The sequence below is a fragment of the Mytilus californianus genome, unplaced genomic scaffold (genome assembly GCF_021869535.1).
Source record: "Mytilus californianus isolate M0D057914Y unplaced genomic scaffold, xbMytCali1.0.p SCAF_11, whole genome shotgun sequence".
In the NCBI taxonomy this organism is placed as follows: domain Eukaryota; kingdom Metazoa; phylum Mollusca; class Bivalvia; order Mytilida; family Mytilidae; genus Mytilus; species Mytilus californianus.
This window is the reverse complement of record NW_026262593.1, coordinates 49,908,143-49,980,231: the sequence shown is the minus strand read 5'-3', so window position 1 is coordinate 49,980,231 and position 72,089 is coordinate 49,908,143. Positions and strand designations below refer to the sequence as shown.

The 72,089-nt window shown below is 32.4% G+C and overlaps 2 protein-coding genes across 2 annotated transcripts; one reads left to right on the top strand and one right to left on the bottom strand.

Moving 5' to 3' along the window:
* Positions 1–34,413: 34,413 nt before the first annotated feature.
* LOC127720256 (toll-like receptor 4) lies at positions 34,414–39,184 on the top strand. The gene is made up of 2 exons (XM_052226748.1): positions 34,414–34,457; positions 35,237–39,184. Exon 2 carries the CDS (start codon positions 35,250–35,252, stop codon positions 37,371–37,373), a length of 2,124 nt encoding a protein of 707 aa, XP_052082708.1. The 5' UTR covers positions 34,414–34,457; positions 35,237–35,249; the 3' UTR covers positions 37,374–39,184.
* A 2,021-nt stretch (positions 39,185–41,205) lies between these two features.
* On the bottom strand, positions 41,206–44,401 carry LOC127720257 (toll-like receptor 4). Its single transcript, XM_052226749.1, has one exon. It carries the CDS (start codon positions 44,379–44,381, stop codon positions 42,279–42,281), a length of 2,103 nt encoding a protein of 700 aa, XP_052082709.1. The 5' UTR covers positions 44,382–44,401; the 3' UTR covers positions 41,206–42,278.
* Between the last annotated feature and the right edge of the window lie 27,688 nt (positions 44,402–72,089).

Here is a 72,089-nt window from a genome sequence, read left to right as displayed (position 1 = left end):
TGATACTTTTGTTTCAGCTTTAATTATCAAACACCCTTGCGTTGTTCCATGTACGACTAATTTGATTTAAACAACAAAAAAATACAGATAAAAAAACTTTTAGAAATTTAGATATTGCTTCCAGCTTTGCAATTCTATGCACAATGAATTACTTCGATATCCCGTTCCATGATAAGCCATAAAATGTAGATAGACAATGGACATAACTTAATAAGGTTTATACTATATATACATTTTGTCTTAAGTATTGATCGTGTATTTTTTCAATTATTTCAATCTCTCTCTCTCTCTCTCTCTCTTTAAATGAGAACATTTTTCCATGCTCATTTAGAAAGTCAGTTTTAGATATGCTTAAATACTTTTTGTATGTACAGAAATATTTCTCAACGCCCTGGAAACGACATAGGTTTAAAGGTATTAAATGTATCTTCGTCCGAAATAAAAATTAAGTTTTTTCAGTTGCATTTAAGTTGTAAGCTCCATGAACATTAATAGTAGTTTTAAGATAAGGATGGGCAATATTTTTGGAAACATTTGTTTGGACTTTCCTTTTACCTAGGTATTTATTTATCAGATTGTATTGACTTCCCCATTTTTGAAACAACCTTGGAGTTCGGTATTTTGATATCATCATTAATAATCTTATATTTTTATTAGAAGTATATTCGTGGACTCCGTGGCTAAAGCTAAACCACGAATTTAAATGTAAAATGAAGTATCAATTTTCTATCGGCTTTTGTGCACATATTGTTAAATTCACGATAGGTATTTTTCCATCAGTATTTTTTGAAACTCAGAAACTACAGACGAACTCAAGGCAAATGACTCTCAAAAAGCGTTCGATGAAGGTACATTGTACAAGTATTTCAACGAAATGTTAAGGACACATTGATACGATCTTAATGACAGTTTCAAACAGTTGTTAGAATTATTTCAAACTGTAGCTACCTAGGATACAGAAATTGGTTCCAACTTATCTGTATGAGGAGTACGTCTTCCTCGTAAATGGTATCATTTTGCCTGTACAGGAAGCATAAATACACACCAACTGCCAGCCAGAATGTTCACATGATATACATTGCCTCGTGTTAGGAGTGTGTCACGCTCTCGCATATTAAAAAGCCATTGGATAAACTTTTTGTAGGGCTCTATGCGTCAAGTTATAAAAACGTAAATTCTCCCAATATTCATCCGTCCCTCATTTTGGTTTGCAGTCTAATATTCTCAATCTTCATCACGGTCAACCAACTTTGCAGACCCTACTCATTATATAAGCGAAATAATACATATAATACAGTATATGTATTGTGATAATACCGTATATGTATTGTGATAATACCGTATATGTATTGTGATGATACCGTATATGTATTGTGATGATACCGTATATGTATTGTGATAATACCGTATATGTATTGTGATAATACCGTATATGTATTGTGATAATACCGTATATGTATTGTGATAATACCGTATATGTATTGTGATAATACCGTATATGTATTGTGATAATACCGTATATGTATTGTGATAATACAGTATATGTATTGTGATAATACCGTATATGTATTGTGATAATACCGTATATGTATTGTGATAATACCGTATATGTATTGTGATAATACAGTATATGTATTGTGATAATACCGTATATGTATTGTGATAATACAGTATATGTATTGTGATAATACCGTATATGTATTGTGATAATACCGTATATGTATTGTGATAATACCGTATATGTATTGTCATAATACAGTATATGTATTGTGCTCAACCTGAATATGTATGACATACTTGCAACTGGACATAAAGCAAACCAAAAAACGCATATAAATATCATCGCATTAAGTGCATTTACGATTTCCAATTTTTCATTTTGTTGATTTTTCTGACTATTCGAGGTCAGGGCAAAAGTACTACGCATTATTTTATAACCCTTGGTCTCTGTTCTAAATCATGAATCCTATACTTGATAGTCTTAATTGCTTAATTATCTTTTGTCTGTTCAACATATGCATTGGGTGAGTAAGTTCAAGACTAGTCTAGAGACGGTGCAAGTAAACAGATGTTGCCAGCGAAACGGATGACATATATTTGGATGCTGTAAAGTAACTTTGAGATGTTCATTTTTTCTTAATGAATTATTAATATCGGCTCTTTGTCTTTTTTATTCATATTGAAATATGCATTATCATAAACTAGTCGCTACATAAAGAATCGAGAAATTATATTCAAATATATAATATTTGTACATGCTAGTAAAAGAAAGGATTTCGCTTATTCCCTTCCATTGTGTTAATATTGATTGTAACTCTATTTTTTTCTGAGATGGCTGGTGTTGAAGGTTCATGTGGTTTGTTTTCCTGTCAACATGTTTTTTGTTACACCTCCTGTCAACATGTTTTTTGTTACACCTATTATCATTTCAATATACTACTCCACAGCTTTACCCGACAGTCAGAACCCTCAACAACCAAATGGTCCTTAGTTATTGAATATAACAAGTTAACGTTCCCTCTGTTGAATGTTTCAAATTGTATATATTTACAATAGGGTTTTTTTTACATCTAAACCTTTTTTTCGATGAATGTAGTCGTAGCATTATTATCATCTGTCCACTATTCTATGCCCTTTGATTTTGCCTATAAATGTCCATTATTTTTAAAGAGCCCTCTAAATATAAATGTATGCTCCATAAAAAATGTATTCCTTTTATTTATGGAGTGTCGACTGTTTTCTATCGGACAATTTCGACTACGGAACTAGGTGTCATATTCAATGAGATAGAACCGAAATGATTGGTACGTAATCAGTCTTCAATTACAATGTATTTTTGAAAAGAAAAAAAAAGAACGTTGTTCGGAGATAAAACTCCCTTGCTTGCTCAACCAATCAAACAACATATTTTCATATAGATGGGAATACAGCTGACAATTATGTAAATTTGTTTGTGTGTAACGCTATTTAGATCATGGTAGTTTTCATCAATCTTAATTGTGAATGTTTTTTTTTTAATAAAAATGCAAACAAAACGCAAAGGTTTTGAAGGTAAATATTTTACTGTATTTCATGATAGGTATAATGACGAGTCAAAGGTAAACGATACTACTCCAAACGAACTGAAGTATTCCACCGGAAACAAAGCTGAGAAAATTGAAATACACTAGAACCTTCATTGTGACAAATCAAGACACTCGAATTTGACCTCGTTTCATGGTTGATGTCAAGCTGTCGTTCGGCAAACGTTTCTTGTCAGAAGGACAGACGCTAAAAAACAATAAGAGCATAAAAATGGAAACACAATATTATCCAACGCAAATATGTTTTTGTTTTTATAATTTCCCTTTATTTTCTCATGTCAATTCACCCAATTTCTCTGAGTTTTTTTCAATTTATTTTATCAGAAGTGTTAACAATCTGATTCCCGTATATTTTCATGACTAACATTGTTAACAAACGAGCTGGAATTTAACAAGGGGCCATTTAAAACTTGACTACAAAATGGCAGACACCAATGACGATGAAAAGACAAACAAGCTAACAAAACATTACATGTAAGTAGACAGATACAAACTGAGCAGCACGAATCCCAATATATCAAATGAAGAGGAATTAGTTAGCAGATGAAAAACAGACATTAACGAGGTCAAACGATCAATGATGAAACAGAAAAGAGTCAACGAAACGAAAAACAAAATCATGAGAACCACGAGGCCTACCGAAAACCGCAAAAGAATCCGGTCGCTGTATCATCCCCGTGAACACTGGCATTATCAGATTTAACTTAGAACTGAAATAGATACATTGGCTTACAAAAATACGTATCAATTGTAGACATTTGTCATAATAAGTTATTATCTAACATTTATTAATGGGTCTTGCTGTATGCACTGTGCCTTTCCACACGTCTTGATTGAATTTGTCCTTGTCATATCTTAAACAGGTGACATAATTACAGACATCAGATATTTTCCCGTTGTTATTGGGATACGATTCCGGAATGGCTGTCTTTATGGCACATTTTTTGGTATTAGTGTATTGTTTATATAGTATAATTAACTGTTTAAACGTGATGAAGTTGAATCTATTGCTGACGTGAAGAAGGAGCTAGGTAATTTGTTTTTAATTTTTGAAATATTTGAATAAAGAACGATGATGATGCGAGCACGATGAACATGTACCAATTAGAATCCTCGAAATTAGATGTGTGTACATGATTCCTTGCTTCAAAACGGACGCAAGGAAACAGCAATTCTGTTTCCAAAAGACTTTCACTTTTATTGCTTGTCCCTGTTGTCCTTAGCTTGAAAGTCACTTTGGAACAGATATAAATTATAACCCACCTTTCGTAATTTCTCAGTTGTGGAATGGAAAATATTAAGAACCAAAGGTTTCAACTTTCTCATGGAAAGTTACCCTTAGATGGATTTTAATATAATGTGTATGTTCATTGGCTTCCAACATGTTTGGGTTCAAACGTTCCTGAAAAGGATTAATCAAGAAAAGCTCTTTGAACGCACAAGTTTGATTAGTATTATTTTCATTTTCCATAACTAGGTCGATTCTGCCAGTATTGGACATCTAGTACTCGAGGGTATCTTCAGCTCAATGGTAAATGTCTCGGAACTGATATGATTGAAAACATCACATTACAAAATTTTCCATTGACTGGTTTTAAAATTATTCAGAAATTATGTTCGAAAATCATCTATGAAGTTTTCCATTAGCGGACTTTTTCTATTCGTTTAAGGTATCTCTTGACCATAGTACGTAGCTAATGAAGCATTAAAATATTGACACATCCTCGGCTATGAACATTTTGCATCAGAGCGTTCCTGGTGAAGGTAAATCCTGAAAATTGCATACGACGCACACAATTCATATTTTTTTTCATTTACTGAATTCTCGTCAGTAATAATATTCGAAGGAACATTTTTGATCGAGTAACCGAAGATAGCGAGTTATGCTGGTGGTGTTGTTTTTCAACAAGCGAGAAAACTAGCGGCCTAATTTATATAATACAATTAACGAACAAACGATATGACAGACATGAACCAACGGCAACCACTAAATTACTGGCTCCTGACTTGGGACAACTTCTCTCATGTTCAGACGGATGGCGTTTTCAAAGGGATGTCATATCTGTATTTTATCTTCATGATCGTTGACACAACGTTTTTTATTTGAACAAATTAACCATTTTCAATTACTATTAAAGGAACGATTATATTAATTGTAAACAAATCGTGCACGAATAATAAAAAAGGTCACAGAACCATGAAGAATTTGTATACATAATTGTTATAAGCTTTTGACATGATTTTCCAACGTTTTTTAAGAGTTTAGTTTTTTTTTGTGGCTAGTTATCTTACTGCACGTTGGAACAATTTAAATTGTAATAGATTTACTAATTATCTTTTTCGTAACCGGTAGAAACTGTCGAAAGGGCGACAAATCTCGTCATTTTCTAGTATATACAATTGTCTTATAAAAAAGGTGATATTTCCGACATTGACTATATATATTGTTGGTATATATATATATATTCAAATTTTTATGATAGAATTAATTTGGCTCAATGTTTGTTTAAAAGACAGGGTATCGGATGAAGTTGCACACCTAAGACTTGAAAACAAAAACATGAGGAGTAACAACAACTATCTACAAATACAACTGAAGAAACTGGACACTTCACAGACAGAGCTATTACAAAGATTACTCAATATCGAAAAGAACAATAACAAACTGCACGAAGAGGTGAGAAGATTGTCCATACAAAATAAAATCTTGAACAGCCTTGTACGACGACAGTGCAGTGAGAAGAATTATAAAAATGAAGATCGTTACACTTTGCAAGCAAACCTAGATAAATATCATACTAATATACTACCAGACATCGTTCCGGCCAACAAAGATATTGAAAATAAACATGCATCATTGGGAAACAAATCGGCGATAGGTGAAGTTTCTAAGAGGCTGCTATTAAACGGTGAGTATTTTATGTCGTATTAAAAGACACCTTGGCGATACTCTTTAGGATATTAAATTCTAAACTTGTAGCAATTCATATAAATATAATATATCTTAATCTTTTTCTTGTGGTTTAATTAAAACAATATATCATGTTCAATGTTCATGTTTTTTAAATCATCTATAAAAGGGTGAAAACATATGGAGAAAATGATTAAATATTAAATACACAACGAACCTATTTACAAAAGTTAAACTATTTATGACACTTGTGTTCCATTTCCTACTCTTCCTGAAACAACATTATTTTGTTGTTATTATCAATTTACATTTTATTAATGATGATTTGAAAATATACGCATGCTTGCTTGTATAATGAATTCCATAACGTATTTGGCATAAATTAAACCATAATGTAATAAAAAATTAGCAGTATTCTGGGATATGTAAATTCAAAATATAAACAATGGTCATCAGTGTCTACTATACAATCACACCTTTGCATATATCAAAATAATATGCGATATTATTTATTGTTGCAGTTCCGACAACTCATATAGTTGCATTTTTCTGTTGCCTTGGATCACGAAGAGACTGTGGGTCCACTCCAAGTAGTCAAATACAACAAGATACTTACTAACGTTGGCAACATGTATGATCAACGACACGGTCACGCTAATATTCCTATAAAAGGAATCTACTTGCTCGCTGTTACGTGTATGAATCATGCTGATGAACAAATGCACATAGAACTGGTACGAAACGACGATCTTCAAGGAAGTGTGTTCTTGCCACCTGGTCAGTCATATGATTCAATGAGTCAAACATTAGTTCTGTCCCTTGAAAAAAATGATCTTGTTTGGGTTCGTGTTTACAACAATAATTTCTATGTTGGACATCATCTTTATGGAACTTCTAAAGAATTCTACAATACATTTTCAGCAATTCTTTTATTTCCTCTTTGAGATAGATGTTTTGGTCACTATTAAAATAAATCACGTATGTAGCTTATTTGTGTCGGTTGGTTTCTGGTTCATTGAAGTATGCGCGCATCTCTTTCTAGTCATAATGTTATCAGTAGTGGTTTTTTAATTATTTTGATAATTTACCATTTCACCTTATCGTACGTGACTAATAGGTATACATAAAATAGGAAGGTAGATTTTCCAAGATCATGAATTTGATCTTTATTACACTTTCTCCTAATTTTCTTTGCAAGGTATACACATTTACTTAGATGTTTCATGTTATTCCACTGTTTATACATATTGATAGTTTAATCAATATTTGATTGGTTGAGACTATCCCACGTGTCATTGAACAAATCTTCATATTCCCCTCTGAAATGTCGGTACTACATCGTGCGATGTTACGCGCGGTTAATGTACATAACGTTTTGAACTTCTTTTTTTTTAAATAGCGATAGCAAAAATTTATTTCAGACGTTAAAACAAAAAGACTAATAAATAACTTTTGATTCGTACTGTTTATCAATGTGTATGTTTAGTTATTAAACCAGCGGATACGAAACAAAATGTATGCAAGCTAATATTTTATGTTCAGGTAGTAAACAAAGCCTAGGCAGTGGAATAAAAAATTCATTTCCCTTGGCTTCGGGAGATATGAAGATTTGCTCACCCTCATAAAATCCATTTCGATCAAACCGAAAATTATAGTCATGTTATCTTGAAGAACAGGTTGTCAAATGACTTTGTAGGATTTCAGAAAAAAGTTAGCGTTTGACAGTTAAAACAGAACAACACAAATGTTAACTTGGATACAGCATGGTTAAAACGGTTCATTTCTACCACATTGCAAGAGATAGGACAAGTAGGTAAGAATCCGATCGACAAAAGGTGAATTCAGGTATGATCAAGCAGATAAATCTTAAGTAAATCATTTTTATATTATCAGATCAGATCAGGTCATGTCGTGTAGTTAAATGATGTGGCAGTTTAAAATCTCTGATTTAAATCCGGGATCCGATTGGTATAGCTAAAATGCAGGACCGCTAGAATGTTTAATCAACTAAGAGAGAAGTGATCACTCTTAGTTAAATGACCATAATATATATGACCGGAACATTAATCGTCTCGCAAAAAATGTTAGTCAGTTATCTCGACATACATTCTCATTTGGTATGAGGCTATTTCTATACCTTCGTATTACGTTAGGTCATGAATAGTAAAAACAAAATCGTACAAAACATGCAGTACATCGTTAGTCTAGACATTCATTGACAAGTTCAATAGTGTTATTGAGACATCCTGAACTCTGACGAGCAACAAACCCATTCCTTTTATTTAAATAACTAATTAAATACTGAAAGACGCATCCGATCAACTAAGGGTATGATGGGGTTCAGAGATAAATCCAGCAGACATAGAATATATGGTTCGTTAAACGTCTCTATAAACGAAATCAACGTCGTTACATGGGGAATGTGTAATTGACCAACTGTAAAAATTGCGAACAATATACATTTGTTGTAGTTCTCACTGTCTGCAATGTGAAAAATTGTGCATTTTTTTTTATCATTGATTGAGAATTAATTTCTTAATCTGGTTAGTAATTCAAATAAAGCAAGGTCTGTTCTGAATCTTCAATATAAATTCTAAGATGGGCATGTGTGGCTTTGCACCGGCATGTATGTAGACATAGTTTTGATTGCTGGATCCAAATTATTGCCTCACTAACCGATTATGTCTGCGTAGAAACTTTGAACAACTGTCATACAAAGGGAAGGTTTAGCTAACTATCAAACCAGGTTTAGCCTACCATTTTCAAAATCTTTTAATTTTGTCAGTTTTTATTTGAAAGGGTCTATATGTTTTCAATACAACTTTCATCTGATCTTTGTCAATACAACGCATCCGAACTGTGTCGTATTATCAATACATAAATAATAAATATCGATATGCAGAATGCTTAATCCACTGGGCTATTATATTCATGAATAAATGAATGAATAAGACGTTTATTAGAGTGCAACAATACTAAATACAATATAATGTACATTGGGTATAAGCATGATGATTCAGCCAGTAGATTATTGTATGATGCATTATCATGTTTTAACTTTATAGTTTATAGATACTGTGGATTCATTTATTTTCGTGGGTATCAATTTTCGTGGATTGAGGAAAATTTGTATTTTCGTGTATACTTGATTTCGTGGTTTTGTCAAGTCTGCATAAAAGCCAATAACAAATTTGTACTTCGTTGAACATTGAAATTCGTGTTTCCCATTTACCCACGAAATCCAGGAAAATTGGTATCCAACGAAAAATAATGAATCCACAGTAGCTGAAATAGGATAATGAGTTCAAACTATAGATTACCTGTTAAAATTATGATAAAAGGTGTCCATTTTATTTCCTACTTTTCATTACGGCTATCCAATCATAAAAGTGAGTATCAGCTATTTAAGCCATTTAAGCAAATTTAATATTTGATTATGCCATGACAACAGTTGTACCAGCTACAACACCACGGGCTGTAACGTCATATCGAGGAGCTTTTAAACAGTGGTTATATCAGTGGTTTTGTTCAGTGTCTGAATGGCAAACAATGACAAATTGTAAAAGTTGGACTTATCGCTAAAACAAGTTTTGGAGGTATCTTTCAACTTGCTTGTAAGTAGTTTTTATTTAATAGCTGTCATAATCGTAAATAATTTTTCCATTATATAGGTAATACTATGAAACATATAACGCTTGAATACGACAATCTTAAAGTGATTTTCCCCCATATAGAACAGATGGGTTTTTTCTGCGTGTAACAATACAAATAATAGATATTTTTTAAAACTGCTTTTACATAATTATTCTGATAAAAAATCGCCCCAGTTGTAAATGATTTAAAATAAATGAAAATTCAGAGTCATGGTTTGAATACGTAATGTTATGGTTTGGTCTAAGTTCGCCATAGTTCAAGTCTTTGGCTTTTATTACTTTTTTTTTCGAGTGTCATTGATGAGTCTTTTGAACGCGCGTCAGGCGTACAAAATTTAAATCAGGTATCTATGATAAGTTTCATTTTTATCAATTTTAAAGTTAAGGGATAAAACATTGCAAACATTAAATGAACATTGAATGAACATTGAATATTGAGAAAGTGAGATTTTAGTGTTCAATATTTTATTCCTGAAAGGTAGTGTGGGATGTTCCTTGTATAAATTTATGGTATACTTTCATGTTAGGTCCCTTCAATATTGCCCAAGAAAATTAAGGAATTTGTAAAAAAGTTAGTCTGATTTATAATGAAGGAAAGCATGTCGTCAATTTTAATTGAAGAAAGCATGCACCTTCAAATGCGACAAGAATTACAGATGATACACATCCACTAAACAATCAAAGCTGGATTTTTCATAATATAAACTATTTACTCATTTTCAGTCGTCATTGATATAGGTTGCTGTCCATAACATGAATGATTTCAACTTTCCTATTGTGAACTGTCCATTTTTAGCAATATTATAGCAGTGCATTATTACGGAGAAAATATCTCGAAGTTACTACAATATGTTATGACTATCGTATCCATGATTTCCTCGAAAGAGCGTTACTGCTGACAAAAATATGGAATAAAGGGTTTCAAGGTTTGTTTGTCTGTTGGTCTTTTTCTTTTTTAGCCATGGCGTTGTCAGTTTATTTTCGACTTATGAGTTTGAAGGTCCATTTGGTATCTTTCGTTTCTCTTTTTTTAAAAAAGTCATCATTTCGAAAGGGACGCCATCATGTTTTGGTTGATAGTGTCTGTGGAACACATGACTGCGAATATGTTCAGATTGTCGTTACCACAATTCAGTCTTTTTTGTTCTATTGTAATATTTTTAAAGTGATTTATTGCTGGATTCTTACTTGCTTTAGTAACACGACTGAAACTGCTCAAATGTCCAGAGCATCTGCGTTCAACCTTATTGTTCGGTTGGGTTCGAGTTATTTTGTCTTTAGTTGCAATTGTAATGTTTTGTTATCATTTTTTTATGAAATTCCAATGGTCCTCTTGTTATCTTTGCTCTTTTTTCCTCTCCACTAGTTTGCTTGATGTGTTTGATGTTTTCGGAAGTTGTGTTTTGCCTGAAGTTGCATGTTTTACTGTTTGGTTTTTACTTTTTTAATCGGGGCGACAGCTCAATCACAGAGCATTGTTCTTAGATACAGTGTTCGTCCTTGCATTATTCAAGGAAATTGCTCCTTAACATTGATAAATTTTCTTGAACAATCTATCATAGTAATGAAATTTCAGACCTTTTTTTCCCCATCTTGATGATTACCCATTTTGATTTCGGAAAAATGACCGAGCACGAGGGAACTTGGTTCGAAATAGTTAATTCATGATTAAATTATACTTGTATATGTAAGATAACTCTTGCTAGTAGTTAAAAATTGGTTTACATGTGTTTTGAGCAACATATTGTTTACTGTTTTACCAATGAAGGTTTACCAATTAATTATCATTTATCTTTTGACGGAGATGCACCATATCATGTTAAACTGAAATGACGTTTGTGCCACCAATTCCTGATTTTTAAATAAACATTCTTCGAGCATGTCACAAAAAAACTACTAAGAAACAGTTTCTAGATAGACCAGTATGATTTTTTTTAAATGTCCCGACAATATCATCTTATATATCAGTTTGCGCGTTTCGGATAATTGCACGCGAAGAAAATAATAAGATTCAGAGTGACTTCTTTGTTGTGGATGAGGACAATTATGTATAATATTTCCCGTATCAAAATGTTTCAAGTTTATCATATATGCAATCATCATAAAGATGCAAAATATTACATGTAAGTATTTGAATTTAATTGAGCATTGATTGGATATAATATATATTATTATAGTCAGACTGAAATATTGTGCACAATGATAGATAGTCGAGCTTTCTCAATGACGTTGCTTTCAGCTACTTCCCACACCAGATAATGGGAATAAATAAAAGAAGTTGAATATACATTTTAAAGTTATACACAAAATGTGAATGAACATCAGTGAAAAAGAGACACGTAAATTTAAAAAGAAATAGACTGGTGTATGTGTAATAATGTGAATGAGGCAGGCTCTAAAACACACCTAGTCGAATTGTATTATGAATAAATAAAAATATTAACGCGTTCAAATAAGTGAAATAGGAGTTTGTATAAGCATGATCTGAAATTTAATTCGAATAAAATGATACTTTTTTCAAACAAAGTCTTAGCAGAAAACGAGTTGGCAAAATTACAATACTACGAAAATGCAAAGAAAAAGCGAAAGATTGCATCACGGAATTACTTGTGTTCAATAATTCTGATTCTGAATTAACATGTTAAAAGCACAAAATATTAAACTGAAAAAGTAGAAATTGAAAATATATAACATAATCAGCATTCGACTGAGTTCAGGAAAAATAAAAAGTTTGGTTTATAAAAATTACGAAAGGTTTAGCATGTCTGTCAACATGTTGGTCAGTTCAGCAATGCGTTTTTATAGAACATTATACACAAGTTTAAGCAATGTCGAATTTTTTTAAATGAATGGACCATGTGCATTCTGTCCTGTAAATGTAGAAAAGAGTTACAATTTAATCTTAACCATTTTTTTTGCAGTAATCGGGTGCAGGGTTTCGAAAAGATACTGAACAAAACAAATATGCAGTTTCAAACTGCGTTAATACCTTTGAGCCCCCTCCCCCCACAGCAATTAACACTCGCACATTTTAACACTTTTCTACAACCTATTGCGCCTTTACAAATATCCGTTTTCCAAAGGATCAATGATACAGGTAATTTAAGTAGATGTATGTATCCATGAAATGATACAGATTGAATAAACCACTATATTAAATGACAGTCGTCTTTTTATGTAATTCTGAGAAACAATGTATTTCAGTAACAGCCAGATACTGATTTAAACTAAACTGATTGTTGGGGAAATGAGATGTTCTTATCAGTTGAATAAGCAAACACGTTTTACACAATTTTGGATTTGTTCAATTTGCTACAATATTCAATGTTTATTGTGTGTAACAAGTATTCTGTATAAATAAGTAAGATAGGATATCAGATGATTGCAATTAAATTACAGTTAACGAAACTTTACGTACACATACATAAATTATGACTTATGTACACTGAAAAATTTCAGATTATCAACTCCCAACTGGATATGAATTGATCAGACTTCTTGGACAGGGAGGATTTGGCAAAGTATATTTAGCGAAGCAATTGATTTTTTCAAAATTTTTGTGCAGTGAAATGTGCAACGCAAACAAACTAGAACCAACAGTCACAAATGGTAGGCTCGTATAAATTGAGCACATCATGTCCTGTTTATTAATATCATGTCCGTTAGACGGTACATGTACAATTTCAATTTGAACTAAATGTAAAAAAATAGACCAAAAACATCTAAAAATAGTTACTATGTGATTGTGTGTGTTTTGATTAAACAATAAAAAAAAAAACCAACTAATTTTAGGTCATGCAATGTGATGATGTAGGTTCTAAAGTGCCACGAATTTCGTAAAACTATATGATAGAGTACAGTTCTGATCAAGTATTTGAAAAAAAACTACATTATCACGCCTGGGTGTATTCATATATTTGCGTTGCTGAGATTTGTAGTACACACATACGCACACACACATATAAAAATATGTATATATGGATGGATCTGTCGTACAGTTGTCACTTGTTTAGACGTACTTATAAAAATTATTTATGTGACTGTATCTTACGATCCTTTACGATAGATATTTAGATAATCTGCATTAAATTCCATCTTCATGCCTAATATATCATGTACTGTGTTACAACTCTAGAATCGACTGACGAGGAAAGGTAACACTAGGCCAACAAAAGCTGAATAATTAGTTCAGTCTAGGTGGCCAAGTGGTCTATGGCGATAGACACAGTGCAGGCGGTGTTGCCACGATATCCCAATAGCATAAGTTCGATTTCCGTCGATATATCAATTTATCTCTCTCTCTCTCTCTCTCTCTCTCTCTCTCTCTCTCTCTCTATATATATATATAATATATATATATATACAACTCGTCTAAACATCAGCCCAACAATGTTAGATCTGTAAATTTGCTTTCGCTAATTATTTGTTCTTCCCTCGCCGGGATTTGAACTAATGCTACTGAGATATCGTGACACCAAATAGCCTGCACTGTATCCGACGCCCTAGACCACATAGGCTTCACTAAATAAAGCTTTTGGTGGCCGGGTGTTACCTTTCCTCGTCAGTTTTAATCCAGCGTCGTAATACAGTACATGATATATAAGGCACAAAGATGGAATTGTATATATATATATATATATATTAGTACGTCTAAACAAATGACAACTTTACGACAGGTCCATCCATTGGATCACCAGATAAGGTGATACATGGCTGAAAACACATTTTATATTAATATTTACTTCGAATCCCGGCGAGGGAAGAACAATTCATATAAAATCCAAAATGGCCTGGTGCGTCGACAGCGACATAATTATAGTAACTTGAATAAAAATACCGAACTCCATTGAAGGTCAATAATAAACGGAACATGACAAACCCAAGGAAACTTATATCAATCAAAGAAACGATTGGAAAACAACTTTATATTTCCTGTCTTAACACCGTCATTTTCTGAGGAGAATGACGGATTTACCCTGAATTTATGCATGTTACAGCTAACTAAACCTCCAACTTGTATGATAATTGTAAATAGTGCCGTTGTATTGACACAATTGTGTTTGATACCCAAACAGACATAATTGGTTAACGTGAAATTATTTGGTATCCAGCAGCCAAAATTTTGCAAACATACACCATTTATAAACACTATAACTATTTGAAACAATACAAACAAAAATACAATCAAACCTAACAAAAACGTCAAAAAAAAAAGGAGTTTTCACAACCAAGTACAAAGTAAGTGAATTATAAAAACGAGATTATACAAAATGAAAATAACGCTTTAACCATTGCATGCATCATCAGAGCGCTCCTCTTGACCTAACCTTATAATAACTCCCAAAGCCAAATAACACATAAATAAAGCCTTAAGATAAACATTTCTTGTTAAGCATGTAAATTTTTAAAATGTTCATTTCATTTAATAATGTACTTACAATGTCATTGGAATCGACGTTAAGCTATTGCAAAGCCAAAAATATGGAAAAATACATTAAAATTATGGAAGATTCCAGAACTTGAATTGTTTTCCCTTATATTTTAATTTTCTGCAGATTGTACAAACCTTGATAAATGAATACAAAATTCTCAGCCAGATGTCGTATACAAACATTGTCAATTGTCTTGGTTTGATAAAAAACTGAAGATTTTTTTTATATGGTATCTGTTCTTATACATGAACATGGTAGGAATTTCTATTCTATTTCTCTAATTACGCATACAGGATAAGATTTTTGTCAGTTTTGACGATCATGTATTTTGTCCCAGCTACTTTTACAATTAAAGATAAAACATGACAACAAGCGATCACTTTTGCTAGAGTTTAATTAATAATCAAACAAAAAATCATAAATTGTTAGCTTCATGTTTGCAGATATTTGGTCTGACCACGCTAAAAGACATATACATGTATGTCAAACAGGATCTAAACATGGCTACATGTATGTAATGTGAACTTTGCCCGTAGTTTTTGCAGTAATGTCGCAATTTATCATTGTAGCATTTTAATAATAATATTATATTTTTCGTGTCAGTATCGATGTAATGACTACTAAGATAATGAAAACCATACGGACTGATAGTTAACCATGAGTTGTATAAACGCTTGAATATGAAAATTACACATTCTAATAGGCGTTCGTTCGAAGCGCTCTGGGTATACCCTTATTACACTACAAACCAGTAAAAGTCTGAAATGGCCTATATCTGTACTCGACTGTACTGATTTTTACTCGACCAGTCTGAATTGGTCTGAAATTTACTTGATAATACTCGACTGTAGTCTGAACCATACTTAACAGTCTGAACTTGTACTCGACCAGTACTTAACCATTTTATACGTGTCTGAACCATGCTCGACCTAGTCTGAACCATGCTCGACCTAGTCTGAACCATGCTCGACCTAGTCTGAATCATGCTGGACCTAGTCTGAACCATACTCGACCAAGCCTTAACCAACCTAGACCTATTATTTGTATCTATCTATTGCATTTCATCAATTTAGGAACTGTTTTTAACAACAGCTATTTCCTCTGGCTGGAAATTTGAACAACAATTTGAAATTAAAATTGTATTCAATATAGCATTGAAACCAAAATTTCACAATAAACATAATATAACTTCAACACCATAATATATATTCATCAACACTTATATACATACATATATATCACCAATTTTCACCATTAACTTAAGCCTAGTATAGATTTATGGTGTCAGTTGAGTTTAGTTAATCATGTTAATAATGCAGTGAACATTTTTTTTATTAAAATATATATAAAATAGCATATAAAGCAACTTGATAAATTTAAAAAATGACACCTTTGTTTTGTTAAACCAAGAATTTAAAATCATGATAATAGAACTTCCATAGTCATGATAGTAATCCTGTGATAAACTTTTAAAAAAGGAAATGTGTTCCAAAGTTACAGTAAAAATTTATTTTAATTAAATTTAAATAATTTTTGTCAAAATTAAAGACATGGCATACAAGAAGCACTTTAATAAGGTTTAATTACCTCAGTACATGTATGTTTTACAGGTAAAAAGAAAGCCCTATTTTTTTTTAAACTCGTGTATTACTTATCTAGTGAATTCAAAAGGCCTTGTGATTTAAGTTTCACAGGATGTTGCAATTTTGAATGAATGTTATTTAGAATTTAATACTCTCTGACCAGGTGTGATCTTTTTCATGAGTTTGCCCCAAGCAGGAGGTATTAATGTATACTTCACCACTAATCAGAAGAACAATTTTATTAATTTCTTTAAATTTTGTTCTTTTTTGATATATATTGTATATAATATATCCCAAATTATAATAATAGATATATTTCTAAAATAAAGTAAAACAATTTCAGTGATTTTGTTGGCTGTTGTTACCTCATTGAAAAGAAACTATTGTACATTTTTTGTATGTAACCATGAAACCTATGTAGTTTTTATTTAAGGAATTTAGGAAAATTAATTAAAAAAAAACACATGCCAAACAAGAAGCACCTTAATAAGGTTTAATTACCCTTAGTATAGGTGTGGTTTTTAGGTAAAAGAAAATCTTTTTTTAACAAAACTCTAAAACTTTAAAATTAATATAATTAAATTATTACATAAGATAATTTGATTTAACTATCTCTATTGGATAAATCTGAGAATCATGTAAGAATGTAAAAATCTGTTTTTATAATGTATCTTTATTTTATTGTGGTTGTTGTCATGTCAGTTAAAAAGAAATTTATTTTAACAGTTAAAATTTAGAAAAGTAGTGGTTATTTGGTCAAGTATGGTTCAGACTGGTCGAGTATTGTTCAGACCTTTGGTCGAGAATGGTTTAGACTGACAAAAATAGGTCGAGTACAGGTCGAGAATGGGTTAAGACTGTTTCAGACTGGTCAAATAATAGTTCAGACTATTTTCAATGGCAAAGATAAAAGTCAAGTACAAATCAGTACAGTCGAGTATGGTTAAGACTGGGGTCGAGTAATGTCGAGTAAAATCCAGACCAATTCAGACTGGTCGAGTAAAAATCAGTACAGTCGAGTACAGATATAGGCCATTTCAGACTTTTACTGGTTTGTAGTGTTATGAACGCTAAAACCCAAACATGTGAAAACAATGATGTATAAACGCATGGACAAGCTTTAAATCTTCTTTGATGAAAATGAACATTAAAAGTAAAGACAAATTCATCTAAGGTCAACTTTGCATAATCGAGCTGGAAAATTTGTTTTCTAATAATTATGTTTTAATTAGTCTTCTACCGGCAAAGCCGAAAGAAAATTTAGGTTTGCACTCTGTTCGTCCATCTGTCAGACCAGTAAATCAGTTTTCCACCTTCTTGTCTTCATGCTTGAAGCTATGGGATTGATATATATATTTGGTTTATAGTTTTATCACGACCAGTTACAGATCAAGTTTGAGTTTGTTCCAATCTGATGATTTTTTTTTAGAGTAATGGTCCATGGACTCAAACAATTCCTGCAACTAATCAGTTTTCATCACAATTTGTCATTATGTTGAAGATATTGAGATCAAGCCCGAATTTTGTTCTGTTCGGTGATATATTGTCGACCTGTCAATTAGTTTTTAGTGAAACTCTATTCACAAGAAAAACTTTTTCATATATTTTAAAAGATTAAGTGTTTAATATTTGTACCAGGAGATATTTGGACTTTTTGGGAATATAAAAAAAAAAAACTTTTAATATCAATACAATAGATTATTAACAGGCAGGGGACTATGTTTTGTCATACGTCTAATACACCAGAATGCTTGTTGTCCCCTGCGCGACGCGTTGTTTGGGACATAGAAATACTAAACGTCTGTCTGTCTGTCTGTCTGTCCGTCAGGTCATTTTAGCACTCTTACGTGTACAATTGTTGGCAGATTTTTATGAAACTTATATCATTGTTTTATATGGGTAATATCTCGGACAAGTTCGAGTTTTTGATAGACGGTAAATAATGAATTCTTGTGCAATATAACTGAGTCCGTCATTTAGCATTTCGTATATTTCATGTACAATATCTTTTGATCCATCCTTGATACGTTCAGTACATATAATTCGTAATATAATATAATTCAATGGCAAGCAGTTGGTAAATAGATATTCAGTAGTAGAACATTAACATAACACGCGTGTTAAAAAGGTGTAATCGAAACAAATTCCTTCCAAGTTAATAAATAGACATATAAGACTCATACTAAGAAAAAACAGGATTATAACTATACTAAGACGTAAAATCCATCTCTTTGATACGAAAGCTGATTTTCGTTTGGGAAATCGATTCTTAAAAATGCTATATATGTAAAGAATTTCCAAACAAAACTTAATAAAAATCATAACTTATTTATACCATAGAGAACAAAAATATCCTGTCATACATGTATGAACAAAATTTCTTACTGGAGAAACCAGGTTTGAACTATACTCAAGTAAAGCATCCGCGATGAATGATTTTACGATTAGCAAACAACTCATAAACATTGTTTTGTGATACGGGATTGTTCACAAGAGTTCTGTATGTGGAGTTCTTAGAGTGGTTTGCATTGCTCTTGCTTTAGTTTAATGTTGTACTTCTTATTTTGCTATTTTTCATATCGTGTTGTTTTTCCTGGTAGGGGTCGATCTTTTGTCGTAAAAAACTAGTTTCAGTTTGAAAATTTCTCGTTCGGTCAAGTGTTAGGGTAAGACATGTTACTAGATCGATTGTTTACGATCAAGGTGATTTTTGGGGTTTGATAAAAGTCAATTACAAAGCCGCTTTTGTGTGATGCCTTATCACACGATAAAACGTATGTTCCTGGTGTGGTTCATGTTGAAAAGTCTCAAGTTTCCTCTGTTTTGATGGCTGTCTTTTGGTCGTTTTTTGCCATGATTTTTCAGTTTGTTATCGACTTATGAGTAAGAATATCCCCTTCACATATGCTAGTTAGATACTTCATGTTTAAAGAAACTCTGGTTCCCAATCATTTAATCAACACTGGCCTTTTATTGCATTTGAATATTATTTAGGGCCCTTTTGTTCATATAACTCTTGAAGGCGTTTAGGTCGTGTACATTCTTGGCTTTCAAACGATTGGTTTTAAGCGTCCCTGAATGTAAATCCAGAAAATGCTTCGGACGCAAATGAAAAGTGTTATTAAAAAAATCTACAAAAATACATCGGTACAAGGACATCATTCGTAAATATAAATCAACATGCAGACATCTTATACGTTCAGGTATTTCACATCCAATCTTTTATGGAAATATTTTTTACAAAAAATGTCAACATTCACCTCAAAAGCTAACCAAACTTATAAACAGACTTATTCAGAAGGGATGTAGTTACGATACTGTTGTCAGGTCATTAAGGATGGCATATTTTTGTATGAATATTGCTTCACTCGTAGGGTTTTTGCATCGGAAATAAACACATATATTCTAAAACCAGTTGTTGCCATGATACGGGATATATTCTTCTCATATATTTCATGATTGTATGATACTAAACCCCTAACAGGAGGAATTTTGCGTGATTTTCATATGCTGTAGACATAATCTTTCAATCAGTTTAATTGAGATCTGAAGCTGGCTTGTCAGTAACTGCTAGTAGTCCTGTGTTAGTTTATGTATCATTGTCATTTTGCTTAGTTTCTTTTGTTACCTATTCTGACATCGGACTCGGATATTTTCTCGCTGCCTTGAAGACCCATTGGTGGCCTTCGGCTGTTATCTGCTCTTTGGTCGGGTTGTTGTCTCTTTGACATATTCCCCATTTCCTTTCTAATTTTTTTTTTAAAGAATAACTGCTGGCTTATTTTGCAACTGAAATTACGATAAGTTTTTTAAACAGGGATCAATTAAAAGTGTATACAAAACTTCTGGGCTTATTGGAGAGATGTATGCGAAGTTTATAACGAATGAGGTTTTGAAGGGACTTGCTTTTCTTCATAAAATGGTATTGTCCATAGGAATATTAAAGGTAAGTATAAATAATAAATAAAGAACTAGACAGATATTCTTGTTGAACATTTACCTCCAAAAAGAGCTTACTAAATAAAGGAAATGCATTTGACAAACAAAAACATATTCTGCTACTCTTTACACATTTCGGAATCAAATCTCACATTGTGCGTATACATCGTTCATTATAACAATTTATGTTATTATTTTTGGATATTGTATTTGTATTATTATTATTTATGTATTTAAGGTGGTACCTAACACTACTGGGAGATAACTCTGTAAAAGTCAGCTAAACGTTTTAATTACGTTGTATTGTTAAAGAAATATTAAGCTTCTCAATGATCAAAATTAGTGTTTGTCAAACTGCTATTTAACCAATGAAATTTTTCTGATAAAGTGGTTGGTTCAAATTTTTTGAAATTTTTATATTTTTGTCAAAGGGTCAAAGTAAACATTTTGTCAAAATTTTATGAAAATTAAACGAGCCAAATTAATATTAGTCAAGGTGTTGGGTACCACCTTAATTGATACGCTTACATGAAACCCATAAGAGATAGAGTATCAAAATATGTCACTATTGTCAAATCGTTTACATGGTTTGAATATCTGATAATTATGTTTCAACTTTCAAAAGATAGTATCTTATTTGCCATATTATACCATACACGTATATCAAAATGCATTGTACCCATCAAAAAGGCTAAGTCACCATACCATTTCAATAAAAATATCAATTCAAAGGACTATATTCCTTTAAAAAAAAACAATTTTACGAATTTTCAATTGCTACATGTGCTAAACAGCTGAATATTCATAAGGAATCATCAGCATTGAAGTCTTGTCTTAAACAAATGCATTTTAGCAATAGTTATTTTCAATTTATTTTATGTTTAATCCTTCTATAAATGCTTCGTTGAAATGGACGAATAAGTATTTTCAGGAACAACAAAGAAAGTCTACATTATTTCAGCTCATGTTCATGTTTTTTATTTGTGGCATGAAGGCCTCTTCCGGTATTTTCACGTCAATGACCAAATATTCAAATGAATATCAAGTTCAACTTGATCAATCAATGGTGACTTTATTTATATGGCAGTGAGATCATTTATTGACCGAACTTTTTTCAAACATAGTATTTGCTGTCAAGACGTGTATATAAAAATGTAAAATCACAAAAATACCGAACTCCGAGGAAAATTTAAAACGGAAGGTCTCTAATCAAATGGCAATATCAAAAGCACAAACACATCAAACGAATGGTTAACAACTGTCATATTCCTGACTTGGTACAGGCATTTTCTTATGTAGAAACTGGTGGATTAACCTAGTGTTATAGCTAGCTAAACCTCTTACTTGTATGACATATATATTGTATATTTCACGAATGATTTGTATACAAAGACCAAAACTAAAACCAATACAAATAAATCATATATCCTTATAACATTATTAATGTGTGGATAAAGGCGGAAAGTACATCTACATATCATTCCAGATCTTACAAAGAAATCCTTTTTTTTCAATTTCAAAAACATAAATGAGCCATAAAATACTGAACACTTCACACGTACAATCAATTCAAAACGCAATGAATCAATTTCTTTAGATACGGTGATTTATAAATACGGTGTAATGTAAATAAGCAAAATGTGCGGAATAAAATGGGATTTGTTAAAAAATGACATTGGGCTTTCTACCAAAATTTGTTGCTAATTTGAATTTAAAAAAAATCATTGGACACTGCTTTATCACATGGTGTTGTAGGTCCTTTGAAGACATCTATTTTGGAACTTTGGACTAATACCACTATTGTTCTTCCCACATCAGTCTTTGTTAAATTTAAACCTTTCCACAAAAGATATACTTAGCATGAGTAAAGTTTAATCCAGTGCAGGACTACAGACAAAGTTTCACATACAATTGCATTAAATATATGATAATAACCATCACTGGAAATTAACCAATACAATTTTCTCTCCTTTTTTCCTGTTAACAAGCTTTAGTAATTACCTTGTAACCTAAAGTTTCCAAAATATTTTATAGAAACAACAAATAAAAAAAGAATGGTGCTTTGAAACACCCAAGATATATGTTTATGACCCAGAATTTTTTTTTTGCAATGAAATTCAAGGGTAACTAACTACAAGAGAGGGACGAACGATACCAGAGGGACAGTCAAACTCATAGATCGAAAACAAACTGACAACGCCATGGCCTAAAATAAAAAGACAAATAGACAAATAATAGTACAGATGACACAACATAGAAAACTAAAGACTAAGCAACACGAACCCCACCAAAAACTGTCAAGGGAAAATCTTTGTTTGACCTTTTTTCGTATGAAACCGGATGTGGCGTACTATGATTTCGTGTTATTACACCTTAATACGACTGGACATATCAACTGTCAACGGTATATAGATATAAGAGGATGTATAACAAGAAATGCAATGGAAATAAAACTACGATTATACATGTATGTTAAAAAGATTTTTATTTGGTAGTTAACAATGAAAATAATTATTGAAAGGTCTAATAACATATAAATTAACTGTGAAAAATTAAAATAGAATAAATAAAACCCTGAAGTGTTTCTGAGCTTGTTGTTTTTACCAATCAAACATCAAAGTATTGGGATGACTGACTGTCGTTAGAAAATAAGCAAATCTTATATAACACTCTCTTCCACTCCCCCCCTCCCCCCCCCCCCCCTTTCCCCAAAGGCTTTAATTCTGTTGTAGAAATCATTAAAATAAAGAAAAAACTCATTACCATGCATATTATATTGAAGTCCAATATAGTCGAAAAAAAAAGGAGTAAAAAGTTTGATATTATTAGTTACACAGTGTGCTAGTGACCTTATTCAATATATATGGGGTCAGTAAATTCCATATGGGTAAGAGCGAAAGAATTTACTGACCCCATATATATCGTAATAGGTCACTAGCACACTATGTAACGAATTTATCTTACCGACTATCTGAACATGTGGTATTTAGACTAGTGGCCTATCAAAGTGATCAAGTCTTCAATACACGGTTAAAATAAAGAACCTACTTCCATTGGTCTATACAAAAAACAAATGAAAACAATAAAAACTTGTTAGCTTTAAATGTGTACCATGAATTTTTTCTCAACACCGTGTTGTTTTTATAAAGGGACGTAACACTACTACTAACCATGTTTTGAAATAAGCCCCGCCTACTAACCCAATATGAAATATACACGGTCTCCACGCGGTTGCTTTTAACCAATCATATTCCTAGAAATGTATAGGAGGTAAGATAAATATTAGTATTATGCATGGACACGCAGGCAAACTAATATATACTGATAACATTCATATATCTAATTTTTCACTGGCAGGATACTGATTAAGATAAGATTTATGAAATCATTTTGTAGTGAAATAAATATGTTCATGAGAACCCAAGTAAGGAGCTCGACTGGTTGTGTATCATTTGTAATACTAAGGGTCGATCACACTTGAATGTTAAAGGCAAAATGCTGACCTATGAAATTTAACTGTGCTTTTCATGAATATGATATGTCAATCAAATAGTGGAGTGCTTTCTGTTACCTACCTTCAGAAAAATTAACACATGCAGCAGATAAGTATCTCAGATACATTAAGATGTAAATGAATTGATGGCGTTAGATTAACATTGAGCTTTGGAGGCCCGAAAGCAATCATGTTTTATTGAATAGTGTTTCCTGTCAGAAAATTCTTGAGGCAGATATATACAAATATTTATCTCATTCAAACCCAAATAGGACGTGCAGTTTTACATAGATATTATGCATGAGATTGTTTGCAGAATGGATGGAAAGAAAAGAACAACAATTGTCTGCACTTCAGAACGAACTTTAAAAAACTATAACCAATATAATCAACTTAAATTGAGAAACCTTTTTAGGAATACATTTAAAAGAACTTAGAAGGGTTTCACACTAACTCATTTTAAAATGATTATTTTCAATTCTCATTTCCATATTTCAGAAAGAATAATCTCAATATCTCCTATTGTTAGCCTGTTAGCACAACAATACACTGCAAATTTCTTTTAAATTGTTTAGAACAAAATGTTGCAACTAATTAACGGTGGCTCCAAGAAACCTGCATCGTTATATTGTAGTTTTGTATACAATTTATGTAAGAGTATTTCCGATACTTTGTGGCACAATTGAAAAAAATGGTAAACATTATCACTCGACTCTATTTGTGTTTTTTGTCATTAAGACTTATTTTTAGATTTTGTTTTGCTTGTCATTTTTTTATATTTACAGTTTTTCTTTATCTACCATAGTCTATAGAAAAAAACTAATATAGATATTAATTAATATTATGTATTATTGTCATTTTCTTTATTTTCTTTTGTTTCCTATTCTGACATCGGACTCGGACTTCTCTTAAACTGAGTTTTACTGTGCGTACTGTTGTGCGTTTGTTTTTTCTACATTGGCTAGAGGTATAGGGGGAGGGTTGAGATCTCAAAAAACATGTTTACCCCGCCGCATTTTTGCGCCTGTCCCAAGTCTGGAGCCTCTGGCCTTTGTTAGTCTTGTATCATTTTTAATTTTAGTTTCTTGTGTATAGTTTGGAGTTTAGTATGACGTCCATTATCACTAAACTAGTATACATATTTGTTTAGGGGCCAGCTGAAGGACGCCTCCGGGTGCGGGAGTTTCTCGCTGCATTGAAGACCCATTGTTGGCCTTCGGCTGTTGTCTGCTCTATGGTCGGGTTGTTGTCTCTTTGACACATTCCCCATTTCCATTCTCAATTTTATCAGACTTATAATTTGCAACACCGAACTTGCGTTTCGTCTTTACAAACCACATTAAGATAGGCTTAAAATAATATGGTTAATGCTATATATATGACTGGGGTCGATAAACCGGTGTTTTGAATAATTCAAAGTTTATCAAAAGAAAAATGTACAGAAAATGACAGCTGATATGTCGTGAGAGAGCTGTCTACATACTAGTATTCAATTTTATAAACATGATAACTGTCCTATTTCTTTTACTGAATCTATCCCTGCCACCTTCAATGGTTTTGGGACTATAATATTATATTAGCTGACTATGTGGTATGGGTTTTGCTCATTGATGAAGGCCGTATGGTGACCTATAGTTATGTCATTTAGTCTCTGTTGGAGATTTGTCTCATTGGCAATCATACACATCTTCTTATTTGTATTTAAGAATTGAATGCTTCTTTTTGTAAATTCATTGGGGGTGCAAAAGCGTTGACCGAAGTACATTTTGAATGAACCGACTTAGTGGTTGTAAATACTCATTTCAGTATTAATTATATATGTATCTTTTCAAGGAAAATGAATATTGATGAGATCGTTGTCCGTTTTCAAATCGATATTTTAAGTATTTTCCCTCTTTAAACTTCGATATTTGTGGTAATATTTGACGTCTTTATTAGGCAAAGTTTACTCAACGTGAATTAGGCTATTCTGATTAGGGCCTACTTGTTCATTTAGCTTCGAATGTTGCAGCATTCTCACCCCTGTTTAGGTTTCATGACCAGGATAAATCCAAAGAATCACTAGTACTTCTGAGACAAGAAATAAAAAAAAAGTGTGTATTTGATTAATTTCGAAATCTTGAATATCATAAAAGCATATTATTAGTCTTATGGTTCAATTAGAAAAAAATAACACATCTTTCGTTTACAAACTATAGATAGCAAAGTAACAAATTTAATGTGTGCGAGAAAAAAATATGAAACAGCGATATTGAATCAATCTTGCAGGAATGGATTTTTTTCTCACTACTTCAATTTTTACTAGAATAAAATGTCCTCATTTTGCGGACACTTCCTACATGCTTAATAAGATGTTCTGGATATTTTCACATTATAACACCAATACAAGAAGATAATACTATGTTGAAGCGATCTTGGTGAGATGACTTAGCAAAGAGTAATGCTCCTTTAAACTTAATGTTGTTTACTTATTCGTTAACACAAATTATTCTAACAAAGACGCCAATGAAAAAGGTGTGAAATTGACAATGACGTCTCGAAAAACGTTTTTGTCGTTTATATTACAAACCGTGTATAATATACACCTTCTCGGTAAGGTAAAAATCAAGCAACGCTGTAAAAACTCTATGCGTACGAATTGCAGCTCTGGAATAACGTGAATCAGGAATGCCCTTATATAAAAAAAAATCTAAACATCCAATCGCTGGATGCATAATTTACGATTCAGGTGAAAAGTCGTACGACTTTTACCTTTAAGGTGAGGCTGCAATCGCAAACGAGGTAAAAGGTACCGAAATGTAATAGCACATGACATTACTGTAATAAATTTTCAAACCAGAAATTTCATAATACAAATTTTGCATGCTAACGGGCGAAAGCATACAGTGTTGCAAACGTATTATTGCTTGATATACCCATATTAAATTTGATAATTTACAACTCATCATTAAGTCTGTAAAACCCAGAAATGTACCGATTTGAATCAAAGCGGGAAAACATTTCGTGTTTTTTCCTTCATTTTTGACTTACTCGAAGTTAAATATTACAAATTGTGTAATTCTGTTCGTTTTTTAAAAACATGTAATCTTATTTAGAATTGTTTATTGTTGTCTTATTATGTGTTTAATTCCCTGTTGGTCAATATGAATGTTGAAGATAGTTATTTTCGACGATGCAATAGCGCTTCAAATTAGTGAAATACTATGTTACATGTATTACATTATAACATGTTTCGAATGATATAACTCATCTTTTACATATTTCATTCCAGCCGACAACATACTCCTTAATTCAACCAATGAAATAAAGATAGGTGATTTTGGTATTACAAAAAGAATGTATCCTACAAATGCAGGGAATTCGGATTGCAAACAAAAATGATTGGCACATTATCACACATGGCACCGAAATTCGTTTTACAAACTGTCCAACGTCGTATTACTGTCGTGTGGTATGGATATTAGCATTGTTTTGTATAAGTTTGAACTACACGATATATTTAATCTTTTTTTTCAGTCACCTTCACAGAAGCTACATCTTTTTATTCTTTATCAGAAGTTAGTGGCACTGTAAACGAAGGATAATCAATGTGTCCTTCTGTTTCTTTATAACTGAAAATTGGTTTTTTTTTGTCATATTGAACTGCATTAGTATCACCAGCAAATTAAAATAACTCACGAATTTATGTTAAATCACGACTTTTCTACTGTAAAGCTTTGTTGTTAGAGTTAAGTTACCACATAGTACCATTTAAAACAAAATTGTAATCATTGATAAGTACATTTGAAATATCAGAATTCCTTAGAACAATACATAAAAGTCACATAAAAAAGGCTCCGATATCAAACTGTGAAACAATTCAAACAAGAAAACTTACGGCCTAATATATAACAATGCAATTTACATTATTTTATGATTACTTTCAAACATAAATTTTGTTGCTGTCATTTTTATATTTAAACCATACGTGTATATATACACAAAGAAAAAAGTTATGTATCCCGAAATTATTTTCAAATCATGACAAATAGTACATTTAGTGATATGACATTACAGACCAAATTAAATAATCACATAAATACAAATGTGGCTTGTCAGGACAATACATTAGACTAAAGAAAACACAATAAATATGAACAGAAATGATAATTCAAGAAATTCAATAAAATCAATAACATTACATGACTTGTTATTACTCTAAAACATGTCTATCTTAAGTAATGACCTTCTTGGTCAATAATGCTCGATACGATTGTCATATCACTTGGTAAACGCCAATTTCAAATCACTTAACAACATCCAAGATTCGAAGTTTAATTCTGATTGAAAGCATGCCGTGCTTGGATGATTAACTCAACTCTACGTCTCATCCCTAGAGTCTGTCGTCGGATTTCCAGCTGTGGTAGCTGTCGCCATTGCCGGAACAATACTGCTTCCAACTAACTTTAATTTTGTAGAGAAAGTTCGACTGCCTCCATATAGACGACGTCATAACATGTCCCAAACATGCTCTATCGTATTCAAGTCCGGGCTGATAGTTAGCCATTGAAGAAAAGTCGTAGCTTCATCTTGAAGGTATGCGGTAATGGCCTTTGAACGATGCGACCTATCGTTGTCATCCATCGTTGTGACTCGTTCAACTGATACATGTAACAGAAACCAACTCTCGTCCGATTCTGTGCTAGATCCGCAAGTTTCAACTGGCATATTATTAGTTACATAGTGTGCTAGTGAACTTATACAATATATATGGGGTCAGTAAATTCCATATGGGGTAAGAGCGAAGCTCGAATCTCCATATGGAATTTACTGACCCCATATATATCGTATTAGGTCACTAGCACACTATGTAACTAATTTATCTTACCGACTATCTCAACATGTGGTATTTAGACTAGTGGCCTATCAAAGTGATCAAGTCTTCAATACACGGTTAAAATAAAGAACCTTCTTCAATTGGTCTATACAAAAACAAATGCCAACAATAACAACTTCTTAGCTTTAAATGTGTTTTATGAATTTCTTCGTCTGTTGAAACCTTTAAGATTTTTCCTCAACACCGTGTTGTTTTTATAAAGGGACGTAACACTACTTCTAACCGTGTATTGACTACTAGCCCAATATGGAACCCTACTAACCTAATATGGAATATACACGGTCTCCACGCGGTTGCTTTTAACCAATCATATTCCTAGAAATATATAGGAAGTAAGATAATGCAAAATACCGTGCCAAACGTAATCGTTGACGTCGATTAATAACATTGGACGTCTACCTACTCTCCTTGACTTCAGTCCTGCTGATTTCCTTACTGTTCTGGTTGATAGACGTCTATTAGGTATCCATTCTCTTTTTAATAACAGGGCTAGTTGCAAAAAACATTCGTTAAACCAGGCGATGCAGTACCCTGTCTTCACGTTGCAATGTTACAGGTGGTCTACTGAATCGTGGCAAGTCCTTCACGGAGATGGTTTGGATGTGTTTTCTCACAAGCAGGCTATCTATAGTATAGTGATAGTCCATTTGAAGCCCAATAGCTAATATAGACATTCCTGTTAACCGCCTGCTGACAATTTTCAATCTTTTGAGTATTCGATATTCCCCTCCGTATCATGTTCACAGAGAATGAATACATTTTTCAAAACGCCGGATTTAAACACCTAAATTTTAAGCGTGGAAATACTAAATTTTGGATATTGCATATCGTTCAGGCGCGTAGTACCTTGATCATGTTGATATCTCAACTACCAGCCATAATTAAATGTTCACATTTTTTTATGGAACTATGGTCCTGTTAAAATCAATATTTGGATATTAATTGATTATCGTTGTAACATGGTATAATTCAATATATTTAATATACCAAGGAGTGCTTAACGTTTTTCCGTGTGTCTATATATATATTATATATATAAAACAGATTTCCTATCTCGATCTTAATTTGGCATAATAGAGAATCAGGGTCTCAGATAAGTACAAACACTGGCCAGTGGTTGTAAGTACAATCCCGTTCTCTTTCCTCAATTTCACCAACAACGAGTAATAGGGCAGAAGCATATTTTGGAGCAAGGGTTTAATATACAACGAAGTACTTCAAACTGAACAACTTCTAGCGAAATATAATCTCGAACACAACACTGACGTTTGTAAACACAGTCGAGCAAAGGTGAACACATATCACTGACGTCAAAATTTGTTATTAAAATGTACATTTGAAGTAATCTTTCTACCAGAAGTACTTCAAACCATATTTAAAAATATTGAATTTTTGGTCTTTTTCAGGAGTTTAGGATGTACTATTCTTGAAATGCTAACCGAAGATGACACAAAAACTGTTTTCTATTTTAATAGTATGGATACTAAATGTTGTTGTACATATGACCGACCACAACATATTACAAATGCCTGTTATCTGTTCATACAACATATACTATCTGTAAACTCCGCAAATCGACCTAACGCAAATGATTTGATTATTCATTCACAAATGACCTTTAAATGATCATGTTAAAAGCACAAATATCTTCAAAAGTATGACTTATTGTCACATATTGTAGGTTTAGAGTTATTATGTAATCATAAAGTTTCAATTGAATTAAAATTAACCTCAGAAATGGCGCAACTTTGTCATGAATTGTTCAAAATCTTACCGTTATATAGATATTTCAAGCCGTGTACTAGCAAATAACGAGGGCTTAACTGAAAAAAATGTTTTCACTAATATTGATTAGTCAATAGTTTATTAGAATAAGCATTTCGAGTCTAACCTCTTATATGTTCTGTCACTGATTGACGCTATGGGTTTCTTTCTGTTTTATAAGTTTGCATTTCTGTAAAAAAAGAGAATGCAATTTCCGATAGGAATTCCATTTGTGGTTAAAACTGAGCCACTTTTACTATGAAGTTTCATAAAAATGTACCTTAGATGTAGAATGGAAAGACCACATGCAATCTTTTATTGTAAAGGTCAAAGTGTAGGGTTACGCGGCATATTTGCGAGATTATATCCCTGAACTTCTAAGAGTTTAAAATTTGTACTTACCTGTACTACCCCTCATTTTACTTTGAGTTTTCATGAGAATCGATTTTGACCGATACCTTACTGTCTTGATACTGGTAAAATTCCTAAGGTGTGTCTCTATGAAATGAAACATGGGGATCTTATCTGGAAACCGGTAGGTAAACAAAACAAAACAAAATATCTATGGATATTTTAAAAGTATCTCCCGAAAAGAGACGTGGTGTATTTACAAATTGGAACCTATACTTTGATTCAATTAAACAGAACAAGGCTATGAAAACACTTCTTATCACAACAATACATATTTAACTAGAATTATAGCTTGTAAGAAATTCCTGCATACACTCTGACTTTTTATAGTGCATTTAATACCCCTACCTCTGAGGCAAGTATGCTCAGTCAGGTGTTACGGCTTACTTTGAGGTTTTCGAAAAGACGAAACACTCGAACAAAAATTTTCATTAAAAATCAATGAGTTTTAATGACATCAAAAAGTAAGTATAAGCACTTCTTAACAATTCAAAGTTCATAATATACATATTTCCTGAATTTACTTTGCAAACGAGGCTTTAGGTGAAATATGCATACTGTGAACTGTTAATTTAAGTCCTATCATTTTCTCAATTTCAATGAAATATTTATAAAACTTTATATTTATAATTGCATTCAAATCTCTTTAAATAAAATAGATTAACTTTTTTCAATCTATCTAGTTTGCACCTCTGTTACTATAGACAATACAATTTTCTATTTCCCTTTTACGACATAAAGTGTGCCCAATTTACATAAAGTGTGCCAAATTTACTATGAAGTTTCATAAAAAAAAATATCCTACAATCGAAATTGTACATGCCCTGCTGTTTTGCAAAGGTCATAGCATAGGGTAATGCAGCATATTTTTGACATGTATATTCCTCGAATTTCGAGTTTAAACGTATACTAAAAATCTGAACTACCCTTCTCTGTATACTAAGCTTTCCCCAAAATTAATTTTGACCGCTACCCATGCAACTGTCTTTATACTGGTAACATTTCCAGTTAAGTCTCCATGAAATGAAACATGGAGATCATATAATTTAGAACTAGTAGGTAAACAAAACAAATTATCTCTACAATTTCTTTATTCATTGATTCTTAACTACAAAAAATTCAGAAAAAAAAACGAAAATGTTGGCATCAGTCTTATCCTGACGTCACAGAGAAACTTTATAGACTACTTCTAGATATGGAACGCGTCTGGCGTACTGAATTTCAAATCTGGTATTTTTGTTTTTTACCCAATCAGTTTTGTCCTGACGTCACAGAGAAACTTCCCAGACTTTTTATAAATATGAAACGCGTCTGGCAGACTTATTTGCAAACCTTGTATTTTTGTTTAAACCAAACCAGTCAGACTTGCTCGACAGACACTTAATAAAGTGCTCTGTGATAAAACGATTATTATAGGCTATTTCACATATTTGAAACGAAAATGAGTATATTCACTTTGTCCATTTTTTGTTTTATAAATGTAGTACGATTTCATCTGTTTCACTACATAATGTTTGTGCAGAAATCCTTTGCGATTAAATCATGATGCACCTAGAATTATGCTTCTTGCTAGAAACTTCAGTAACATACTTATTTTATATACAAGTACTCAGAATTAAGTTCGAATATGTCTTATTTTGTAAATTACAGATAATATTCAGATGCCTGATTATTCAAAGACAGACGTGTTAGGTTATATTTGTATTTCTCTAACCAATTAATTTTTAACTTAGATGCATTAATGCATCGTTGAACATGATACTGTGGTTATTTAAACTCACTTACAATACCTTCTAATAAGAGAAAAGGCTAAATTTTGAAAATACATCAACATAATAGTTCATGAAAAAACAAGCCATTCGCCATCCGGGCTCATGGTTTCTTTTTCAAGAATCAACGCTTATTCATTGTATCTATACTACATAATACCGTCTCTAATTTTCTTGTTGTACGACAAATATTAAATTCATAGATACGATGCTGATCACGAATGTATATTTGATATATCAGTAGTCTGTGGTATCCATTACGCTATTAAACAGCCTTTGAATTAATATTCCCACTACAGTCAAAAATATTGAAGTATTGCTGCAAAAAAAAACAAAACAAAAAAACAAAAAAAACAACAACAACAACAACAAATGACTGACAAAACCTAATGTTGCAGTAAACTGGAAGCAAAATGCAGCAAGTCTCAGGAGATAAACTAGGACGTGTACATTAAATAGAATATAATTTCCTGTATAGCCATGACTATTATACCAAATAGTGCAATTTGTGTATTTCCCTGTCTACTGGATAACTACTGGAAAAATTAGGCTATAACATTCGTCATGTTTTAATACCTCATGAAATAACTTTAAGTATATCAGCGTTAACCCTTTATACAATATGTTTTTTTTTAACTGAAACGCGATACGTTTTACTTACATTCACATTACACTTATAATAATAGCTTTAAGTACTGATAATACAGGCTAAAGCATGCGGTGATATGCATGCGCATAAGCAAGTAAATGCTCCGTTGCGATAGAATATAGAATCTAACAGATAAATATCCACACGCAAGATTAGGAAATAATTTGATATAGCTATGAAATAAAACATGTGATGATAGCTCTCGTATGAAAATAAGGAGATGTGGTATAATTGCCAATGAGATAACTATCCATTAAAATACAAATGAAAATAGCAATTATAGGCAACCGTACGGCCTTCAACAACGAGAAAAACCTATACCGTGTGGTCGGCTATAAAAGGCCCTTACATGAAAAAAAATCAATTATTGAGAAAACGAATGTTCTCATTTTAAACAAAACAATTTACGAAAAAACAAATATGACAGATATAGACCAACGACACAAACATATGCTATTAAAATCAACAAACAAAAAGGGTCACCGTACGTATTCTCCTACTAAACTTAAAATAAAATTAATTTCCACAAGAGAAACACTTTCAATAGTTGTTACTTAAAATTTTCTTGATGATCCAATGAGAAAACAAATATGTTTTCATGTATACGTATATTGCAGTAAATTTTAGCATAGAAAATCCAAATTTGCAATACATTTATCACAATTTTCCCTAGTCGCACTGCATTTGCAGCTGCACTGCTCAGACATTTACTAATTGTATAGAGATTCACAATAAAATATGTAATATTGGTGTGATCGTACTGCATCATGCGGTTTCCGGTCAGATTGTATTTTACCGTAATGAAAGTAAATATATTTCCTTATTAGAACTGTTTATACATCACATTAATTAAGCACATCGAGAGATCGTTAATGTGCAATAGATTACACAGAGGTATGTTGCGTATTTCATTTTCTTAATTTCAGGAACCAAAAAAGGACTATGTAATGTTTATAAAGAATAAGACAGGGATATTTTACGTGAATTTAGACTCATGTGAATCGCATGTAAAATTCACGTGAATATCATCTCAAATAAGCTTATACGTGAAACTAACATGAACTGATTTCACATGAGTTTCATGTGAATCTAATGTGACTCATGCTATTTCACGTGAAAATTACATGGAATTTTTCACGTGAAATTCAGGTATATTTTCAAAATAAAGTTATTCAAATATCATCTGAATTCTCAAATTTGATTAAACATAAAAAAATATCATTTGTTTTTTGTTGAAGTTAATATGAAATTCATGTGAAAAATTTCATAATGTGATTCAGGTGAATATTTGTTCGTGAGTTTCACGTATAAGCTCGTTTGATGTGAAATTCACGCGAGGAAAATTTGACTGTGTATTAAAAAAGAAATACTGTTTTTGTAATGAATTATAATACGAGATTTGAATGAATTCATTTTGACGTTTTAAAATGTTTACGTCGATAATTAAAATGGACAAAGATGCCTTGCAACAATAAAATCTGACAATAAAAATAGTTATCATGATTACATGTTCATTTGTAATAAAGCATGATTTTTAAAAAGTTCATGTAAATTAAGATAGGTGACATTCAATTCTAACTGTCAGTGCATGTCTACACATTCCGACCTAGTTATATCTTTAACTTGTATGTTTATTATAATTAACATATGGCTAATTATGTTTCTGATTTCAGTATTATTGTTGTCATGGCGTTTCTCAAATGGATACATTTGTTGGCAATATTGCATTACGTACGATATGGTTTGGCTAATTCAAACAACTGTTATTTTGATAAGCGATGCCGATGCAGTCTTAGAAACGATCTCTTAAATGTTGATTGCTCTAAAAGTGGGAAAATTTCAGTTCCAGCTGTTCCGATAAATGTGTACACTTTCAATGTATCTCATAATGATATTCTATTAATCCGAAATGGAACTTTTAAGAATCTGTCTCAGCTAGTTACACTCGATTTGTCTTGGAATCGTCTAAACACTTTAGAACCAGAGGCTTTTATTGATCTTCACTCATTGAAACAATTAATACTGCAAAACAACAAATTGAGATATGATCATGCTGTATTTCCAACACACATCTTTAGACCAGTAGTCAGTCTTCAATCTCTTAATGTCCAACGCAATAGTATGAAATATGATCATACTTTTCCTGACGATATCATATCTGATATTGTTACCTTACAGAGTTTTTATGTTGATGCTATCTTTGTTCGTCGGGTTCTATCGTTTGGTAAAGGCTATTCTCGATTGCAGAAGTTGACAAAATTATTCCTTGGGAATTGCTTATTGAATGAAATTGACAAAAATACATTTGTAAATGTACCCTATTTAGAGCATTTACAAATTTCGAGATGTACGATTACAGTTTATAACCCGTCTACACTGCAAAGTTTGTTACGAATGAAAATTCTTAATTTATCAAACAATGAGTTGGACTTCAAGGGGTTTTCAAACTTGGTTGAAGATACAGAGAAAATGAAACTCTTAGAAACACTGATATTAACTAATACATTTCCATACCAAATGAATTTACCAAAGCTATTGTTCTATTATTTGGATGCCACCAAAATACGTGAGCTGTATATTAACGAGAACTGGTTTGTCAATGCAACACCTGAAGTTGAATATATAGAAAGACTTCCACAAACGCTTAAATATTTGGATTTTTCAAATAATAAACTAATCGACTGTCGCTTTGATATGCCGAGTTTAAAAAAAATTAATATGCAGCAAAATCTACTTGGTAGGTTTTTAGCATCTGAATCATATGCTCCAATGATCGAAAACGATACCAGCTACTTACTTGAAACAGTGGATATATCTTTTAATGAAATTCATAAACTAAAATGGTCAGTGTTTAATAACCAACTTAAATTAAGAATTATTAATCTAAGTAACAACCTCTTATCAGACATTGCTTTTGACGTTTCTCAATTAAAGAGGCTTGAAATGCTGGATTTATCTAACAATAATATAACAAGCATATCGAACTTGCAAGCAAGGGAGGCAATTAGCAATATCCAAATGAAGTCAAAATTCAAAGTAGATTTATCAAATAACCTTCTTGAATGTGTATGTAAAGAGATAGTATTTCTCAGATGGATGCTTAACCATGTGACTGTTTTTCATAACATTAATCGTTACACATGTAAACTCGATAGCGGAATAGTTGTAAATAGAAATTTTGTTCACAATGTTGAACAAGTTATCAAAGGATGCAGAGACTACACGATTTTAGTTATTTGTATATCGCTGGTTTTGTGTTTGGCCATTATATTCGTTGTTGCTGGTTTAATTTATCGATATCGTTGGAAGCTTCGATATATGTATTATATGACTAAGAGTAAATATAATCGATATAAACCCCCGGGTACTGAAGGTCAGTACAGATATGATGCCTTCATATCGTATTCTGACAACGAACAGAATTTCATAGTTAAAGAGTGCATTCCAAAACTTGAAGTGGAAAGGAAGTTAAAGCTTTGTATTCATCAGAGGGACTTTATACCGGGAGAGGAAATTACAGTGAACATTACAAGTGCCATTCATGACAGTAAGAAAACGATTTGTATAATAACAAGATCATTTTTAGACTCATATTATTGTAATTTTGAATTCAATATGGCTAGGATGGAAAATATTTATCACAGAAAGGGACAAAATATATTATTTTTAGTGTTCTATGAGAAAATTCCAGCAAAGGATTTATCTTTGGTTATGTTAGAACTTATTCAGAAGCATTCCTACATTGAATACCCAAATGATGAACAAGGCAATGTGTTGTTTTGGGACAAGATCAAAGAAGCAATAGAATGACATTTCATTATCTTTCTATATACTAATACAGATGTTCTTTTGACACGTAATTGATTTTTTGAACTGATTAAGACGTGATTGTTCTTGGAAAAATTAAATAGTCAGAACTTGATGCGGAATTATAGAAGTGTTTTGTGAATGTCACAGTATAACTGTTATGCGTCTGATTTTTGTTTTAATTGTGCATGATAAAAAAAACACTATAATATATCTATCAATCTTACTCGCAAGGGCATATATAAAACATAAAAAAGATGAAATGATTCACCAAAAAATAGACACAGTAGTAAAGACCATACAAAACACTGACACTCGAATTGTTCAAAAAAAAAATAGACATGCCAAGTCTAACTACAATTGAAACGTAACCGAACCCTTAAATATTATTGGCGCTCTTCAAGAATTTTATTATTGTTATAGATAAATTACGAATGATTGATAAATACAGGCGTAAATGACGTAAATATAGCCTTTGTAGTACAGACGAATGTAACTTTCAAACTATTGCATTAGTTCGTATTGTGATTTTTTTTTCAAAAGAAAAACTCTCTATCCTTTCTGTTTCATCATAATACTCAATTTATTGGAGATGCATGTAAAAGAATTATCATTAATTTATGATGATTCTGGACTACTCATGCTGTTTTGAGTAGACAGTTTTTGTCCCGTCTTGTTGCTCGATAACAATTGGATGTTTGGCTTTATAGTGTTTTGATTTGTGCCCTCTTGTTGAAAATTTTTCCCAGATCACATGTTGTGTGCACTATACAAAATCTGTAGCATACATTCTGGTATGTATACTAGATCCACCAAAATAAACGACTTCAGTTACAACGGAATGCTAGGTTTCTCCTTGAGTAATAACGATGCCCGTCGTGTTACATCTGTTCAACTGCATGATTGCCAATATGACACATATCTACCATCTTCATGATCTACACCCGTTATTTACGGGCATCTTTTATAGTGCAAGTACAACTTAACCTTTTCGAGCAATTTTAGGCGGTTTCCTTTTTATCTTATTATGGTGAATTAGATATATGTTCAGTTGCTGCATATGTTACTGTCCAATAATCTATCTTGAACTGGAAGAAACTGAACAATAAAGAAGAAAGTCCTCTTCAATTTTATAATTTTCAGATTTTCCGAATTAAGTAGTGTTCAGGCTATATGCTTGCAGTCAACTGAGATCTGTTTGGTCCCAAAATTGGCGTTGCAAACTACAATTTATCTTCTAGACTATACATTTATAAACACCAGTTCTTAAGTCTCAAGTATACATTACTAAATAGTTCTTTTTGCAAGTTTTTAATTGGATATATTTGTGTTCATGTTATTAGAATTTAATTTAAAACATGTTTTAGGTTATTTACAGATGTTATAACGCGGTATCTTAGCTTCAAAATGAACTTAAGCATTTTCAAATTTATTTCATCCTGTGAGTCAATCAGTCGAATTAACAATTGAATAAACAAAATTTTAAAAACGTATCATTGTAATATATTTGTATATGGCAGAAACAAACACTAATTTAGAATGCCAATGCTTGTTTGCCCTTAAAAAAGACTGACATATGTTTGTTATGCCTTAAACTTCGCCTTCAACATGTTCAAGAGAGCCATTGAAAATCGTACGTCACGTATAACTTTACGGTGTACTACAGTAAATGCTAGATATACTGATATCACATGCATGAACTGTATATGGGTACTTTTTGTTTTACATAATTATATTTGTGTCGTTTTATTTTATTGATTCGCTGGTGGAGTTGAACAATTGTAGGAATGACATTTTAAAGAAAGTTTAACGCTGCTTTACTTTTAAACCATGTTTTAAAGTCTTCATAATTACCATTTGAAAAAGTTGTCATATTAGCTTCAACAATAAAATAACATAACACTGCACTTATACTTCTTCTAAAATAGAAATAGAGGAAGTAGTATTACGCCTGAATTTTTTCACATGGTACATAATTGATCGGAAAGTTTCAATTTCCTATTTCATCGTGTACAAATACGATTATATATGGTTATTGTTTGTTGCGGAAACAAACAATAACTTATAGATAAAAGGGAATGGTTCAATCGATGGTTTTGTACTTGGTGACATTAAAATATGCTTGGACAAACAAAACGTTGCAGTGTTTGATATTCGAAAAAAATATTACAATAAAAATATAATAATAAAAAATGAAAACTGATTGATACTTCCACATGACCTAGTATGCAAATCCGTCAGATAGACAAAAAAACTTTCCAATAATTGAAAAGTGATGCGTAGTATGTTTAAAATGACAGAAGGCCTAAAACCAAATATCAATAAATTATTAACTCTAATTACATGAGAAAAAATAGTGGATGTAATAACGCATAATCCAACCATAGAATACATGTTTGAAGCACTTGCTGTCTATTCCAGGGGTGGTACTTCACAATTACTGCAGATAGCTATAGCAAAAATCACAGTTATGAAAAAAGTTTTAATAATGAGAAAATAATGATAAATGAACTATGATAACAAAAACAAAATTGTGTATGAAACAAGTCTAAAGTTTGAATTTTGATCATGAATTAATTCGTTTGGTTAGTGCAGTTCTTCCAAGCAAACCTTTATACACTCAAAATATAGGCAAGTGTGTGTCAGTACAATTAACAGTTCTTATGTTACTGCTCTAAATGAACATTTTGACATTACATATCTCTTTAGTGATGCTCAAAGCCAAACATTTTGAAAATCATAAACCTAAATAACAATTCAATATGTACTTGCAAAAGCAACAGAACGAGTGCTATGTGAGAAGTACGAGCTGCTTACCAATCAAGCACACGAGTTAAAATTGTTCTATGCAGTACTAGTTTTTTTATGAACTTGGTTGGTTTAAAGTGCATTTTCATTATTTTGCAGTTGTGTTGATATTTTTTGTTTACTTTTGAGTTTTTAATCTTCCCTTGTTATTTATTTTTCCACCAAATTAAATTCCTTTATTGAAAAGATCGGAGCTGATATAACCAAACCGTACCATAACTATTACAGTATATTACCATATATGGACTAGGAATCAGAGGGAGATGTAGAAATACATTGTAGATGATATCAAAATTCAACAAAATAATAAATTCACGGAATGGACAAAAAGTTAATGAAAATAACAGCAATAAACGTTTTATATGACCGTATATTGTGAAATGTACAACAATCACCAAATATGGATAATAGGCTATGTCTTTAGTGACACAATACATATGATATTTTAATATTAAACATAATATCTATTGACATCTTTGTATTGATCACTCACTAATCAATTTAAATTCAGGAAACTATTTAGCTTTAACCGTGTCATACGCCAATTCAAAATCCCTATCTGTTTAACCAAATTTTGCAATTTTCACAGCTTTCTTAATATTTGACCTTCAATTTAATTTAATAGAAACCAGGTATATCCTGAATTGTACATGAATCACTTTTCGACATGCCAAAATGTCAACCCATGTTAAGGTTTTCTAAGAACGAATTGTCTTTTGAAAGATAAGTCCTTCTAAAAATTACCCTGGTTTTCTTGAAATCTAAAATTAGTATTTTATGGAGCGCATTAATCCTCAATTGTTAATGCAAACTCATCTATAGACAACTAAAGTTTTGCTCAAAATGGTTTAAATATATATCTCTTTTACCAAAAGTGTCTTTTTCTGTAAATCTTTTGGTTAGTTTAAGTAAACAGTGCCATCAAAAGGATTATCTTGTGTCATAGAAGGGCTACTTTTACATACGTTCTAAATTGGAGGGAGTGAATTGGTGGTCTGACACCTAATTTTATATCAAACAAAAGAAACACAAATAACACTTCTTGTATTATCATATAAACATATATGTCTTTTTAAAAATACATGTAAGAGTATATCTGACATCACTTGAAAAAAAAAACACTTGCAATTTTTGCCATTTTAGATTCAAACATCTAGTATAACAAATGTATAGCAAAATAAGTAATGTTATGTTTTATAATCTGCTTTACCCTTTCTGTTCTATAACTGTTGTTTGTGTTCCTCGAACATGTTGAAGTTAATATCGTCTTTTTATTTATGGTAACATAGATTGGAATATTTTCTTTTTTGTTAAAAGACTCATCTGTGACGCTCGAATCAAAAAAGTGTTATAAAGACCAAATAAAGGACGAAGTTGAAAATAATTGAGAAACAAAAATCCTAAAAGTTTTGCAAAATACAGCTATTGTAATCTATTAAAGAGGTAAAAACTATGAACTGTAACACTACTGTCCAAAGCTATGGAAAGGGTTTGCCGCGAGTAAACTCGTTCAAAACCGCCAAATTCTTCATGTGCCTGACCATAGTCAGAAGCCAGTAAATCAGTTGTAAATTTGTTGTTTGTTGCTGTATATAATACTTGTTGTTCGTTTGTTTTTTTTCGTTTGAATTGTTTTACATTTGTCATTTCGGAGCCATTTATAACTGACTATGCAGTATGGTTTTTGTTCATTGTTGAAGGTCATACGGTGACCAATAGTCTTTAATTTCTATGTCCCATGTTCTTGGACTCTAATTGAAGAGTTATCTTATTGGCAAACATACCACATCTTCTTATTTTTATATAAGAAATGTGTATGTAAGTCATGCATGCATATTGGGATCTTGGTAAACATCACACCTCATTCGCGCACATAAAAAAGCAAACAACGGATAGAAGGAAAGAAGACAAAGTACAAACTGTATATATAGCCATAAATATACTTCAACATGGCATAAAACGGTCTTTGTTCATAATTCAATGCACGACGAAAATTCAGATCTATATACACAACAACAAAAGAAACGAACCACATCATAAACGGCTTGGGTGTAAATAAACTATGATTGATCTTTTATTCAAATTATTATCCCTAACTGCTCATAATAAAGCGTCCTTCAGTTTTTCCCAAAAGACAATATTTCCCTGTTCATCTCTAGGATACTCTATGTAAGACTGCTGTTCAACGAATTCTAACATAACCAATGGCATGTCTTTTAGTCGAATATGCTCATATAATATCAGAAAAAGCACATTTTTACCTTCTCTTGCATAGATGCTCTCCATTCTTGCCATATTGAATTCAAACATGCAATAGTACGAATCTAAAAATGACTGACTTAAAATACAAACTGTCATTTTACTTTGGTGAATTCCATTCGTTATGTTTTGGGTAATTTCTTCTCCTGGTATAAAGTCACGCTGATGTATGCATAATTTCAAGTTGTGATTTCTTTCTAAATTTGGAATGAGCTCATTCGAAATGAATCCCGTTTCAGCATTCGCATAAGAAATAAATGCGTCATATTTATAATGTTTGCTAGATTGAATGCTTTTGTATAATTTATATTTATGCCTTGTCATGTAAAGCAAATAGCGTAGTTTCCATCGATACCTGAATATTAGTCCTGCAAACAGAAGAATGAGCACGATAAGTAATGCTACCGTAACACCAACTATTAGTATTGTATATGATCTGCAGTCTTTTTTTAACAATATATCTATTAGACTAGCATCTCTCATGTCAGCAATTTGTCCATTTTCATATCGGCAATTGTAGCCCTTACTCTGGACCATCATATTACGATTTTCTAAAAGCCATTGAATAAATGGTAGATTTTTACAGCTACACTTTAGCCTATTATAAGATAAATTGAGTTTTGCTGAGGTTGATAATGTGTGTAAAATGTCAAGCGAACTTAGTTTAGAAACACTCCAAATATTGTTATGCGAGAGATCAAGAATTTCAAGTCGGACTAAATGTGAAAGATCAAAAGATATATCAGTTAACTTGTTGTAGCTTAGATTTATTTTTGTTGTATAGGCATGACCATGAAATATCGGAAAGGTCAAATCATGGATTTCATTTAAAGATAAATCTACTTGTTTTAGAGTAGTTTCATTCGAATAAGTATATCTGTTCGAAGCAAGATACACACCCAATGAATTATTTCGTAAATCTAAGGCTAATAAATTGGGCATGTCGAAACAAAACTTCATCAGTATATTATTTGAAAAATCAGCAATCCTTAAAGTTGACGGTAGTTTATGATCTTCATCACCGAGCGCATAAACGAACTTATTTCCATTAATGTAGAATTCCTCTAAAGATGTTTCATCTGATTTAAAGATCAGGTTTGGGTTGAAACTATATAAATCCCGCATTGAGTTTGACATTTTTAATATTTTCAATGAATTAGGAAGTGCTTGAGATAAAATAGGAAACACATCGATTAGCAAATTATTATTTGATATATCCAAATATGTTAAGTTTGTGTTTGCAGTAAATGTTTTGCTCTCTATTTGCATTAATAAACAGTTTTGCAGATCTAAATACTCAACGTATGGAAGATTTACAAATGTGTCTTTGTCAACCCCTAGCAATATACAAAATCCAGCCTTTAGCCGTTTGAAGTGTTTCAGTGACAGATAACCAACTCCAAACTCGGGAACTGCAACTATTGGTCTTATATCAATGACTATGCTTTCAAGACGGGTGAGACCAGATATTATAAAATCCGGAAATCTTTTACAGTTCTGCATTTTTGCTACATTTAGAAATTTTAGAGACGTAAGTGATTTGAAAACACTCATTGGAAGTGCGCCTTGGCTGCAGTTTATCAAATTGCCTTCGAAATGCAATTCTTGTAGATTATGTAGGTCATCAAATGTTCCTTCTTCTATGACAGTTATTTCATTCCATGACAAATCTAGTTTCGATAATTCGTGCATCAGATGGAACGTATTGTTTCGAATTTGCACCAGAAAATTGAATCCCAAATTGAGTTGGTTCACATTACGAGGAAAATATGGGATATCGTTCCTTGTTATCTGTGTGTTATTGCAATCTATATCAAGAATAGGCGATGTTGAACATATGCATCGATGATCGAACGGACACGAAATATAGGATAAATTCGACTTGTTATCCCCTGCTACAAGAGTGAATATTATTGTTACGACATTTAGTGATGCTATATTCATGGTTCTTTATAGACAATCTTTGCTCTGAAATGAAAAATGATAAAAAGAAGAATGAAAATATACGTAATAAAGCGGTTATTCATTGTAATGATTAAGGTATATAAAAATCAAGTTTAGTTTATTTACAGTGTCAAATATATAAAAAAATATAGGTAAAAATAAATACTGATTAGAAAACAATAATAAACTAGTTCTTAATACATGTACAAGGGTGCAATGATATTGTTCGTGTTCATACTTATTATATGAAAATTCATAATTAAAAAAAAAAAAAAAAAAAACACACAAAAAAGCGGAAATCTCAAATATATTCTTTAACAGAAAAGTATAGAATTTTACATGCTGCTGAAAATCAATTGTTTTTTCATTGATTTGGTTCTTTATCGGAAACATTATAATAAATTAATATTACGAGGGGGGGGGGGGGGGGGACAAATGTGGACAAGTATGGTAGTTTTTGATATACAGTTAATTTTATATTTTCATCTTAACAGGACTAAAAATGAAACATTAATGAGAAAGTGAGAAGATATCAAGAACGCAATGAAAATAAACAGTTGTGTAAAATGGTACAGAACACAAATGGTCAGAATAAAAACGATAAAAAGAAAAACAACAGTCAAGACATCACTACACTGTAAATTACAATTTGAGCTAAAGTTGAAACTAATAATTTGGGTGCAGCGGAAGGATCTGATTACGTTATGACAACAGTAGTGATGAATGCACCACGCTGATTATTAAGGAAATAATATACAAGTATTTGGTTCATATAAATATAAAGTTTTATTAGCTACCGAAACTATCAGATCTGTCATTGTTCAGAGGAATTCAAAATCTTCAATCGTATTTCAACTTGTTTCGACCTATCATAAATTCATAAATTAGATGGATATGCACAATTGCACTACATAGAAAAAAACAGTTTAAGTGATATAGGTTTACTGTATTTAGTGGAGTTGTGAACCTTTACATATATTTTTTAAGCAGAACTAACGAAAATAGGTGCATCCTAATAATAGTATGTGTATCTTACCTTGGGTTGTCTGAAAATGAAATAATAATATATTTGCAGAACAACGTTGTAGAATGAATATTTCGAACATGGTTAATTCTATGAACAATCCTAATTAAGTACATGTCTCTTGACCTCAAGTGTAAAGTGTGTGTTTCCCTTTCTAATACGATATAGAAAGATTCACTTTCATCAAATCTAGGAGGAAATAATTCTAATAACTTGAAACACACTTGTGCATATAAATCGATAGATGTGCCAAATGAATGCATGGACACTGGCTTTATGGGGGAGAAGTCTACATATGTATCTAATAAGAAGTAACTGTTGTAATGTTTTCTACTGGTAAAGATTTCCATCTGAATTATACCTTTATAGTTTTTCCCTAAAATGATTTATCGATGTGTTTGTAAGTGGTGTTCTGTTTTCATGAATTATTTCATTAGCCCCTATTGTAAAATTAATTTAACTAGAAGATCCATAAAATTAAGGTATCGTAACGCATAACTCAATTCGCCGATTTAATTCTGTGTTTCCGTTCCTGTGATCTTCTTTTTTTCTGAAGTTGGTGTAGTGAATCATTTATCAACATCTGCCTTTGTTCTGAATATTCGTGAAAAACTTGGAGTTGGAAGTTAAGTAAATAACGATAATTTAAATCATTGCACAATGTCATGTTTTCCTAAATTGTCTTTGACGTCTTTACACTAAATCCATCGGTTGTGTACTGATTGATATTTCGTCTTGGATACATGTTGTTGGTTTTAGTTGTTATTGGCTTTGAACTTACTTTCAGTAACTGCGAGTATTCTCAGATCTGTACAAAGTGTATTTAGTGATTTTGTTAGTTGTTGTTGTGCTTTGCATCGATCTAATTTTTTATAGTTTGTTTTTATATTTTGTTCTTACGCAGCTGTCTCCCGTAAGAGGAGAGTTGGGAACCCGCAAACAAGTTTAGCCCCGCCACATTTTATATGTGCTTGTCTTGAGTCATACGCATATCAATCAGTGGTTGTTTTGTTTTCGTTCGGTGCTGTATATCATATGTTTTTCGTTTGGTGTTGTATATCAGATGTTTTTCGTTTGTTGTTTTGTACATAAATCAGGTCATTGGTTTTCTTATTTTAATTGTTTTATATTTTGTCATGCAGGGGTTTTTTATATTCGGTATAGGGTTTGCTCATTGTTGACGGCCTTATGATTACCTATGGTTGTTTATATCTACGTCGTTTGATCTCTGGTGGATAATTGTCTCATAGTCAATTGTACTACTTCTCCATATTTAATGTAGTTATCGTTCTCAGTGCATGAACATACTTTCTATTGCAGTTTTCTACTGATTTTATTTTGAGGCCTGAGATTTCTACTGTTGATTGAAGTATAACATGTAGCAACAAGAAGTAAATGTATGCTTTTACAAAATTGAACCCTACTAAAAGAAAGGCGAAAGATACCAAACGGATATTCAAACGCATAAGTCAAAAATAAACTGCCAATGCCATAGCAAAAAAAATTAAGAGCGGCTAAATATACACCTAATAGTAAAAAAACTTAAAAAATAAGGTTCTTAAGTCGAGATTTATTTAATATTTGAAATTGAGAATAGCACCCAAATAATCTTCATCTTGGGAAAAATCGCAGGATCTGAGTTTGCTAGACTTGCAAATAGAAGTCGGTGACCACCAAATTGTTTATCATAGACTGTACTTTCTTTCCAAAATCAAATATAATGCGACTAAATTAAAACAAAAGTAACGGCAGACCGGAATAGATTGTGTGTAATTATTTGACAAATTATATAATGTCACTTCTGTCATGTTTTTACATTATTTGTGCATATCTGACCCAGGACTTCCACTATCTTTCAGGACAGTATATAGAATTAATGATTGTTGACGTTAGGCCGTTGTAGGTAGACAAATATCAAACAATGTGTTGTGAAATACTTATCTTCTTTGTAACTTGTTACTATATATGTAGTTTCGTAAATTGTGAAATAAATCCTAGCCAACAGAAACCAGTTACAGAAGTTCAAAAGAAGCTTGGTAAGAAATTTAGTGATATGAATTACTTATATGGTTGGATGCAACGAATTATCTGTCCTAAAAGAAGTCAAAAATAATGATAATCGATTTGTTTAATAATCAACACATAAAAAGACGAATATAAAACATCCTTATGTAAAGCATGGAAAAGGGGGAGGGGTTCTCAAGATACCAAAGGGGCATTCAAACTCATAAGTCGAAAATAAACTGACAACGCCATGGCTAAAAAAGAAAAGAAAAAGACCAATGTACAAACAATAGTACTCAAAACACAACATAGAAAACTAAAGACTGAGCAACACGAACCCCCCCCAAAAACTGGGGGTGATCTCAGGTGCTCCGGAAGGATAAGCAGATCCTGCTCCACATGTGGCACCCGTCGTGTTGTGTAAGGACATTTATGTAGTTAGGTATCCAGTAAAGTGATGGAAGATCCAGTTCTTCATCTTTGGTTGAAAAACCAAAGGAACATAGAACAGACCTTTTATTATTAAGGATTTCCAATTTGGTAAGTGTCGTGGGGGTATATGTTGAGTTTCCGAGTGAATTGTCAATACCTAATTCATTTATCAATCAGTTTATGTAATGTGATTTACACACAAAAGCGATGTTGTTTGGGGTTTCATCTGCGGGGACAACAACATATTTGTCATGGAGGTAGGACGAGTGTTTTGCAACATTTGGGTCTTTAAATATTGATGTAGCATGTGTATTCATAGACCCATTCAGTTTCTTAATTCTGCTTTGTATCAACGATCTCACAGCCTTAATCCATTCGGAAACAGTACCTCAACGTCTTCTTTCTCGCGTTTAACCCATTTCCTGGCATAATCCTCGACTGAATCCATCAGTGTTTTGAAGTTGTGTTTACAATTGATGGATTAAGGCTCAGAATTACATAGATGATATAGACTCCAGAAAATATCCCTGTTCTCTAATATGCATGAATTCTCCCTCACGAATTACCCCCTTTGTATCGTTTTATTTTTTAAAAACCTATCATGTTTACCATCTTATGAGTTCATACAATTCAACGTTTTAACGATTTGAGCTCATTTTTGATATTTATAATGACGTACATGAACATTATGTTGATTATCTGCACATACAAAAAAAAATATTGGTCTGTGCTCAACTCTACCATTTTATGATTTTGTGACGATAAATATAGCTGACCTGGACTTGCCACCGATTTCATAGTTTCCACAATTTTGACACGATCTTATCAAGTCATTCTCCGGTTGGCTGGTAAAACAAACACATATATATTATTATTATTGATATCATTCAAAACACACAGATACAATCCGACATATCGGTTATGCGATTATCGTCATATTGATATTGTAAAAATACTAGATGCTCGATTAAATATGAGGCTTTTTTTTTTTACCTCTATCGCATAAGAGACAAAATTGTGTCTTTCGACCTAAACTGATATATACCATACAAACCAACGTAAAACATTTTCAACTGCTGATATTAATGAATGTAATGCATTTTTAAGGCTGTCTGCACATATTTTGCAAAGTTATAAAAAATAGTACAATGAAAATAGACATAAGTGACATAAAAAAAGAGCGATGTAGATTGGTTAATACTTTAAATGTGTTTACTAAAAAAAGCCTTTACTTTTTCAGTTACATCAGCAAACGTTGTTGCATTTTCAGTGTCACTTTCACATCATTTGACATTAGGGCCTAACCAGGCAGTTCAGTATGACAAGATAATTACAAATATCGGCAATGCATACGATCCTAACCATGGCCATATGATCACTCCATCTTTAGGGATATACATTCTTTCAGCGACATGCTTTAATCTGCCCCAGGACGATGACAGACTAGAAATCGTGAAAAACGGGGATCTTTTAACAAGTTTCTTCACACAGGGAAAGAGTACGTACTCTTCAATGAGCCAAATGGTCGTCGTATCTCTGGAGAAGGATGATGTTTTGTGGATACGCATGTATAACAAACAGGACTATAGCGGTCATCATTTGTATGGCACATCTACTGAGTATTACAATACCTTTTCCGGGATACTCATATTTCCGCTTTAACTTTTAAAACACCGTGATAGTACTTTTATGACTGATTTATTTAATTATTAGCATTCAGCTGATGAGAATTTTTGTTTTTTAAAGATAGTGTCTGCAGCATTGCAAGCTGTCTGAAAAAAATCTAAACTCAGTAAAATACTTGCATATTTCATGAAAATTTTAGCCTTAAGGTAAAGATATGCAATGGCAAATAACGAAAATAATTTCATTATACATATACTTTCTATCTACATTATTGTTCACATAATATACATCTGGGATATTTCACAGTAAAATTATTAATCATTATGGTAGTGTGAATTTGTTTTGCTGAAGATCGGAAAACTTGTTTTAAAGTTTTTAAGCCGGGGTCACACATTCAGGATTTTAACAGCTGGCCTTGACAGGACCATTCCCGATTAAAATATGTCAAAAGTCTGATCAAGATGCTGTGAATCGTGGCTAGAAATTTAAACTTTAATTAAAATTTGTAAAAACAATTATTTAACCACGACAACAATCAGATATTGTTCAGGAAGCGTCCTAAATCAGCCGTTTTCAACCAATTTGTCCTGATAATCCCCTTTCTCAATCCGATTCTAATCCGAATTGTATCTTTCGAATGGTTAAAAACGACCGAATCTGTCCCGACAGCGTCCCGATTCAACCGAATGTAACCCATAAAGATCAGACAGTGAACCGACGCTGAAGGAAGATATCCGTTAGAAAACCGTCGCCATATTCGGGATGATCAGGTACTGACGGAACGCAATCCTATCACAGTCTGCTGTACCGCATTGCAAACGGCTTTGTCTGGACTCAATCGTATTGTGTATTGTGACTCTGACGTTTGTATCATTGCCGAATTTCGTATTAATAACGGGACTATTCGGGAACGGTTTCGGCAAAGACGGTTTGCATTCGGCAAGATCTTGATGCAATCTGGATTCAATCGGCAAAAAACCAGCAATGACAGATTTCTCCAGATAATGTCCGTTCTACAGGACACCGTCCAGAAGACACAGAACATTGTTACAATTTTGATCCGATACAGCAGAATCTGTCACGACATAGTCACGATTGTAATCCGAATAGACAAATCGCCTGAGTTTCCCCGAATGTTAAGGGACGCACCTAACTGTCGGGGTGCTTGGCCGACCTCTCCAGACCATTCCCGATCCGTAGGAATCTGTTACGAACGTATTCGACTGCGTTCAGACAATGATAAGACATTCCAGATCATTCAGGATTGTAATCCGACTTTTTTCACTTTTCGTGTTTTAGCGCTGTTTGTTCTACGTTTGCGCGAAAGAAAAAAAAATCCACGTTTGCGCGACAAAACGCATTACGTTTCCTTATTCATAACTTTAAACTCTTTTTAAGCAGTAGTGCATTGAAACTTTATATATGGCATCATGTTGGGCCAAGTACATGCGCTTAGGGAATGAACTATTTTTTTTCTGGGTTTTAGGAGTTAAGAATTTAAAAAAAATGTCTTTGAAATTTCAGCTTCTTAACACTTATCTAGCGATTTTAATAAATTAACCAAATGTGTTTATCCTTGCTATTGTACAATACAACGTACCAGTACATCTGTAGATACGTGCATGCTAAGGTACAGCACATAAAAACCTATCTAAGATAATTGACTAACAATCTTAAACACACACAAAAAATAGACAAGAAAAGATGGGTCATACTCCACTAGAATCTACGTGCAGAAAACTCACTGTGCCCATTAGGTATAATTGGAGGGGAAACAAATGACCGGGGTAAAATTATTTCTATATAAAATAGTTACGATACGGCATCTAGAAATATTTGAACTTATAATTGTACATGTAACAAGATTCCTAGGAGTAGTTGTTCTTGCAAGAATTTTTACAAGAAGATTTAATATACAAATCAACGCGACAACAACCCAACAAAAAAAGGGTTTTATCGCTTATTGTGACTGACGAAAACAGAGTTGTAATGTATATCATTGTATGTGTTTACTGTTTGTTGTTAAATTAACGGTACATTAAATGTGATTAGGTTAATTTAGATTTTGGATGATCATCTAGATAGGTATACAGTCATGGTGTGTATAGTGTCGTTTAAATCAGTCCATTTTTATCGAATTTAGAGTAGCTTTTATCAAGTGAAATTACATGCGATCAAATAGATTTACTCTTATTTCGCAAGCATCAGTTTTATTTATAATAACCCCATCTATTTTCAAAGATAACGACGCAAAATTTCCATCGATTTTTCTGACCAGTCAAAGGAGGGGGGGGGGGGGGGGGGGGGTATCACTTTGTTTAAAAGTGAGTAAATATGTGTAATAAAAAAGAAACAGTTTCAAAATTTTACGATCCTGGTCATTGACAAAATATCCAGAGGGGACACCAGGACATCACACCATTATAAGTTACTAGTATATGTCATGTCTCGACGATCCAGTATTCATCAAGTTTTCTTGTTGGTCAGATTCCTTTAGACTTTATATATATGTGTATATATATATATATATATATAAAACAAGATATTGAATTTTATACATAATACATAGTATACATTAGCTAAATGACTGATTTAAAATAATACTTCCTTGCTCATTCTATTTGTTTTGCAAAGTAGAAACATGATATAAAATATTTTTATCTCAAGAGCCAAATAAATAAAGAGTTTTCATCTACTTGCTCCTTGTATCAAAAAATCATTAGATAGTTTAATTCTTTTCCAAAATTTTAACATTGAGATTATTATATTAAGGAATTATGGGTGTCAACCCATTTCTCCCATCGTATATTTAGTCCAAAATTGCCGGCCCAGAGCAATATAAGTATGAATATTCCGGCTCAGTCTTATTCTTCATGTATTTAGTTTTGAAGTTATGGCCCTGTCATATATTAAGGTAACGAGTACGTAAATGGCTTGTCCAGCGATTTTTTTAGAGAAATTGTATACACGTTGAACTTTTAAAATTACAAAAAAAAATCGCAAAATTTAAGTGGGTAACCGATCTACTTTCAAAATTACAGTCATTTGAAAATGTTACGGAAACACCAAAAAGTACATAGACGTAACGTCAAATTTACTCCAAAAATAAGAAATTTGAAGTTTAATTTATTTTGCAGTTAAAACCAATCCTACGATTTTTCTATAAAGATTAAACGTTTTTATGGTCGAATTTTCCTTTCTATTGATATATAATTTTCTTGGGGTTACCGAACTCCCGTTTTATATATCAACCGTTGAAAGGGTGTTGCCGACGGGAAAGATATAAATTGCATGACGTCGCCAAAAAGGACTATAATTCCAAAAATAAGAAATTTGAAGCTTAATTTATTTTGCAGTTAAAACTAATCCTACGATTTTTTTTATAAAGATTTCACGTTTTTATGGTCGAATTTTCCTTTCTATTGATGTATAATTTTCCTGGGGTTACCGAACTCCCGTTTCATATATCAGCCGTTGAAAGGGTGTTGCCGACGGGAAAGATATAAATTGCATGACGTCGCCGAAAAGGACTACGCAACGTCATTCGTCAAGTCTCCATCAGCAGAATCGTTATTTACCAACATAGAAATATTGTCACATAAAGACAACGACCGCTTCATTAAGGTGGCTCTTTGATTATAATGTGTTCCTCTAAACTAATGCGCTATAGAGCCATATGAAATAATTATCCTGTATGAAAAAAGCATTACTTACCGATTATTTTTTTTTATATGAGACCTTATACATTTAGAACTTATTTCTTCAAACATTGTGGGGTTAACGTCAATGAACAACAACTCAATGATTAAATGCTTAAAGGACATCTTTAACAATGGACTGGTGTATATGCCATATGTCAAGCTCTAAATTGTACAGTTTATAAAAGTTATACACAAGTTTAACAGAAACAATCAAAGGTCTGTCATTAAAATTGAATTCTCCGAATGACTATATACATTCGTTGTTCACATTTTCGACCCAAAAATGTATGAAATATTTGCTGCTACACAATAAGGGAAGCGAAATATACCAAAGCCGAAAACAAACTGACTATGCCATGGCAAAAACAAAAAACAAAACAAAACAAAAAAACGGTCAAAAGACAAACAATAGTAAACAAAACACATCAGTAAACTTTTATCTACCTGATCGTTGCAGAAGGTCATATAAGATATATTATCATATATAATTATGTTTTCATGTAGAGATTTCTGACGTGATATTTCGGCACACTTCTCTATTTATTTGCCGATTTCTCTTTCTTTTGTCTTTAAATTCTTAACTGCTATTGGGGGATGTTAATGCCAGCAAGGAAATTGACTGTCTGATGGGTCCGTGTATATTTGCGTCCATTCGTTTTTCATTTTGAAATATCAAAAACAAAAAACAAAAAACGAGAGTGTTTTCATTTTTCGTTTTTGATTTCTCTAAAACCAAAACGAAAAACAAAAGTGTTTTCATTTTTCATTTTTGATTTCTCTAAAACCAAAACGGAAAATGAAAGTGTTTTCATTTTTGGTTTTTGATTTCTCTAAAACCAAAATGAAAATCAAAAGTGTTTTCGTTTTTCGTTTTTGATTTCACTAAACAAGAATTTTGTATTTAATTTTAATTATATCTCGTTTTATAATGTACAATGTTTTCCTTTCTTGTTTCACAGTCACTGATTGTAAATAATGCCAATGTAAACACCCCGGTGTACTTTCAACATAATGTAGACAAAATAGACCGCCTGACTTATGAATTGAACTACGGTGATAAATGAATCAAAGCCTTTCAAATTACCTTGTTTATATCTTTAATAAAAAAAAAATTATTATATTTGAATATTAAACGAATCATAAATTTAAATTGTACAATACAATATTATATAAAGATGGTACAAATAAATAGATTGATTACAACATCACATTAACAAGGGAGGTTACTACTTTTTAAAACTTATAAGAAAACTACCCCCGGTCGTTAAAGTATACATGCACAGTCACTGTGGTTATCAGATCTTTAATCGAAGATAATGTCGACGGATGCAAAAGACTTTATCAACCTGAACAATAAAGGTGCGTGATCTTTACTTTTAAATTTAGAAAGGTTGATCTCAGATGATTAGAATTCATGACCAAGGTCCATTATACGAACATTCAGGACGATAATGTGTTTTGCTTGATCAATTGACTGAAAAACAAATTTCCGCAATTTCACAATTTAAACCGGGATAAGCATTCAATCATTTTGCCATTCGGAGCCTACTCGGTATTAGTTTTGTTTATTTTTGAAAGCTATATGGTGACCTTAACTAGAGCCTGGGTGTGGATGGGGGTTTACGGAATAGAGAATAGTGGGCAAAAAATATGAATAATAGAGACAATGGACCAAGAAATAAAATAAAAAAATAGAATAATGAGGTGTTAAAATATAAAGAGAACAGAATAATTGGCAAAAAGTATAAAGAAATAAAGAATAGAGAAAAATGGCCTGAAACACTGGATAAAGAATAGAGAAAATCGGCATAGAATATCAAAGAATACAGAAATGAAGAACCCCGTATCCAGACCATCATTCTAGTTGCCTAAACCAACGTTATTTTGTCTCCGGTAGATTGTTATTGGTTATCGTACGTTTTTTTTTTTTTATTTCTAAGTGTATGCCTATCAATTAAGACGTGAGCTTTCATTATTTGCCAGCTTATTACATTATAAAAAAAGACAAAGCCGAACATCGCTCTGGATTTTTTCTCAAGTGGACCTCAGCTACCTACCCTACCACACCATTACCGAAAAGTTAATAAAAAAAATCTACTGCAATACTAGGTGTAAAGGGAAGTTGGGTAGCTGAGGTCTACTGGAGAAAAAATCCAGGGTGTTATTCGTCTTAGTTTTTTTTTAAGTAGGTCCAAAGCTGGGGTCCGCGGACACCCAACCCCACCCTTACCGAAAATTTAATAAAAAAAAATTCTATGGCAATACTTTTGTCCGCACTAAGTCAAAGGGAAGCTTAGTAGCTGAGGTCTACAGTAGAAAAAACACAGGGTATTTTTCGGCTTAGTTTTTTTTTCTAAAGTAGGTCTAAAGTTGAGGTCAGATACCTTACCCAACTCTTACCGAAAAGTTAACAAACAAAAATTCTATGACAATACTTTTTTCCGCACTAGGTGCAAACGTAAGCTAGAAACCTAGCGCCTACTTGATCAAAATTCTCAGTTTGGGTATAGCACGGATTATTTTTTAAAGCTAATAAATAATTTCCTTGCCCACCATACTTTGAGTACAAAAAATAAACCTTTCGTCCAATCATAAGTAAACGAAATCCACTGTTTCAGAAGTAGAATGTTTTGTCAAAACAGTTTTGTGTGGCAAAAAAAAAGTTAAAGCACGAGTGCAACTTTTTTTCTTCTAATCGGAACAATTGCTACTTTTCATGAACTATTTGACAGGATGCCGAGAATATGGAAAGCTATTTCACACAATAGTGCAATTTTGCCAACATTTAAATAATTTCATAATCATTTACGATTCTATATACACTCAAAAGTGTTGACTATTTGAAATGTAAAGCGTGCAGCACGCTGTGTGATGTATTGAAAGCGATTTCTATTGTATTTATATAATTAATGAACAAGAAATGAAATTTTGAAATTCATTGAATGGTGTCTTTGACTGCTTAATTATATATTAAAAACTGATAATATTGTGGTTATATATTAATAAAAACATTTGATGTACGTTTGAATCTTATGCAACATTTGGGTTTATATAAACATCTGAAAACGGACTGCTAGCGAAGTGGCTGCTAGCGAGTGGCTGCTTGCTTGAACCTGGTCTCACAAACTCCGCATTTTCATTCACGTCTTCACATTACAGGTTTCAATAAACGTTTAGTAAATTATGTCAATGTGAAGAAAATGACCTGTATTATGCCAACAAATGGTTTTAGAATTAATTAGTTTATTTCCGATGCAAAACCTTACAAGTGAATCAATATTAATACAAAAATATGTCATCTTTAATGATTCCTCATGGGGTTTTGATTATGTGATTACTTGGCCGTTTTTTTTAGTGATTATTTGATTACTAGACCAAATATTTTCATGATTATTTGATTATCTAGAACTGTATTTTAGATTAATTGATTACCAAGTTTAAACAATAAATTTGTGTGTATAGCATACATATAAAATTTGGCTTGAAAGACGTTGTTTTTTTTCGCCTCGCTCCGCTCGGTAAAATTGTTAAGAATTAAGTCCGAAGATTGAACGCGTTTGTCCAGTAATCTTATTAAAATTCATACAAAAAAGTCATATAAGTATAACGAAATCAGAGATATATCTTTTAATTAGATTGGTTCGTCTAATTTAGTATTTTTATCTGAAGTAAATTTACTAACTTCTTTAATAAAGGATTTGAAAAAGAATGTGTCCATAGTACATGAATGCCCCACTCGCACTATCAATTTCTATGTCCAGTGGACCGTAAATTGCGGTCAGAACTCTAATTTGGCATTAAAATTAGAAAGATCATATCATATGGAACATGTGTACTGAGTTTCAAGTTGATTGGACTTCAACTTCATCAAAAACTACTTTGACCAAAAACATTAACCTGAAGCGGAACAGACGGATGAACGGAAGAACAAACGGACGCACAGACCGAAAAACATAATAGCTATAAATGGGACATACATTCACAAAATGTGCTGAAATTGAATGAAGGTCTTGTAAATCTCAATTAGACCATAACAGGCATATCCAAATAAAGTTCCCTGAAGTCACAAACAACTTCCCTCACTTGTAGATCTATTTCCACTACTTCTGCAATATTGTATTTATCAATAATAATATAAATACAATATTGTATGCATGTAAATTAAAAACGATCAGGGTAAACTTATCAATCCTTTAAATAAACTTATCTTAGATCTTTGAATATTGTTTTTATTGGTATAAATATTAATTTTGTTATCAGTAACTTAAAATTATACTACATATTATTGTTATACACATCAAGGTACTACAATCTGTTGATACCTATGATTTGGCATTGCACAAGGTCATGTCTTTCTCTGACTGTTAATGACGTCTTTACACTAAATCCATTGGATGTTGGATGTGTACTGATTGATATTTTAGTCTTAGATACATGATTTTTGTATTAGTTGTTATTGGCTTTAAACTAGCTGTCAGTACTGCGATTACTCTCAGATCTGTACTTTATGTCCTTTTTTGTTTGTTAAGGATGTATAAATACCCTGCCACGTCCGGTCTTTGTTTTTGTTAGATGTTTTTTTCAGTTTTGTATCGATCTGATATGTTAAGCCCTTTTCAACTGATTTTTATAGTTTGTTCTTATGTTGTTCTGTAACAAAACTCGTCCCAGGTTAACGAGAGGGTCGAGCGCTCACTTGCATGTTTAACCCCGCCACATACTGTATGTGCCTGTCCCAAGTTAGGAGCCTGTAGTTCAATGGTTGTCGTTTGTTGACGTCTGTCATATTTGTTTTTCGTTTTATTGTGTTATAAATAAGTCGTTTTTTCTCAACTGAACTGTTTCATATTTTTCATGTCAGAGCCTTTCATAGCCGACTATACCCTACTGGTTTTTTTCTCATTGTTGAAGGTGGTACGGTTGCCTATATATAATTGCTTACATCCACTTCGTTTGAACTTTGGGGATAGTTGTCACACTGGCAATCATACCACATCTCCTTATTAAAATGTTGAGGGGGGAAAGGAGGGGATGAAATTTGTATTTCTTAGGAAAGTTCCAATGTTTTCCTCCCAGGTCACCCAGTTGTAATTGGATATTTTCTCATTTTGCTGTGCCCTTGGATTTGTGTTTAAGGCCAACCAGAGCTTACTGCCTGTTGGTGGGTAAGTGAAGACCATATGGTAAGCTCTAGGTGTCTTTTTGTGTATTGTATATGGTGATTTGGTGATGTCTTCATGCCATTGTCCCAATACTTTATATGGACAGCTTATCAGTCAACCATATCTATCAAAGACGACGAATGATGGCCAAAGCTCTCCTGGTCTTTTGTATAGTCAGGCGAGAAACAAGATATAAACGGACTTGGCTTGGTATAAACATGTATACTTAGTAAATTCGTATAAATTCAAGTCAAATTAATATTTCAAAACAACATAAAAATATAAAAGTGTAAAAAAAAATTTTTTTTAATAAATCTTGAAAAATATTATAATTGTGTTTGTATGTGGCCATGGATAAAGGCATGTTTTTCAGTCTGGGTGAAAAAAAAATATTGACTTCGGGTACAAATCCATGACCCACCCAAGAGAATCAAATGGTTGCTTCCTTGGGAACAATAGAGATTGAAGATGTTGAGAATGAAGATCAGGTAATAATTTTATGTTCTACGGCGACGTTAAAGGAACACCAATCAGTCAATCGATCTTTATGACTATGGCTTCAGTTGTGTAATATTCCTTGTTGTAAAAGTTCCTTTTCTGCTTTGTGTAGACTTATTAAGACTTGGAATAGATCTACGATGACTAATGAACGGTCGTGTACGGTTTGCAATTTTACATGCCTACCGATAATAAAATTGACAATGGAAATGGGGAATATGTCAAAGAGACAACAACCCGACAAAAGAGCAGACAACAGCCGATGTCCAGATATGATACGATGCTACCGGACATAGAAAAAACTGTCCTTTTTTTCATGGAAAATTAAACTGTTACAGCATATTAAAGAATACAAAACTAGCTCTCTTTTCTGTAAATACAAATAAAAAGCTGACATGGGTGAGATTAAAGCTAGAAATCCCAATCTCCCAATTCACTTAAAAAGACCATATATAGATATAAGAAGATGTGGTATGAGTGCCAATGAGACATTTCTCCATCCAAGTCACAATTTGTAAAAGAAAAACCATTATAGGTCAAAGTACGATCTTCAACACGGAGCCTTGGCTCACACCGAACAGCAAGCTACAAAGGGCCCCAAAATGACCAGTGCAAAACCATTCAAACGGGAAAACTATGCATCGGTATAATCTATATAATAAACAAGAAACGAGAACACTTATGAACCACATCAACGAACGGCAACGACTGAACATCAGGTTCCTGACTTAGAACAGGTGCAAACAAATGCAGCGGGTTTAAACGTTTTAATAGGTACCAAATTCACACTTATCCGAAACAATAATGTAACATATGACCTTTAATATTGAAGGGCTAAACTTGCATTGAGCCGTGTTTAGGCCCCTAAAATAGAAAATAAAGAGATGAGCATAGGACAAAATCGCACACAATACATAGAAAAAATACAAATTATCAATGAACAGGGCTTTTATTCCTGTTCTTCATCTTGAAAGTAGCTGGAGGGTCTTCAACGAGGAAAAGAACCATTCATACCCTGAAAACAACAGCCACACACTTGGCTATGTGGATTACAATGTTTTGCTTTATCCTACACCCTGGATTTTTTCTCCAGAAGACCTCAGGTACCCAGCTTCCCTTTGCACCTAGTGCGGACAAAAGTATTGCCGTAGATTTTTTTTATTAACCTTTCGGTAATGGTGTGGTAATGTGGGTAGCTGAGGTCTATTTGAGAAAAAATCCAAAGTGATGTTCGGCTTAGTCTTTTTTTATAATGTTATAAGCTGGCAAATTATGAAAGCTCATGTCTTAATTGATAGGCATAGAAATAAAAAGAAAACGTATGAAAACCAATAACATTCTACCGGAGACAAAATAACGTTGGTTTAGGCAACTAGTATGATGGTCTGGATGCGTATTTCTTCATTTCTGTATTCTTTGATATTCTATTCCATTTTTCTCTATTCTTTAATCAGTGTTTCAGGCCATTTTTCTCTATTTTTTAATCAGTGTTTCAGACCATTTTTCTCTATTCTTTATCATGTTTATTTCTTTATACTTTTTGCCAATTATTCTATTCTTTTTATATTTTAACACCTCATTATTCTATTTTTTTTTTATTTCTTGGTCCATTGTCTCTATTATTTATATTTTTGCCCACTATTCTCTATTCTGTAAACCCTCCATCCACACCCAGGCTCTAGTTAAGGCCACCATATAGCTTTCAAAAATAAGCAAAACTAATACCGAGTAGGCTCCGAATGGCAAAATGATTGAATGCTAATCCCGGTTTGAATTGTGAAATTGCGGAAATTTGTTTTTCAATCAATTGATCAAGCAAAACACATTATCGTCCTAAATGTTCGTATAATGGACCTTGGTTATGAATTATAATCATCTGAGATCAACCTTTCTAAATTTAAAAGTAAAGATCACGCACCCTTATTGTTCAGATTGATAAAGTCTTTTGCATCCGTCGACATTATCTTCGATTAAAGGTCTGATAACCACAGTGACTGTGCATGTATACTTTAACGACCGGGGTAGTTTTCTTATAAGTTTTTAAAAGTAGTAACCTCCCTTGTTAATGTGATGTTGTAATCAATCTATTTATTTGTACCATCTTTATATAATATTGCATTGTACAATTTAAATTTATGATTCGTTTAATATTCAAATAAAATAATTTATTTTTTTTTAAAGATATAAACAAGGTAATTTGAAAGGCTTTGATTCATTTATCACCGTAGACTAGCTCAATTCATAAGTCAGGCGGTCTATTTTGTCTACATTATGTTGAAAGAACACCGGGGTGTTTACATTGGCATTATTTACTATCAATGACTGTGAAACAAGAATGGAAAACATTGTACATTATAAAACGAGAAATAATTAAAATTAAATACATAATTTTGTTTAGTGAAATCAAAAACGAAAAACGGAAACACTTTTGATTTTCATTTTGGTTTTGGGCAAAAACAAAAATTGAAAACACTTTCGTTTTCCGTTTTAGTTTTAGAGAAATCAAAAACGAAAAATGAAAACACTTTTGTTTTTCGTTTAGGTTTTTGAGAAATCAAAAACGAAAAATGAAAACACTCTCGTTTTTTGTTTTTTGTTTTTGATATTTCAAAATGAAAAACGAATGGACGCAAATATACACTGACCCTGATGTGGACCCATTCCTGCATCTAAATAGGCTAAAAAAAGAAATTGTATAGTCTAGTTTCAAAGAATGACCTTACCAGTAAGTGTCTAGTCTGCTTTTAAATGTTTTCACTTTAGTGGTTGTTACAATGTCAATGTGTTCTGGCAAGCTGTTCCATGTGTCTACTACTCGTTGTTAAAGAAGACTTAGTGTTTTCGCACATCTAATTTGCATCTTTGTTTGTTGATTTTAAATGTATGCCCTCTGGTTGTACTGTTGTTTAAAGTAAACAGATCGTTAGTCGCTTTACTGTCGTATATGTCGGCCAATATTTTGAAAGCTTCTATCATGTCCCCACGCATTCGTCTAAATTTCAGTGTTGGCAACTGTACGTCTTCGACTATATTTGCTATAGAATCTCAAAATATAAAATAAAAATAAAAAGGTCAACGTTATAGTGTGAGCTTTAATTTTGTATTGTGCGAGTGTATGTGTGTATATGCATGTATTTATAATAATCTTACCCATACTACATTTTGTATTCACTTCCCATATCAACATTCCTTTTTTTTTAAAGTCTCTGATCTGTGCCGTTTACCAGTGTTTATAAAGTTAGTGTATGGACAGTTACCACAAGGTATATACTTCCGAGACCGTATCTTTGTTCTTTTAAACAGTTGTGTAGAAAAATGGTACATGTACATAGAAGTTCTTGTAAGCTTTAAGTTGGTCATCTAGTAAACCCAACTCAACCACTCCGAACATCACGCCATGCCAAATGTCTTTCATTTTCTTTGGAGGGAACCAATGTTTCATTAGGACAAGAAATTTCATTAATAATTAATACACTTAATTTATTTACTGTAATATTTTGATGAGGTGCATTCAATACTTTTCCACCGAATTGACCATTTTTCCGACATCTTGAAAATACTTTTCTGGTGTAAGGGAGATAATTCTCATAACAACGAACGTAAATTTTTACCGTTTTTCGTTAGAGGCGTTCATTTACGTACCTCTCACCTTAATCGGGACATTTACACTGCGTGCAACGACACGTATTCAACTTTAATTTTCGTATGATATAGGAATTTCGGGACCTACGAGAGGTAAACATATAATACCACCAGGGGGAAGGAGATAACTCTACAAAATTTCCTAAATATAGGCTCGTCAGGAGAAAAAAAATACCCCTAAAAATAAAAGATTGCGCTCAACTTTGCCTTATTTAACCTAAAAAAATACCAAAGCATATAAATTTGCTTCCATCCTCACACAAAAAATTAAGATGGGATAAAAAAACAAATACTTCCTAAATTCAAAAATTTGCAATCCCAAAAATACTAAAATAAAAAGAAATGACCTCCCAAACTTATAATGACGGGGCTCGTTTAATAACTTGTAGTGATTACTCACCTCTCCATTGTTGCCTTGTGGTGACGTGTGTCCAAACACCCGAGTTAGACTCACCTATGGGACCGTTCTTTCAGCGTATAATTGCGTTTTCGTCCGGAACTTTCATGAAATATTTGCCACTGGGCGTTAAGCGACCAATAATCATCAATCTTCCAAGCATGTTTAATCGTCATTATTAAATCCAGAATAAATATAGTGCAAGATTGTAGATTTAATTTCTTGATATACATTAAAATGTGTATTTAAATGAACAAAACAATATCTATAATTAGAGCTCAAGGGCGGATTTAGGAGTGGGGCGCACCCGATTGCCTCTACTCAGCAGACATACTGCCAGCCTTCTATTCTAGATCTTCGCCTTGGTCTATTATATACAACTATGTCAGAGACAGGGATGGTTTAATTTTCCAAAACACCCAAGTTTTCCGTTTTTTTCTTTGATTGTAACTTGTTTGTTTTTCTTCTTTTTGTTTTACCATTTAATGCTTGTTATACAGTGTGAACTATGTAACATTCACATTAAACTTTATTTGCAATGATGTTGATGAACTATATATATTTGTTGGTAGGCTGTTGTATCGCGGTCATTTATCCTATATATATAACTACTAACTGTGAGGGTGTGTGTGTGTGTGTTAATTGTCCCCCCCCCCCCCCCCCCCAATGGAATTAACATTGGATTTCACATGTTCGCTCGTGTTAACATCTGTAAATGCTAAATGCAACACTGATTGGTCCACAATTATAAGATGATTAAAATAAATTAACGACGTTTAAAAGAATAATCCCAAATCAGTCACGCATCTAGCATTAGTTCAAAAACAGACCATGAAAATCATCTGTAGAATCCTAAAGCAACGACCATTAACTTTCAAGGGGTTGGGGGAGGCCATAGTATTTATTCCGTTTCATATTTGTTTCGTGCGATCGCAAGAGTCACATTACTTTATTCACATTTAACCTTAACATTAATAGAAAAGAACTTCATCGCAAAATCTTTTTTCCATATTTATTTCACATTACTTCTAAGCATCCCTGCCTTGCAAATCTCTATGATCCACGTTGACCAGTTGATGATAGCATAATCTTTAAAAATAAAAATAATGGTGAATCTTGTCGTTAAATTTAGAGTATCGTACTTCAATAATTTCATTGAAATGCTAATGATGAAACGCATGCTTGAATACTTCCCGCGCAAATGTGCGTAATCGTGGTTAACATAAATAACTTATTGGACGTAGGTGTATTCGAAATTATTTTTTTCTTTATTTTCAGATATTAAAAGCGTGTTTTATTTGCGATATGTTTAGATTTTTAAAAATACGTTTAATTAAGAAAAGAATGCTGTTTACCGGATAAAACAAAGACTCTTAAGTGTTATAGTGGAAATGTAATACATGCCCCCGTTACGTTCGTTCGTACCTTTCGTCAAAATGTAAGAAAGCTCTAATGATCGAATAATACAACGATGACATTTAACGAATCGACATGTTTCAAGTTACAAAACATCAATATACGAATTTCAGTGTGTCTATGGCAAATACTTAAGTGACGTGGTTTCAAATGAAGAATGGCAAAATAAGAAATAGTATACGAATGTTAGATCTAATGAATTACAAGGTCGCAAATAAAGAATCTCAAAGTTACAAATATTGAATTTCAAAGTTGCAAATACAGATTTTCAATATACGAATTTTGAAATTACACAGTTACAAGTGGCACATTGACAATTTACGAATTAAGAATTTTGAAATAACACAGTTACAAGTTACAAATTGACAATTTACGAATAAAGAATTTTTACCCCGTTGGCTTTCCATACTATACCGTGTGGATGGTTCAAAGACTAATCAGGCGTCTCGAAATAACTTTCGGGATTTACAGATGCAATAAAAAAGAGAAATATTTATACAGATCTGATTGATTGTTGTTTGCTTAACATCGTAGATATTTCATTCATATTCAAGGCGAAAACGAATTAACAACAACAAAAATATACACGTAATAGGTTCAGCATAGTGGGTCTACCAGAGTGATAGGAATTTTGACTGCAACTGGAAAAAGGGGACATTATGAACACAGGCATAGGTTAAACAGATTGCATTGTAGCAGCCCACCTACGAACTTCTGGAAGAGTAGATGCAAGTTTTCTTTTACGTGTCACTCTCTCTACACGAGGCATTGCATGTTACATCCTCATATCTAACGGACTTGCATGGCTGTGAATTTATACGTCCCCAACAGCAATATGGGCACCATTCATAGGCATAGCTTTGACTTACAAATGTGAGAAGGTCAAGAGTTTATTAATCAACAGTAAATCCAGTAAGTAGGGTAAACAAAATGGATCACCGACTAAAGGCAAAAATTGTGTATATGCAACTGTGAAATGTTAAATTAGGACAGCAATATTGCCCTGTAAGTGGTTTACGTACAAACCCGTTTTGTATTACATAAAAGAAGTAAAGATAGTGTGGAATAAAAATATTTCAGAAGTACATATACTTGATTCCACACGATAAGAAGTATTTATTATTGTAGAACTTAATTTTCACAAAAAGTTTTCTGTTAATTTAGAGTTATTTCCCATTGACTATTTATGATATCATTTCAAACTTTCTCATATTTTATGAATGCCGGTTATACGTTGGTCATTTAGGTCAGGCTTTTTTGTTGTTTGCATAAAACCCAAGTGCTAATTTTTTCAGGAATATTCAAAACGAGTTAAAAAAAAAACAAAAAAAAAACAATAATTGATCTTATGTAGGTTTTACATAGATACATGTAGTCAACTGACAAATGAATTAAGGAATTTCGTGTAAAGGCGAAAATATTGCGTTGTAAATTTAACCTTACCATTCTATACATTTATTTATCGTGTCGGAGGGATATATGAAGATTTGTTCACCAAAGAATATTCATATTTCACGAGGGCTCTGCCCGAGGGAAATATGATTTTTCGAGGGTGAGCAAATCTTCATATCTCCCGAGGCTAAGGGAAATGAATATTTTATTCCACTGACTATGCTTTGTTTACGATCAATACATTAAATATTATTTTGCATACATTTTTTTTCTTATCCGCTTGTTCTGTAGGTCAAACTAAACACGACATACCCTTTGAAAAACAGTAAGGATCAAAATTTAATTATAAGTCTTTTTGTTTTATCGTCTGAAATACATTTGAACACGATACTGATTTTTGCTATCGCTATTTTAAGAAGAATAAGAAGTTCAAAACGTTATGTGCATTAACCGCGCGTAACGTAGAGAGGAATATGATCCGCAGAATGGAATATGAAGATTTGTTCAATGACACGTGGGATAGTCTCAATCAATCAAATATTGATTAAACTATCAATATGTTTAAACAGTGGAATAAATAGTTATTGCAAGGTTTCTTTGTGCGTCTAGAGCTACATATACGACTTTAACGTTATGATGTCGTCAAACTTAAACGTTAGAGTTACTGTATATGTTTTTATCCCGCAGAAATGTGATGTTAACGTGATTGATTTTCATACATACATGTATATTCCTCAACATATTATTCAATGAATTACAGACAAGTGTCTATATAATTTTTCAAGCTATAAATTGCTCCAAGTCTTGATAAGTTTTGAATAATTCAACAGAGACTGCAATCAACGCCAAATCATCTAAATGACAAAAAAGGAGAAATCTAACAAAAAAACATGGATTTACAAAAAAACTAATAGACAAACTACAAATAACTAAAGTATCTTCTTGTAAGTTTCTTCTCTTTGCAAATTGTAGTTTAGTCATATAATGCTAAAAATCACAAATACTCATAAAATGTCTCAATAGAGTGATTCCTTACAAATGAATTCCTCAGTCTTTCTTCCTACATATGATTATAGTCCAAGACTTCCATCCGCCTGTCAATGTTTTAATGAGTAATTTTCACTTATTGAAAACAATACAGTTTACAAGGAACAAGCATCCGAGTTTTTGCTTCGGATCACGGTGCGGAGCTATTAGTTTCATTCGAAATACACGCCATCTTGAAATAATTACTTATCACATATAGCTCTGATTGGTTGCTTTATGATGCGGATGAGATGTTGCAACAGCTATTGGCTTAAATGAGATAAAGAATTACAGACTTTTCTCGTTTCAGTATAAGACATCAAATGCCGGAAAATTAACTATGTGTATTTCAGTTCCGATCAACTGTCATTAATTCATATTCGTTTTATTATGCATATATTGCACACTGAAATTCAATATTGAAATATCAATTATTAATACGTGTTTATTTGCTTTGTTAATCTGCAATATGCAAAATTTGTTTTGCAAAACAATGTTCCTATACAATGTTTACAAAAATGCATTATCTGTATATTTTAACTTCTGCCAATCTAGGCACACCTCCAGAGTCGTGCCTATTTGTAAATGTTTTAATTTTCAACAAGTAAAGTGAACAAAATGTTAAAAGCATGGGTGTATAACGCACAACACTGAACGGCCAGTTTAAAATTTCAGAAAAAGTTCGTCTTAATATATATACAAAAATTGATATTCCAGGTCTAAGACATCCATTTTATATCAATCAATATATAAAAATACCACATTTCCAGTACTAAATCAACAACCACATGCACACATATTACCTTAAATTAGGATAGGGAGAAGCAGTCCACGCCTTTTTAGAAAGGTCAAATTTATGCATACTTATGAACATCGTGCAAATGGTATACATATTGTTGTCATGAAAATCGAAGTCTTTTATTAAGAAAATGCTTTTATGGTCTTTAAACTAAAAGAGTATGTTCAGGGGTTCTTCTATGCGTAGAGAGCGTGACACTCTCCAAACATGGGGAATTAGCCGAGACACTTCCAATGTGGACCAGATGTAGCTGCGTCTTAAAAATTTCACCATCAGAGGTCCATACCACCGCTAGTGGACTAGAACAGTTCGTCCCCGTGTGTAGCATGCCATGATTTAAAACATATGTTTTTCTATAATTACCGTTGATGAATTAAGAAATTACTAAGAAACTAAGGTTCTAACTTCCTTTGGCAAAGTTTGTTGACCTTTGCTGAATTTGGCTATTCTTTTAGGACTGATTGACGAAAACTTCCTGTTGATTTTAAAATTCTTATGTGTCGTAATTCTAGAGATACCGTTTGATTTTGAAAATTTATGATTTGTCATTCCACAGTTATGGGACTTATGGTAATATTCTGCATGGCATACTCTAGATCCAGAATGTTTGGATTAACTAAAACCTTTACACTGTTGTTGGTATTGGCCAATCTAGACTCGTTTTGGATTTGAAAATTTTATAGTTTGTCGTTCCAAAACGTTATGGGACTTTTAACAGTCAATTGTGACGCAATATTTATTTTCATGTGGATATCCTCGTGCATGTTTTCTTACATTAGAATGTTACTAAGTTGTTATCAGATGCTTAAATATTTCAGATCCTCTCACAATAATTCTAATGCACAATTCGGGAGTAGCACGTGGTCTTGACGTAGCTGTTTGTTTATATATCATTTTGTTTTATAACATGGAGTTTGTCTCTCGTGCTGTGTGGAGGCCAAAGAAAGTTTTCACTTGCTTGATGTGTATGCTCTTTTGTATTTTGTAAGTTATTGTGTATTTATTCTTAAGATAACTTCTCTTATGTGTGCCACATCATTCTCTCAATTTTAGGCCAGTTTGTGTACTGAAATTTTAATAACACGTACACCACTTATTCTTAGCCCTCATTCCTACCAACGTTAATTTTTTTCAATTCCAAACATTTTATGGAGGGGCGGGATCAATATACTGTTATTTATACATCAGACCGTACTGATTACCGGAACTTTAGATACAGGAAACCAGGTACTTCATATCCGAAAAACAGGCAAGATAAGCCCTCAATTTTAGAATTCATTCATACGTTTTTGTATTATTCAAAATTATCAGTCAATATGTGTTCTACAGGATCACCAGTCCTTCACCTTTTATTTGATACCTTAATAACTAAAATATATTCCACATAGTTTTATATTTACACCTATGCGTATGAACTATTTTGTTTTAAATATGTACTAAAAGAGAGGCGAAGGTATGCTCACTTTTGACCGGGCCCGATTTGGTGGTGATACATCTTACAAAGTCTCCGTGTTGACGGCTTCACTGTGACTTTGAGATGAAGAACATTAAAGCGCTGTTCCTTTGCTGTCCATGTACTAATTTTGTGTCATTTCCTTTGTTTTTTTTCTATTGATACACGTATTCTGACAATTTTTTTTTTTAAATAACTGAAGGTTATACATTGTATGTATTTACATGTTGGTGTACATATGCATAAATAGTCAGATGAGCACTCATAAACGTGTTGATCTTTGTCTCGGTTCTAATTCATCAGCATAAATTGACTCGATATTATATTGCAAGGTAAAACCAGTAAAGAAAAAATATTCATTGATCGGGTCTCAGATCGGATCTGGAATACCCATACTGTAACTATTTCCGTATTCAATATCTTTTCCTGTCCGGGACATGTTCCTAATTCTAAATCTCACCATAACCAATAGAATATTTCCCTCATCAACAGGCAACCAATGAGAATCGATATTTGTTACGTAATAATTTCAAGATGGCGTGAATATCGTATTAAACTAATAGCTTCGCACCGTGATGCGAAACAAAAAGCTATTCGGATTCATGATTAATTGCTTTTTTTATTTCCAATAAGTTGTGTTTTTTGTCACAAATTATGATGTATGGTTCAAGGCTATATGCAGAAATTGCCTCTTATCTTACATTATTTAATATCTAATTCTAAGATGAGCATTCATTATAGTTTAGATGAGGGAACTAATAAATTTAACTTTTTGTATGCATAAAAAAAATTGTAGGGTTAACGTTTCGTCCAAAATTTTTTATTACTGTTTATTAGGTCTTTCTACTTTTCCGTGGAAAGACCTTTTGCTTTTGTTCTGATTATTTTTTTTTCTTCCGCCTTATTTTTTTCTTGCCTGTATTGATGTTTCAAAAGATGTCGCTTAAATATTTTGTATATGATATTGTACAGTTTATACGCTTTTGAAGCTGACCTTGTTTAATCGAACACTTTTCTTTGTAAGAGCTATCTCCCCAAACAGTGTTTTTCTTGTTATGAGATCTCCTTTGCTACCGTAAAAGAAAGCGACAAATTTATGTTTCCAAATTGCTCGTTCTATCCTCAAAATGTTACGTTTTATTTTGACCGAAGTCTTACGAAGACTCCATATGAGAGTTATTCCCCTTATGTATTTGAAATAAGTGATTTCTATTTGTAACTTTTAAACCATAAGTGATAGAGACCAGGGTGTTTTGATTTGAGGTCCTTGGTCCACTAAAAGAAAAATTAGGTCAAAGTCAAAGGTCAAGTTCATGTTCTAAATTTTGATTTTGGCTTGTTATTACTTATCAAAAGCCGTATAAGATATCGAAAAAATATTTCATAAATTGTTATATGCGACATGTCGTTACACATAAATTTTGTTGAACGATTACGTTGACATTAAATGGGAGTGTTCTCCCCTCTTATATTTAAAACTAGCTGTATGGTGATATAACTCATTAACCATACATAGTACAGGCTGGGGTCTTTTGATTTGAGGTCCTTAATTCATGACCTTGAAATTTAGGTCAAGTAATAGGTAAATTTGACGTTCTAGCGTTTGACCTTTTGCTTTAACTTTATATTTGTAAATGATAGAGCCATGGGACTTCTTGCATTAGGTTGCAAGCCATATGACCTTGAAAAAGCCAACCAGAAGTGACCATGTTTGAACCGGAAGTAGCAATTTTTTTGTACTTATTGGACGTAAAAGTATATAGAACCATATATTTTGGAAATCAGTGTCAAGTAAACTATCATATTATACCGGAAGTTACATTTTTCAAACCGGAAGTTACAAATTATCTCCCTTATTTCAAACAGAAGTGCATTGAAACCATATAGTCTTGGAATAAGTGCACAGTTAGCTATCATCTAACACTGGAAATGACATTTAAAACTTGATTTTTATATTTTCTTATCAAAATACATGTTTTTTTTTGTGGAAAGACCTTCAGTTGTTTCAAAGATATGTTCTTACAAATCAAAACAGAAAATGTGAAACATGAGAGTAAGGTCTTTATTAAATTTATACAATATATACATACAAAACTGTGCGACAAATGGTACCAGGTTGACAAGTATGACAACATAATTTTCTCAAAAATTAAGGTTGAAATAATAAATTGCGTATCACCATCGCCGTTAGAGTGTTAGTGTTGAAGCTGTTCATAATTTCGTCTATCACTTTTTTTTCTATTTTTCACTGCTCAAAACCCTTGTGCATTTATGAACGACCATTTCATGTAGAACATTATATATTTATTTTTCCAGAGCATTTCGGATTGTAGTGTCAATGGTAAATTCCTTTAATTGTTTTCCTGCTTCAATTCGTATCCAATAATTTGTTCTATTTGTTTTTTTTTCACTAATTTGTTTATGAAATATTTACCCTTATGTCCGTTTTTGTATGAATGTTTGTTAAGGGCTTCAGCTTTCTACAATATCTAATGTTCACGTTTTTGGTTTCGAATATTGGAGAAATGCCAATCACTGTACTTAATATACAAAAATAGAAGGATACAAACACATCAAATACATTCATAGCAGCTAATTGTTTCTTGTTATAGACAAATATGGTCTAAAACATCTCAGTGCTGTCTTGTATAAGACCACTCTATATTTTATTGGTCAACTAATGTCAATTAGATACCTCAATCAAAATCCGAAAGCAACATGAACTATTAGATGTCATGTAGCCTTTAAGACACATTGACATTCACCAGTTCCTTTCCTAGCTCCGTTTAGACGAAAACATTAATATCATTACGGAAGACATAAAATTAGGATTGGGTTATTCCGGTCAAAGTCTGCAATGTAAGTAATAATGACAACTATAACGTCTGACGTTTTGATTAACATGATTTTAATTAGTCAGAAAATAGAACAATTTCAATGATCGATGCAAACAAATTATAACACTTTGTTGGATATCAAGGTCATTTCGATATGATTGTTCGTTAGATGGATCTTGATGGAAAAACCTACATTTTATAGTGTTAAAATATGTCATCTTGGGAGTTGTTTATTTTCCCATAAACTGTAATAGTCAAGAATACAGAGCTAAAACATCTTCCGTGTTCTTCAATGTTTG

Excerpts from the sequence above, each read along its gene's own strand:
- LOC127720256 (XM_052226748.1), top strand. The coding sequence starts at position 35,250 with ATGGCGTTTCTCAAATGGATACATTTGTTGGCAATATTGCATTACGTA.
- LOC127720257 (XM_052226749.1), bottom strand. The coding sequence starts at position 44,381 with ATGAATATAGCATCACTAAATGTCGTAACAATAATATTCACTCTTGTA.